The sequence below is a fragment of the Rutidosis leptorrhynchoides genome, chromosome 6 (genome assembly GCF_046630445.1).
Source record: "Rutidosis leptorrhynchoides isolate AG116_Rl617_1_P2 chromosome 6, CSIRO_AGI_Rlap_v1, whole genome shotgun sequence".
Classification (NCBI taxonomy): domain Eukaryota; kingdom Viridiplantae; phylum Streptophyta; class Magnoliopsida; order Asterales; family Asteraceae; genus Rutidosis; species Rutidosis leptorrhynchoides.
In genome coordinates this window covers 375,397,854-375,469,942 of record NC_092338.1, presented here as the reverse complement: position 1 = coordinate 375,469,942, position 72,089 = coordinate 375,397,854, and the positions used below count along the sequence as shown (strand labels likewise).

General features: G+C 33.9%; 3 protein-coding genes across 6 annotated transcripts; 2 read left to right on the top strand and 1 right to left on the bottom strand.

Moving 5' to 3' along the window:
• The first annotated feature begins 39,424 nt into the window (after positions 1-39,424).
• On the top strand, positions 39,425-40,450 carry LOC139854915 (uncharacterized). Its single transcript, XM_071844187.1, has one exon. The coding sequence runs from the start codon at positions 39,425-39,427 to the stop codon at positions 40,448-40,450; it is 1,026 nt and encodes a 341-aa protein (XP_071700288.1).
• A 14,314-nt stretch (positions 40,451-54,764) lies between these two features.
• Positions 54,765-55,978, bottom strand: LOC139854914 (uncharacterized). The gene is made up of 3 exons (XM_071844186.1): positions 55,806-55,978; positions 55,340-55,494; positions 54,765-55,255 (listed from the first exon to the last, which is right to left on the bottom strand). The coding sequence occupies exons 1-3, from the start codon at positions 55,976-55,978 to the stop codon at positions 54,765-54,767; spliced, it is 819 nt and encodes a 272-aa protein (XP_071700287.1).
• Positions 55,979-58,216: 2,238 nt separating this feature from the next.
• LOC139852441 (protein DEHYDRATION-INDUCED 19 homolog 4-like) lies at positions 58,217-62,027 on the top strand. Of its 4 annotated transcripts, none has more exons than XM_071841740.1 (5): positions 58,217-58,409; positions 59,141-59,280; positions 59,824-59,901; positions 60,075-60,322; positions 61,718-62,027. In XM_071841740.1, the coding sequence occupies exons 1-5, from the start codon at positions 58,340-58,342 to the stop codon at positions 61,827-61,829; spliced, it is 648 nt and encodes a 215-aa protein (XP_071697841.1). In that variant the 5' UTR covers positions 58,217-58,339; the 3' UTR covers positions 61,830-62,027. The 4 variants fall into 4 exon arrangements, with proteins under 4 accessions (XP_071697841.1, XP_071697839.1, XP_071697840.1 ...); XM_071841738.1 differs by having other exon boundaries at positions 61,715-62,027; XM_071841739.1 differs by having other exon boundaries at positions 59,138-59,280.
• Positions 62,028-72,089: the final 10,062 nt, after the last annotated feature.

Below are 72,089 nucleotides of genomic sequence, written 5' to 3'. Positions count from 1 at the left end.
AGTCTGCACTGATCTGTATCCATACGGTTGCACATTCATCCGTATGGTTGCAAGTCCATCTGTGACGACCCGGAAATTTTCGACCAAATTTAAACTTTATCTTTATATGTTTCCGAAACGATAAGCAAAGTCTGTAATGTTGAAATCTTAACAACTTAGAACTGTGTTTAATATATTCATTTGACCTTCGACTGCTCTCGACGATTCAAGAACAATTAATTGTAAATAGATATGTGTGTATGTATATATAAATAATAATTCGAAATATAATTTGAAGTATTATATGTTGTTGTTATTAAAAATTAATAAAATAAAAATAGGATATTTTAATAATTATTATTTAAATTATATCTCTATATATAAATAAAGTATATTAAAATTAAATATTAAATGATTGTAATACTCGTTTGATGTTCCGATTGATATTAAGCAAGTTAAATTCAAACTTATGTAATTTTAAAATAAACATTGATACGAAAATGAGTTCTATAAATTTTAGGCTTATTAAAAGTATAATTAGGAACTATTTGTTTAATTTTAAAAATTTTATATTTTACTTAGGGATTGGGAGTAAATAATTAATGTAATTTTTATTTAATAATTTATGATCGAATTTTATACCATAATGACCAAAATAAATAAAACTATTTAATTTAAAAATTTAGGATTTTTCCGAATACTTTTATTCGCCACTGGTTATCAATGGAGTACGAAATCCAATCCGTGAATGAAATAATAAACCAATAGTAATAGGCGGCTAACTAATAACACGTTTAATTGACCCTTGATTATAATATTCTATTGTACTGTGCTAGTTGATTGTTTTCTTTTCATTCAACCTACAGAATATATTGGCTAATACATTTCATACACATGCGAATAAATTAATATAAATTAATATGATCAAACTTTAGACTATTATATGTTCTGTATATTCACATAGATATTCCACTATGTGATGGCTCACTATTTAATATAGTTATTTTTCCACAGTACGTTTAAATTGTTTAATTATATTATAATATTTAATATTACTATATTTTGGGATTCAATGCATCGAATCTGTTTTATTTCTTTATATAGATCTTATTTGCATACATTGAACCCACACAAACCACTTGATTCTCCTTCTCCCAACTTCTTCTTCTTAGACAATCCATCACCTCATCACCGAAGACCACCCATACACCACTCTCCTTACCTCCTACCTTTCACCACCCACCACTACAACCATCGTGAAACAAACCACAACTCTCATCATTAAACCTTCATACAACATCTAAAAACCCATAAAAATTGCACCTGTTTATGTTGCTGTTCGTTTGTGAAACCACCAAAACCATCGTCCTTTTTTAAACCATCAAGATTCTGTTTTTCTGTTTTGGTTTCGGTTGCTACTATTAACCATGGAACAAACATCATTAAAACATCACCAAACACCCCATAAATATTTATTGTCCCGTTTCTTTTCTTTTCTTGTTTTCCTGTTTATTTCGAACCACCACCATACAAACACACCCACCATCGAAACACCCACAACCACTAACGTTTCTGTTTTCAGTCGAAGCCAAACCAACAACCAACATGATCCATTTGAACTGCCACCATTGAACAACCTTCGAAAAACCACCTGCATAATTGCTTTTCTTTTTTCTTTTTTCTTTTTCCTGTCGAAGCTTTGCATCTCAATTATCATCACTTCAACTATTCGCTGCTATTTCCTTTCGTTTACAGCTCAAACACTATTAAACTAACCGCTGCTACTACCGAAAGCATATATTTCTGTTTTCTAATCCATTCGAAACTCACATACCTTAAACCTGCAACTATATATGTCGGCTGCTACTGCAGAAGTACCCCTTCATTTCTATTTCTATTACAGTAACATGAATGAAGATTATTTGTTGTTGATGGTGTATAATAATAAAGATGATGATTTCAACCTGCTGCTTTTCCTTTTTCCCTTGATGGCCGACAGGAAGTTCCCACTTGTGATTTAATATTACGGAGGTTAAAGTTCTGGCATCCTTTAATCATTCATTTGGGCCGATTACTTGTATAAATGTTCATTTGGACTCTTGATGTAATTAGGCCACTAATTTTCAATTGGGCTTGTAATAATGCTTTTTGGGCCGAATCAATTTTTGAGCTGCTTATTCGAATTCATGTATAACTGCCGATTGCTATTACTCACTTGTTGTATTCGACAATATTGATAATTAAATGATGTGAGGAAGATGGTGATAATGATATCGTGATTCTGTGATGTACGTACATGAGATGCTGATTATATAAGCTTGATGATGATGGTGTTCAATTAAGGATATGATGAATAGCGGGATAGGTAACGATGTTAAGATTACGGTTTTATGTGACTAAGTTGATGACATTATAAACATGATTAAGATTATGATACAAGATGAATTATGATGATGAATACGATGGTTAATGTTACTAGGTGATGATGACGATCGGGTTTATGTTAATGAAAAGGATGGTGTCACGATTATAAGTTGATTAATAAAAGATGATGTGATTATGATATAAACGTTGATGTTGAGGATGATAACTTATAATGATGATGATAATTGTCGCATGATGATAATGAATCATGATAGATGAAACGTTGATGAATAATATTAGATAATCATGATAGATGATGTAAGTGATGATGATGGTTAATTGTATATGTTTGAATAATTAAGAAGAAAAGGGAATCAAAATCATTACGGGTTAAATATATTAGGTTTCAGAAAAACAGAAATGACTAGATGGTTAGGTTGTTATCGGGTTAGCGGGACGTCGCGGGTTCAAACCCGAACTTGGGCATTTTTTTTAACGGCTACTCCTTTGAGGTAGTTATTACTAATACTCTTATTATTATTATTTCATTATTATTATTTTTTCTTATTGTTGTTGTTATTATTATTATTATTATTATTATTATTATTGATTGTTATTAAGTAATTATTATTATTATCAATATTAGAAATAAGATTATTAGTATAATTAATATTATTATCATTATTATTATTAAAATATATAGTATTATTATTAATATGACTATTAAAATTCCTATTAGAATCATCATTTTTTATTAAAAGTACCATTATTATTTAAAATATTATTTTTATGAAAACTAACATTTTTATCTTATCATTATTATATTTTCATTAAAATTAAAATTATTACTAACATTACTTTTATTATTAGTATTATTATCAAAACTATTAATAGCACTATCATTACTAAATCTAATTACTTTTAGTATTATTATTATTATCATAAAAAGATACAAATTTTTTATTTATTATTATTGATATTATTTTAACAAATAAATAGTTATATAAGAATATATTTAAAACATATCGCATAACAACATTAATATTTTCATAATAAATACTAATTATTTATCTAGGTATATAAAATAAATATAGTTAATAGAGTTACCAATGAAACATACAATTTGTTAAAATAACAATTAATAATATTATCTAAACTTGTTCGATTACAAGTATATGTTTTTAATAAATGTATGAATAATATAGGTTCATGAATCCGAGGTCAACCCTACACTTGTTCAATGACGCCATATGTATTTTTACTACAAAATACGGTATTGTGAGTTTCTTTTGCTCCCTTTTTAAATGATTTTGCAATATATATATTTTTGGGACTGAGAATACATGCACTGCTTTTATAAATGTTTTACGAAATAGACACAAGTAATCGAAACTACATTCTATGGTTGGATTATCGAATCAAATATCACCCCTTTTAGCTTGGTAGCCTAAGAATTAGGGAACAGACACCCTAATTGACGCGAATTCTAAAGGTAGATCTAGGGGCACTAACTCCCCCCATACTGGAAAATGGTATGCTTTAGTACTTCGAGTTTATATTATACAGATGGATTTCTGTTTTGGGGATATTCTATATGCATGATGTTAATGTCGGTTACCAGGTGTTCAATCCATATGAATGATTTATTTTTAAACACTTGCGAGTGTATGATTATTGAATAAAGGAAATCTTGTGGTCTATTAAAATTATGGAAATGATTGATTATGATAAACTAATGAACTCACCAACTTTTTGGTTGACACTTTAAAGCATGTTTATTCTCGGGTATGAAAGAAATCTTCCGTTGTGCATTTGCTCATTTTAGAGATATTACTTGGAGTCATTTAAGACATATTTCAAAAGACGTTGCATTCGAGTCGTTGAGTTCATCAAGATTATTATTAAGTCAATTATAGTTGGATATATTATGAAATGGTATGTATGCCGTCAACTTTCGATGTAATGAAAGTTTGTCTTTTTAAAAACGAATGCAATGTTTGTAAAATGTATCATATAGAGGTCAAGTACCTCGCGATGTAACCAAATGAAATGTATTCGTCCAGATGGATTAGGACGGGTCGTTAAACCATCCGTAAGGTTGCACATGCATCCGTACGGTTTCACACTCACTGCCCGGTTGCACCAACACCACTGCATCCGTACGGTTGCACATGCATCTGTACGGTTGCACCGTGTACCCATGCGGTTGCAATCTGCAACCGTACGGTTGTATTCATCGAGCAACAGTAGCAGAAACTGATGGGTTTCGAGCCAAAATCACCCAAATCTCAATTTCTAAATGTTTTAACACCAAACGAAGCTTAGAAAACGTTTATAACAACTAAAGGAACATAAACCACAGTGTTTTACACTAAATCAACATCAAAATCAACCAATTTGACATCAAAACCTACTTTAATAAAAACCTAACTTTAAAACCCTTTTAAAGTCAGATTACAACACTAAAATGAATGATTCTTACCTTGTTATAACCACGAAATTAGTAGCAACTGATTACACAACACAATTTAGACTCAAAATCTAGATTAAAGAGATTAGGGTTTCAATGGGAGAAAGAGTTAGGTACGGAGTATTATTTTGGAAGCTTCAAGAAAGTGAAAGAAATGAGCTGGTTCTAGCTTTTATATGTAGGTTAAATACAATACTCCATCACACACGGGTACTTATCAGTTATCTAATATCTTTCGTACTTAATTTGACTACCCTAATGGAGTCCAAATTAAACAAACGAACCTATTCTGTGACCCTTGTCACGAACTGGTCTCAACTAAACAACTAAATAATTATAAACATATAATTATTATAATAACATACAAACACACCCAAGGTCAAAAGGGTCGTTTCAGCTAGGCCCGGTAACAGGATGTTACACTTTTGATACAAGTAGTCTTCTATTTGCATCTTTCAAAAGGCGAAGTCTTTACCATCAAACCGCTCGATCTTTAATTTACCGTCTTTTGCCATCATTCCCAACTCGAACCTTGAGCTCTGATACCAATTGTAAGGATTATAGGACCCAAACAATAAGATTAATCACTGAGATTAATCACCCACTTCGACAAACGAAAGACAATAAAACAAGAAAATTAAAGAACACGAGATTTAACGTGGTTATATGTAATCGAATGTCGAATACTTTAATCCACGGACCAACTAGAGAGATTTTATTGATATAATTCGTAGATACAACTGAGGGTTACAATAGGATGCTTATATAGGCTAAAAACAACTTGGAGAACAAGAAAAACTTAAATTTGGAAACTTCTCGCCAGACGAAGCCGCGCCGCGCCACCTTGAGCTGCTCCGTGCCTCAAAGGCATATTTTCGGATAGTAGGTTTCCCAAATTTGATGCTCTGATCACACGCTAGCCGCGTAGCACCTTCCGAGGCCGCGGCGCCTTCCGAGGCCGCGGCGCCTCCCCTGTTCTTCCAAATTCGTTTTGATATCCTTCACATCCAACAATTCATGTATTAAGTCTTTGACATGCTCGTTAGTGCGCGTTTCAATTTCCTCTTATATTATAAGACTACTCTTATCTATGATGTATGACTTTGCATTAACATTGTGTCATATCTACGTCACCTCAACATTTTTTCTTTATCACTAATCCATTACATTTCACTAGTATCCATGACATACTCATTCACCATAAATAAAACTCAACCACCGAAGTATAGCTTGAGTGGTATGGAGTGGGGGAACGACTTGGGGTACTGACAACCCAGGTTCGAACCTCGCTCCAGCTGGGAAGTTCCAACCTTTGATGGTACTTCCAACATCAATGCGATTTGGAAAGGTCTCAGGGGGGTTTTCTCAACCTTTGATGGTACTGCCAACATCGTTGCGAACTAGGTTTCCTCCTAGCGTGTGTGTAAGGGTTATGATCGGGTATGTGGCGTGTTAAGCCAGTGTCAGTGATCCCAAACATTGTCGTTCAAAAGAAAATAACCTTAAAATAAACTCACCAAATTGACGAATTAATACAATGTATAACTTTTAATGCATATGGTACAAAAAAAGCAAATGCTCTGTGTTAGATTATGCTTCAACCGCTTGGAGCATCACGAAGATGGCAATGGCATAGAAGGAAGCTCAGTGGCGGATCTAGGATTAGTGGTCACTGGTGTCACCGGTTAAAACTCAAAAAAATTGTACTAGATAAGTTATTTCAATGGTGCCACACAATAAAATTTACACTATCCACTGGTATCAGTAGTTAAAAAACCAAAAAAAAAAAAAAATTCCACGACATCGAGTATTTCAATGGTGTCCCGGTACAACAACGGATCACATACTACATGTGATGAAGCTCCACGAACATTTGCTAATATTGGTGTGTTGGCAATGGAGCTCTGTTGGCGATGTAAACCACACACCAATACTAGCCGTCTAATTTGAAGTCTTAAGAAATTGTTGGCTTTTTTAAAAAAAATTTGTAATGTACTACAAGCAGGCCCGGCTCGGTGGTGGTGCAACATTTGCAATTTCACAGGGTCCAACATTTTTGGGGGCCCAATATTTATATCTAAGCCTAAAACATTTAGAAGGTAAAAGATAACTAAGGCCCAACATATTTTATCTAAGCCCAAGAAGTTTAAAAGGCTGAAGAGAATATAGCCCACAAGAACAGACCCAGTTTTACTTGTTTATTATTTGTTAAACCCACTACTTTGTATTTATAGAGGGTGTTTTGTTTAGTTCCCAAACAATGTGGGATAAATTAGTTTATCAAGTAGACCATTTACGTACAGCTAAAATTGCACCTTTAATACAACCCCTATTTGATATCTTGAGTACTGTCTTAATTAAAGGGCCCTATTTTATTCTCCGCACAGGGCCACTGAATTCGACGGACCGGCTCTGACTAAAAGAAACACTGGAATCTACCTTATATTGCACTATTAATGCTTCTAACCCTTTTTGGGCTAACCCTTTTTGGGCTTACGATTGTACTGCCCATTCATTCTCTTGGGCCACTTTAATAAGGGTCATAAAGTATAGCACAAATCTACCTAATAAAGCTGATACGAAAGTTAACTCACATCCTAGCACTATTTCACGAATCTATACCTACTCTCAACCCTTAAACGTAAATCTATAACGTCATGATTAATATGACACCTCGATACCACCCGACTGATAGTAATTTTATGTGTTAACAAGGAATTAGTTCTCGTATTTATCTTTTAGGTCTATGTATCATTCTCTTACAGTTTGATATAAGTTGAAAAGTCGCGAGACAAAGATATTCAATCACGACTTTAGAAGAACTAGTCAGTTAAGATGCGGACTAGTCGGCGTTGACCGACGTTAACTATTAAATATTCATTTATTAAATATTAAACATAAATATAGTAAATACAAATATGTATTTAACATAATTAAACATACGACTTGAACTAACAACTAAAACCTATAATCAAAATTACAACTTCCACTAAAATATTTCTTTAATAACAAAAATAATAACTATTATGCAAATCTTAACAATAACTATAACAATGATCGCAACAACTTCTTTTTTATCATAAGACGGTCATTAGAAAATGGTTAGCCTTACGATTACACATTTTCTTTACGAAAATGGTAATTATTTTCTTGGTTCTTCCTTGAAATCACCTTTTGTAAGTTAAAGTTGGCCATCTTAGTTTTGTTTATCTTTAACAATGGAAAAAACAAAGTTAACCAATCGACCAAATATACTAAATTAATCCTAGTATTTAAACTTCTCAAGTTAACTCATAATAGAGTTATAGATGTCAATTATAAGTATTGATGCAATTGAACTTCATAGATTTGTTTGCAACATTATCATCAAAATAGCATTTATTTCTCTTATTTCGTATGAGTCTTAACAAATTATTAGTGTCTTTATAATTGTTTCAGTACCGCAAGATTAACATCTTTTATCATTTTAGAGAATATTTTTTAACAACAAATTTTATTAATAAAAACAAGGCCCTCTAGAAAGCTCCTAAAGGGATAAAAAAACTAACAATTAAAATTGCTTTATGAGCCACTTGTTTCAACTAATATTTGACATGTCTCATCTGGTAATCCTATTAAACAAACACAAACAAACAGAATCAAGAATACAATCTTTCTTCAACTTTCTGGAGTTAAATACCTCGCTCTTACGCCATTTGCAAATATGCCAAATCAAACATGCTACCATAACATAAACGATATCTTTTGAAGTAGCAAGAGACTGCCATTGTTCGAAAGAAACCACCCAATCCTCCCATCGAGAAAACACGTGCATCGACAAGCAAGTCCACAACCTAGCTTTACGCCACAAATTCGCAGCTAGAGGGCAATCGAACAAAATATGATCAAATGATTCGATCCGATGCGCAAGTAACACATCCAATGGATTTAATTTCCATATCCGTGGTTGACAAATTAAGTCTTGTGGCGAGCCTATTCACGGCTTCTCTCTACATCAATATATTAACTTTTTTAGGAACCAAACGACACCAACGAGTTTTAATATCGATAGAAGGGAGAGTACACGTATCATAATACAAGCTAGTATGACTTACAATGTATGAGCCATCCTTGGAAAATGAACGAACGAATGAGTCGGTCTTGTCCAATAAGTTCACCGCTCCAATGTCTAACAAAGAAGCTTGTAGAAGCTCTTCATTCCTTTCCCCCCACCTGCGATCTACTCCATTCCCAATTCCACTCTCCATTCACCAATGGATCGGCCAAGGTGCAATCATTATTATTTTTAGGGTGGAACAATCAATTATACTTTGAACTCAAACACCCATCTCCTTTTCAATTATCTTTACAAAAACGCAACGATTTCCCATCACCCACATTGGAGCGCAACACATTAGAAAAGGAATGTAGTTACATTCATTATCATTTTTGTATAAGATAACAACTGATGCCCATGTGCTGGAGGCCCGTACAATGTAATCATTAAGGCCCGCATTAGGCCATGCCTACCTTGGCCTACAATGAATATGGAAACATTACAAAGTGCCATACCCATTTCTACAATAAATAATGATTGAAGGCCCGAAGGCTATCAATTCCTAATCCACCATCATCTAACGAAGCAAAGTTTTATTCCAATTAACCAAATGCATCTTCATTTCCTTATCTTTTCCACCCTCAGAATAATCAGATCGAATACTATCTATTTCGTTTAACACAGACTTTGGGCACTTACACTTTGAGAAATAATAAACAAGTTTCTAACACCGCCTTAAAGAGAGTGTACCGACCACTAAATGACAAAAGATTATAATTCTAACCCGAAAATCATTTTCTAGTTAGAAATACGATCAATACTCGCACCCATCACTAAACGTGAATAAGCATCAACTTAATCATCTATAACGCCTAGTACAAAGAGATTGAATTTATTTACATTGACCTTCAAACCCGATTAACGATAAAATGCATTAAGAATTTGAATATTATCTAAAAAATTTTGTTCACCTCATATAGAATTACCACATCGTCCGCATATAACACATGATACACAGTGGCAGAAAGATTTCCAATTTGTGCCCCAAAAATTCGACCCACATCCACATTCTATTTTAGGATCAAATGCAGACCTTCCATAATGATAAGGAAAAAAGGACTCAGCGAGTTTCTTTGACGAAGGCCAGGGTGCACAACAAACTCTTCCACTGGACTACCATTCACCAATATAGAAGTCTTGACTACATTTAAACCATGCACATCCAAGCACGCCATTTGCACACGACCCATAGCTACTAATATTTGATCAAGAAAATCCCAAGAAACTCAATCGTATTCTTTTTCAAAAATCAACCTTTAAAACCATAAGTTTATTTTTTCTTTTTTCTCTTATACCACTACAAATAGTCATTTAGAATTAATGGATCTTCAAGTTTTTGACGACTCGCGATAAAACCGTTTGCTCCTTACTGATCAACTTATCCATAACCTCTATAACACGATTCACCAATATCTTAGTGATGATCATATATTACTCTCCGATAAGAGAAATAAAATGGTACTCCTTAATACATGATGGATTCAAAATCTATGGGATCAAGGTAATAAATGTCGACCTGGCTCCTTTAGGGCTACATCAGCCAAAAGCATTCGTAATCGCCAAATCCAAATCATTTCTGATAACGTCCTAATAATCCTTGATGAAAGCATATGAAAATCCACATGCCCACACGGCCTCCATAATCTCTTCTTCTGTGACCGTATGTTCCATCATCAAGTTGTCATCTTCATTAGAGTGCGTAATATTTGGAGGTTGAACAATTATAGGGTCTTTAGTGAATATATCTTTATAAAATTTCAAGAATGCAGTTTTTATCAACTTGAGATCCGTTACCCACTCAGCGTCGACGTGAATACCGTTTACCAATTGCTTGGCCCTTTTAGATAATGTTAAGTAAGTTAATAACCAAATAATCTAATGTAAACTAACACACAAACTGCAAATAGAATTAAGTTTTCAAGACATCAAACTAAAATGAAAAAAGTTTATAATCTATCTATACCTATAATCATTCAAATGGGTAATAAATAATACTATCCCGTTACACTCGAAGTGGTAACTTTGACTAAGCACACACAAACTACAATTTTCATACATCATAGTTTATATCTACTCTCTTAACTCTTTTTTGATTGGTTAAACAACAAAGAACAAATACAATGTCACAATTTAAAATAATAACATGAATACTAGACATATAGAGCACTTATTAACATAATACTTTAGTGTATGTGACATGGAATAGTACAAAAGAAGTTAAGAAAACATAAAGAAAGAAAAGTTAACATGGAATAGTGATCAATCATAAGATTTTTCTCTTCAAATTATTCTGAAATTCGATAATTCTACTTCACTGTATCAGACCTAATCATATTAAACCGTAATCATTTCAAAATCCTTCCCTAACCAATAAAATTTTGAACCTGAAAATCAGGGACGGAGCTTGAAGATTAATATGAGGGTGGCCGAGTTAAATCAATATATATATATATATATATATATATATATATATATATATATATATATATATATATATATATATATATATATATATATATATATATATATTAAAATTCATTAAATAAGAAAAAGTGTTATAACTCGGCTCAACGAACCTTAAGGTTCTTAAACTCATCAATTTTACAGACTCTGAATTAAACATTTGCGCAATTTCCCTTTCGACGTAAACTGCCAAGTTAGATGCAAGAAACTAATCTGACATCTTATTACGAAGTCGTTTTCTGCATATCTTCATTACTAAAAATGCCCTCTCTGTAGCAATAAGGACCGAAAATGTCGAAATCAGTCGCTATAATCTTTCCCTTTTTTTACTTTTTATAAGGATTCTACATAGCTCAGTTTAGTTACTACATTAGTATTAGTATTACACGTAAATCAATTGATAAAAGAATAAAGCAATATATAGAGACTATAAATGAAATCAGAAGTAAAGAAAAACATACTCTGTATTAAGTAAAAAGAACTGTATATATAATTAGATTATATATATATATATATATATATATATATATATATATATATATATATATATATATATATATATATATATATATATATATATATCCCTTTTTGTAGGGTTAGTTTGACCTTGATATATATCCATTAAATTTGCTAGATTACAAAAGTTAAAAGTAAGATGTACATTTTAATATTAACAATACAAAGAAAGAGTCAAGAGTTGTACAAGATTTAATAAGATAAGGAAGTAAACTCAACTTCTACCTTTTTAGTAGGTTAACTAATGGATGGATGGCCTAATTATACATTTTTTTTTTCATAATAAGCCCATATAACTATTTATTGAAGTGTTATATAAGAGAAGTATTGATGGGTGGCCGGGGCCCTCCCCTGCCCCATGTGGAATATAGATAGATAGATCTTACATATCCCGAATTTTTTCTCAACGTACAACTCTTCCAAACAGGGGGTGAACTTAGTGTATCACAAAGGGGTTATCCGCTACACCTGGATTTAACGGGAAAAAAAATTTTATTAAAAAAAAAAATAAGTTTACTAAAAATTAAGGTTTTTTTTAGTGTTTACTCTTGCTGACAATGAGAAGTTTATTAAATTTTTACACTCGCACTGATATGCCCGAATCGGACGGTTTATTTTAGTGCGATGTCGTTAGGTCGCTAAACGTTAATTCAGAATATCAACAGAAGCTAATTGTTTAATTTATATATTACTGGGCCTAAATCTATGATTCCTTCCTATGGGTTAGCAAGGGTAAATATGACCTAGGGTCGTTCCTTGAGCGATCGAATTTGAAACGGAGCTTATTAAGATAATTTAGTGATTAAGATGGATTTGTACACAATTTAGTATCCAAGACTAGTGTCCAGGTATACCTTGTGTGGATAGGCATGATCATTTTGGTCCCAATAAATTGACGACTGTTCGAAAAATCCAACAACCAAGTCCAACCGGTTTATTCTAGACACCACTTTATCCGAAATATCAAATTAAGTAAAGGCTATAGTTGGGTTGATTTGATTTATAGTTGTATTTAAAATATTAAAGCAATATAATTAAAATAAGTTAACTAGCATGCAACAGCTAAGGACAGAGAAGACGTGGTTCATCATGATTTAATATAACGTAATGTCGGGATGATTGCGAGGCACTCATTCGATAGATATACCTTGGTGTAAACACTAGATCCCCTACTTATTGATTTCTCGATTAGCATGTCACGATGAACTAAGCTATCGTGATTCTAATCGGATGGACTATGCTCAACTCCCGACGCTTTATCCGGTTTAAGGATATAAGCGTCCCATCTTGGATGCAATTCATACCTTGGGCGCACGAATAAAGTAGCATAGCCATATATATAGAATATCCAACCTTTCTAAACACCTTAGTGTATCACCCAAGTGAGTGGTTATGATTGTGTTTTGAATTCCTTTATGTCAATGGTTTGGTAAAATCTAAGGGTTTGCAGACAAATTAGAACTTTTGATAGTTCTCAGTCATCCCTAAAAATTTATAAGCTTAGTTTGTATTGTAGTATGTTGAATTCCGATTTATGATTTAAAAAAACCCTTACTTAAATCTACGCAATAAATCTCGTAGTTATCCACCATGTACTACATTTATAGTGGTTCCATAGCTTCTAACCTTGACCATGCTCAAGTGGTTCTATAGTACATCAAAACTGTACTCTACTGTTGCAACAATATTTCCTCGAGTCTTATACTCTTGACCAATATCTTGATCTGGTCCTACGGTAATTCCCCATGTATTTTATAATATTCCCGACGAGTTCAAACCTTGACCAATGTATAAACACGGATAATTAATTACCTTATAATTGTCGACTTTATAAAAGGTTTTAATCACGTTTATTGGTGGAAGGACGATAATAACGAGGTTTAATATCATAGACAGAAAGCGAGTACGTAACGATAATCATCCTTAACTAACATTATTAAATCATGGCAAACAATCAAGTAATTATTCACACATCATGGCAACAAGCATTTCTAATATTAATAAATCACAACATCGAACAAGAATATTATAATAAATTAATAAAAGAAAGGATAGATATTACCGAATAATTTGGGCAGAATAACACTTGTATTTCTTCATAATATCCATAGCGTTACAATGCTTGATAGCTTCTACTACTAACTACATACTATTCTCATATTGATCACTAGAGAGCGACAATAGAGAGATAATTATTTTCCTAATCTCTGTACTTTTCTCTCTCTAGAATCTAGAGAGAGAAAGTAGAGAGACAACTAATCTCCTACTGATCATAAGAGAGCGAAAATAGAGAGATGTTTTAGAGAGAGAAGTGAAGAAGGTGTGTGTTGAAATGGTGGGATGTGTCACCTATTTATAGGAAAGGTTTGATGGCAAGGTTGTAATTAAATGGGCTGAAAAACCCCTGGCAAGTAGGACGGCAGGTAGGATGGCAGGCAGGATGGCAGGCAGGATGGCTTGATTTTTGCTGTCATACGGCTGGTAGGCCGTATGGCAAGCCGTATGGCCTGCCCGTATGGCAAGGCAACCCGTTTGTGGTGCCCGGATGGATGGCAAGCCGTTTTCCCATGTGGAAAGCCGTATGGTAGCCCGGATGGCAAGCCGTATGGCTTGCCTGATTTGCTGTTTTTGCTGGATCGTAACTTGGTTTCCGGGATCGTAACTTGTCTTTCACCGTCTCCGCTCTAGAATCTTCGTGTTAGCTCCGTTTTACTTGATTCTTTTTGCATCGTCTTCATAATTACTAAATCTACCAAATTAACCGACATAGTGAATATTTTGGCGATAAAGTTTGGAACTTTATTATTTTTGGGCCTTAATATCGAGGTAAAAATGTGACTTTTTAGCCGATATCAAATATCCCACACTTAGACTTTGCTTGTCCTCAAACAAACCTTTCTTTTATTTTAAGTTCAAGGATACTTCTGAGGTTTTCATTCTATTATTTAAGTGGCTTGTTATTTATTATAAGATCAAAATCAGACAAACTGTCTTCTAAAAGGGTAGAAACTATCTCTGCAAGCATGAGGGGAGGTTACATGACGTTGGCTTCCTTGCACGGGTCACTCAAATCACTCAAGTGCTTGGGGTTCCCTATCAATCTATGAAATGAATTCGCTCATAGCCAGTCATGTTGCAAGTATTGTCATAGGCTTGACCAAGAATCAAATCTCCACCGGTTAGATAAGGACGACACTGATCTTCTTCCTAATCATTCTTTCAAGATGAAGAGCGAGTTTAAAGGTTGGTTTGCAGAGAAAAGTGAGGGTTTTGATATGGCGAAAAGGGTGATTTTCGAATCATTGAAATTTAGAGAGATTCGGTAGATTTTGGTTTCAATGAGGATATACATTTTATAAGAAAGATGGTACTCTATTTTTGTTGAAGAGTTCCTTTAAAGGTTCTGATTTTCATCGAAGACTTTGCTTCTTTTCTGCGATCCTCCTGGGTCACAATCTTCATTTTCTTGGGGGATCTATGCTTTTATTTGAAGACTTTTCTTTTCTTTATTTTTGAGACTTTGCTCAACTTATTTTATTTTTTTATTTTTTTTTTTATTTTTTTTTGCATATCCCATGTTCATAACTTTGCCTATGACTTCTGGTGCCCTGAGAGAAAGGTATTTCACCATAAATAGGTCTTTTTGACCTATCAAAAACAGTCTAGAATTTCAGAATTTTTCGACAAGTGTTTGAAGTAAACTTGGCCGATCTATCTCTTTGAACTTCTAGATTTTGGAAATGAGAAGGAAAGAGGGTGGAAAATGTAACGTATTTGATAGTGAATTTGGGGGTGAGTATTTTCTGATTCATCAACTCTTTGGCGGGAGTTGGTCTGTTTAATTGCGTGGAGTGGAAACGAAAATGGATGGTTTTTGTCTTCTCTACTCACAATGATTTCGGAAGGAGTATCGCACCTACACCACGTATGGCGCTAACTAACCATTGACCTTGAAATATATGTCAAGGTCAAGTTCTAACTCTAAATGCTAACATCGGCACTCTCAACGTAAAAGTTAGTGAAGCATTAAAAATGAATGCTTATTGGGCCATTTTTGGGGTGCCTTACAACAATTATATTGGGTCGATAATGCCTAGTTATGCAATGCTCTTTTAGATAATCGGTTCATCCTTAAGAAGATTTATGTCCTCATATGTCTTAATTTTAGAACAAACATGCTTGATTTTCGAAAGTACTTTTTCAGAAAGTATCATTTAGTCAAATTTTTTTGAAAAATTTACGTTAAGGATAAAGAATCTAAATAGTAAGCATACTTGAAAAGCTTAGTAAAATTTTAAGTTAAGAACATTTTTCGAGCATCCCATAACTAATTACGGTGTACTACACCGCTATCCCACACTTAGAGGAACATTGTCCCTAATCTTCATTCTTAAATTTTAGGGAGATAAAATCCAATACTTAGAGTTTGAACATGTCGAAAAATGTATCTAAGCTCAATATTGGGTTGGAATCCCGCACTTAGTGATAAGCTTAGGATAGCGTATAGTTTAAATATATAACGAAGCAAAATAAATAAATGACGAGAAAGACACGAATTACTCCCCTTGGGTGCGGCTGTGAGTTGAGGATCTGAAGGTAGACTGAGTCGGAACCATCTTTTGCTGGATTCGAATCGGTCTTCTTGAAGTGTACTAGAGCTCATTAGGGCGTTCTCTTTCTCCGTACACCATCCACCAATAACTTGCCATGAAATAATCAACGGATTTCCTTGTTGTTTCATCATTATTCAAAGAGTCTCCACCACAGGCATCAATAACTGTCTATTACTTGTAAAAATGGAAAAGATCAAACCTAGACAGGTAATTAAGCTTTAGGCCATAGACTCACTGATTTGCGTTTTGATGAAAAAGTTATTTGAAAACTTGAGGGTTTAAAAATTAGGTATTTAAAAATTCAACAGATCAGGGTATGACTAAAAAGCTTAATCCCACACTCAAAATGTTGACTGCCTTTAATTTTAAGACTTTTGAAATAATGTAGCAATTAATTCACTTTAGCCCAAGAAAAGTAGGAGAAGTGAATTCGTCCTAAGAAATGTTGAAAATTTTATTTTAAGTTTCACTTTTCACTTATTCAATTAACCTAATTATCCTAATCTAACTACTACTAAAGCTATAGAAAAATAAACACACGGGTTGCCTCCCGAGAAGCGCTTGTTATTGTTCGAGTCACGAGCCTGACTCTAGCTTTATATCTTAGGAAATCTAGGCAGCTCCCTTGCATCATTCGGTAGACACAAGAGGTAATATTGGAACATACCGATGGGATTAAAGCGGACAAGGAGTAAGGTATGTCCAATGAGAGGAAAAGGTGGTTTGAAGTGAATGCTTTGTTTAACTTGAGGTATAAAAAAGCTATCAATTTCTTTTTCCTCCTTGATTTATGCGGGTTGGTCAAATGGGTCCTCATCACTCAATGATGTGTATGTCGTTATGTATTTGAGTGATGGTTTATAGGGTAGACCTGATGCAAAACTCGTCTTTCTTCTTTGTGACTTCAGGTTAGTCACAATGTTGTACTCTAAAGATGGAGGTGAGACGATATCCATTGAAGTCTCCAATAAGGTAGCAACATTAGCAACTACTTCGATGCTAGAATCCTCCATCTCTTTCTTCTCATCCATGCTTTCCATTTCTATTTCCTCATCCACCTCCTCATCACTCTGGTCGGGAGTGTCAAGAATAATTGGTTCAGAGAGTTCTTCTAGAACGAAATCCTCTCCAATCATTAAAAGATCAAAATAAGGCGGGAGTGAAGATTGGGTAGGTGTGGAGTGGTTATTCTTCTTGTCTTCTACTTCTATATTCTTTTCTTCATTCTCGGAATAAAAGGTGACTTTCCTAGTGGAGATGGTATTTACTTCGGCTTTCTCATCAGAAGGACATACATACTCGTCGATCATGAAAGTGACCTCTTCTCCACGAGCTCTCAAGGTGATAGTCCGTGAATAAACATCAACGATTGCTTTGGCTGTATTCATGAAAGGCCTTCCTAAGATGATAGGGGTTTTCACATCTTCTTTAAAATACATAACCACAAAGTCGGTCGGAAAGAGGAATTTTTCGACCTTAACCATGATGTTCTCAGCTATTCCCTTAGGATATCTAGTGGATTGGTCAGCTAGCTAGATGCTCATTTTGGTAGGATTAATGTAACACCAGACATTTTTGTTTTTATACACAGCGGAAGACTTTACTAATAGATACAATATAAGTCGCGTCATTACATTAATCCATGAAATTAAGTTTAAGTTTACACAATGGTGTTACATTAATACAAAACATTATTTAAACAAAAGTCCACATTAGAGTAGGGTTGTCAAACATGTCTTCTACATCAGCACCTATCCCAACTAGCAGTACCTAAACCTGCAAGGGAAAAATATGTGGGGGATTAGCGCACCGCTAAGTGAATGGAATCTATCTAACAGATATAGCTTAAGTCACACACAAGTTATATACTAACAATAACACATGCTAACTACCAACTAGCATACAATAAGACAATACGAGGATCGGCGGCTTGTACGAGCACACGACTCTAAGCTGATCGGGCTTGAGTCTACCGATAGTCCCTGCTACTCAATTCACAGTATAGTTATCCAGATGCAGGGGATGAATCGTTCACACTATACTCCGCAATTAGTAGCCTATGGACCCAACCTCCCCTAGGCACGGTTGACCTCATACGGACTCTAACCTCTCCTAGGCACGATCTCGAATCCCTAGTCTCCCTAGGCCCGACTGGTGACATTCACATAGTGTACACATAATTCGCACACAAAATCAGGCATATTATATTATTCTAACATGGCAATCCCTACACTAAGCATGGTAAAAGAGTCAACCACAGTAGCATGATATGCTACTTAAACTCTATCAGGAGATAGACCCACTCACCAATTACCAGCAACTGCTCAGTTATTAATTCTGAGCTTCTTCCTTGTTCTTATCTCCTGAGAACAACAAAAACCAAGTTAGAATAGTGTTTCAATCAAAATTAAACACTGACAGCACATTTCAGTAATAAGTAAAAAACGTTCGCTAAAAATTCATGCTTAACACTTATGCATTTTCAAACTTTTACATCCTGGAAATCATAAAAACATGCGGGCATCATAACGGCTATAAATGAACACTTAGTAAAATTTTAACTACCTAAGACCATCGGCTGACCGACCAAGACAATCGGCCGACTGTCTTTACACCATCGGCCGAGGGTCTCTTCTACCGACCGAACGACTAAAGAAATTTCACCAACTGAAAGACTCCCACCATCAGTCGATGGTCAACGACCATCGACCGGTTGTCAGTCACCATCGGTCGATGGTCAAAGACCATCGGCCGTAGGTAGTTCATCAGTTGCAGTAGCAGCAAAGTGATGGGTTTCAAGCTCAAACCACCAAATCTCGACCTTGGACTCGTTTTAGACCCCAAAACAGAACACATCTTTTATAACAAATGTTTTGAGACATAAACCCACAACCTTTATGCACAAACAACAACAAATTGAACCAATTTTGACATCAAAACCCACTTTCATAAAACTTAACTAAAACACCCATTTTGACACTAATTTGATCATTAAATCAAACAAACTTTACCATGTTAGAATCACAACAACACAAGGAACTATTTGACACCAAAATCAAGCTTCAATTCGAGATCAAATGATTTAGGGTTGTTTGAGATGATGAAGATGAGGTTAGGTGAAAGTGAGTGATTAAATGAATTTTCTAGAGAAAATGAGAAAGTGGCAGCTGGTATAACACTTAATTGTGTTATATCACAATACCCCTTGACACACGGGTATTTACCAGTTATCTGATATCTTTCGCACATGATTAGGTATCCCAAACGAGGTCCAATTAAAATAAACAAACCTGTTCTGGGACCCTTGTCACAAACTGGTCACAACACCAATATAATAAAACACTAATAAAATAATTAAAATAAAAGCACTTAAGACTAAGCACAAACCCTAAGGGAAAAATAGGCAACTTACAACTAGCCCGGGATTCAGTCTGTTACAATTAAGGTTTCCAATTTCGAGTCTCTGGAACAATGAGTAGGGCATGAGATTGATGCTGGCACCAAGTTCGGTGAGAGAATAGATAGTACCAGATTGGTAGATAGAACAAGGAAGGGTAAATCTTCCGGTATCTCCTAGTTTTTCAGGAAGAGTATTTAAGAGAATGGCTGAACAATTCGCACTCAACGGGACATTGAGTACTTCGGGTACCTTATCCTTGGTTGATAGGAGTTTCCTAAAATAATTCTTACTATGAGGATTTTTAGTCACAGTGTTCAAAAATTTACCGTCAAGCTTGAAAGATTTCATCTTGTTATGTCTTTGCTTGAGACGGTCTGGTAATGGAATGAGTGCTTTCCCAGTAGGTTTAGGTGATAACTCAATGACTAATACCGAACGGGTATTTGTTAGTTTATTCTCCTTAAAAGAAATTGAAGGTTGGCTATGTGCCACCTTTGAGTCATTTTTAGGACAACCTAGAGAATCCGGACGTTGATTTAGCTAGCTTATTTGATTTTCAAGACTGCTCAAGTGATTAGTCATGACTAAGTCAGCTGAGTCTTGTCTTGTTGTGATCATGTGGATGATTCGCAGTAGGACATCATCTGGACTTGTCTCTGTTGGGGTAGTGGGTTTGGTAGTTTGGTTGTGCGGAGGAGCTAAAATATTATCGGAGTAGACAACAAAGTCATCACATTCAGTGTCGTATACCTTGGCCGGATGTGGGTCATTACAATTCTGGCATAATTGCACTTGAGACACATGTTACGTGAGTTTCTTTAGCTCTCCACTGAGGTTTTATATTTGGTCTGAGAGAAATTTGATGGTTTTATTTTCGATAGGATTAGAGGCGGAAAGCGATGTTGCTGATGAAATGTGCTCTTCTGTGTTCCAATCGTGATGGTGCATAGTCATCTCCTCGAACAATCTCCAGGCCTCATCAGCAGTGAAGTTCATGAAGTTACCTTGAGAAACAACATCAAGAGTAGACTTGTTCCGATTTAGACCTTTGTAGAAGGTCAAAATTTGAATAGATCTCAAGATGTTGGTTCGGGCATCTTCGAAGCAAATGTTTGAATCTTTCGCATGCAGTGTAGAGTGATTCATCGTATACTTATTGAAAGTTTACGATATCATTCCTAAGTCTGATTTGTTTGGATGGAGGAAAGTACTTGATTAAGAAAGTTGTTGCCATTTCCTCCCATGAGGTGATAGAGTTGAGTTTTAACCCCTCGAACCAGGTTTCTGCATGAAGAGTTAAGGATTAGGGGAACAGATACAGACGAACTACATCTTGTTCAACCATGTTTTGCTTATATGAGTTGGATAAGGAGAGGAATATATCATAGTAAGAGTTGGAATTGTCAATTGGTAATCTGTGGAACTAGCAATGGTTCTGAATGAGTTGTATGATGCTATGCTTAAGCACAAAAGACGCTTCGTTAACCTCTGGATAGAGTATCAGTCTTCCTCGTCCTTCTAATGAGGGTTTGGTGATGTCAGCGAGAGTGATGCGTGCGACCATCATCAAACTAACGGCAGGTAAGTGTGGATCTCGTCGGATGGGTATAATGTATGATATCGGATAAAATAAAGGATGTGTCGGAAGAATTCTTAGCGGTCTAACTAGGTTAAACCATCCTAAAAGTTCACTAATAAGGAAGTCTATTTTAATTAGTCTAAATTAAGCTAATCTAACCTAACTATGGTAAACTAGTAACTTCTGACAAAGCTAGTTTTAGTCAAAAGGGTCTCTTAAAAATTAACTAATCTAAACAGGCTCCAAATCGTACTACTGCTCCCCGGCAGCGGTGCTAAAAATTTAACTCTGCCTATGATATGCCCGAATCAGACGGTTTATTTTAGTACGATGTCGTTAGGTCGCTACACATTAATTCAGGATATCAACAGAAGCTAATTGTTTAATTTATATATTGCTGGGCCTAAATCTATTATTCCTTCATATGGGTTAGCAAGGGCAAATATGACCTAGGGTCGTTCCTTGAGCGGTCGAATTTGAAACGGAGCTTATTAAGATAATTTAGTGATTAAGATGGGTTTGTACACAATTTAGTATCCAAGACTAGTGTCCAGGTACACCTTGCGTAGAGAGGCAGGATCCTTTTGGTCCCAATAAATTGGCGACTGTTCGAAAAATCCAACAACCAATTCCAACCGATTTTTTCTAGACATCACTTTATCTGGAATATCAAATTATGTAAAGGCTATAGTTGGGTTGATTTGATTTATAATTGTATTTAAAATATTAAAGCAATATAATTAAAATAAGCTAGCTATCATGCAACAGCTAAGGACAGAGAAGACGTGGTTCACCATAATTTAAGATTACGTAGTGTCGGGATGATTGCGAGACACTCATTGGATAGATATACCTTGGTGTAAATACTAGATTCCCTACTAATTGATTTCTCGATTAGCATGTCACGAGGAACTAGGCTATCATGATTCTGATCGGATGGACTATGCTTAACTCCCGACGCTTTATCCGGTTCAAGGATATAAGCGACCCATCTTGGATGCAATGCATACCTTGGACGCACGAATAAGGTAGCATAAAAGTTATAAAAAAAACCTAGCTCCGAACTTCTAGGGAGGATTTCACGGCGACTAAGTTTTTTTGTTCGATCTTGATCTTGTTGGTCAATCCGATAAGGGTTTGTGATGGGGAAAAGTTTGGGTGGTGTGAAGAAGAAAGCGATTTCTCAAACTGTCCCTAGGGTTTTGAGGAATAGGAAGATTGGCATCGATCTGAATGTTAACTCTGGTATAAGTTTGGAGTCAGTATCTAATGAAGGATCTAATAATGAATTAGATCAGACAGAATCCACTGAAAATACACAGGGCAATTCGGCAACGAAGGAACAACCTATTGGTATGTCTGAGACATATTTAGATGATGTGGTAAGTGTTCATACAGCCTCTGAGTCTTCTGATGATGAGTCTATTTCGAATAAAAGAAGTAACCTCAAATCTAATAATGGGGATGTTAATATGCATGCTTCTGTTGGAGTGCATGGAGCTAATAGTAATCCAGGTATTATTTGGGTGAAGAATATACAGAACGAACCTGTAACTAGTCCCATTATAGTACAAGAGAAGTTAACATACAGGAATGTTGTAAGTGGTCCAACTGAGATGAGCAGGAAAGTACATTTTCATTTGTTGGATTCGGAGACTGAACAAGAAGAAGGTGTAGACGTTGTCATTCCCTTGTCCTCTATACAAGAAGCTTCGAAGCAATATAATCATACTCTGTATGGTTATTTTTTAGGCAAGAGAGTTGCGTTTCCAGTGGTACAAAATTACGTGATGAACGTATGGAAGAAATTTAGAATTGAGAAAACCATGATGAACTCAAAAGGTTTTTTCTTTTTCAAGTTCTCAACTGAAAAAGGTATGCTAGACGTGATGGAAGGAGGTCCATGGATGATTCGCACTATTCCCATTATTTTAAATAAGTGGACACCTGAGGTGTCGTTAACAAAAGAAGATCTAACCAAAGTACCTGTTTGGGTCAAACTTCATGATGTTCCTTTGGCTGGTTTCATGGAAGAGGGTCTTAGCGCGATTGCAACAAAAATTGGCAAGCCATTATTTCTAGATTCGTATACGAGCACCATGTGTGTTGAGTCATGGGGATGACCCAATAATGCGAGGGAAATGGTTGAGGTTAATGCTGGTAATGAGTTAAAGAATCTCAATGTGGCAACACCAAGCTTAGATGGGAAGGGTAAAACAGTGGATGTGGTAACTATCGAATATGAATGGAAGCCTCCGCGGTGTTCTTGTTATCAAGTTTTTGGTCACAAGGTGTCATACCCCGTCCTAATCCATCTGGACGAAGTCACCAACATCTGGTCCCGTTGCGATGATCGACTCCAAAAAATGTCTTTAAAATGAGCAAATGCACAGCGGAAGATTTCTTTCATACCTGAGAATAAACATGCTTTAAAGTGTCAACCAAAAGGTTGGTGAGTTCATAAGTTTATCGTAAACAATAAAATTCATCATTTTGATAGACCACAAGATTTAAATGCTGCATGGTACAAATGGGCCCGAATCCTACAACCACCTGTAATGTACATGCGATATCTTTTAAATACAGTACACCTTTCTCGTGTACGCAATCCATTTTTCATAAATCTTAGTAACCGTACACATATCTCGTGCACAAAAACTAATACACATAACCTGTGTATAAAAATCATTCTCTCGATACATAACATTCACATCAACTTGTGGCAATTATCATATCCACATAATTCAATTGTGGCAATTATCATGTCCACATAATTCAATGGAGGCAATTATCATGTCTACATAATTCAATAATAATCCGTAGAACTTCTGTCTGCATAATAATTCATTCGAGGAATGTTTTGCTTGTGTCTATCTCGTCAAATATTTATAAAAGCATTTCATGTATTCGCAGTTCAAAATATATTTCAAAAGCATTTAATAAAGCAGTTGTAAAAACAGCGCATGTATTCTCAGTCCCAAAAATGTAAAGAGTAAAAGGGAGCAAATGAACTCACGATACGATATTTTGTAGTAAAAATATGCATACGACGATACTGAACAATGCAAGGTTGGCCTCGGATTCACGAACCTATATTATTTATATGTTTATTAACACATATAATGGTAATCGAACAAATTTAGGTATTATTATTAATTGTTATTTTAGTAACTTGTACGTTTCATTAATAACTAAATTAACTATATTTATTTTTATATACATTAAATAGATAATTAATATTTATTACAAACATATTAATATAGTTATGTTTTTTTTTTTGTAAATAATATATTTTTATATAGAAAATCTTTATTTGATATATTAATAATACTAATAATAATAATGATAAAAATAATAATATTAGTGTTAGAAATAATAAAAATGATAATAAAAATAATAACGATAAAAATAATGATAGTTCTAATAATAATAATAATGATAGTTCCATTAATAAAAATGATAATTTTTATAAAAAGAAAATTAGTTTCAATAATAATACTACTTACATTAAAATGATGATAATAATAATAATAATACTAATGAGTAATAATAATGAGTAATAAGTAAACTACCTCAAAGATATAGTCCTTAAAATGCCCAAGTCCGGGTTTGAACCCGCGACGTCCCACTAACCCGATAACATCCTTAACCATTACTCCAATTGTGATTTCTTAATATAATACGGATCCAAATTGTTTTAACCTACAATTTAGTTTTCTTTTTAAAGAACCCATTTACTTATTCATCATCTTTATTTTTGGTCATCACATCATTGCCTATCTTACTTATACTAACCATTATCGCCTTTAATTCATTACTAAATCAATTATCATTATTAATATTCGACTAGAAACAGATGCCAACGAATGAATGATTGTATCATTATCATTATTCTTTGTTTCACGATCATCACCAATCTTTTAACATCATCTCTAATATATCATAAACGTCATAATTTTCATCATCATTCTAAACAATATAACTCATCATCGTCATCAAATTATTAGTTCCTTTAATTGCTCAACCCGTTCATTCTCTACATGGTCACGTTAATCTTCAGCATCAATAATATTAATGTGGATTTCGAACCAACAAAACATAACAGCTGGACTACGGCCCAAAGCAGTCCAGTAGAGAACCCAGAGTTGGATCACGGCCCAACAGTTAGACTAATGAATCCCACCTCAAAACCCAATTTGTACCCGTGACTGTTGCGTTATTATAGGAACTCGATTTGAAAAAATAATAATACTTCGCTAGATGCATCTAATATCCATCATTATCTTTGTTGTTTTTGCTAACCACAATTTAACCACATCCCCTTTACTTTAATATCATCAAGTACTCCATGATCCATAAAAAATAATGCATGCTAATAAGGAAATCATGTTTGTTTATGGGGTTCATTACTTTACATTTATTTTAGTTATCTGCACTCTTATTGGCTTAGTATTCTTTATAACCCACTAGTAATTCATAAAGTCAAGTGGGGTGTAGCTGTATTGAAAGTGCCGGCCAACTAGTCCCATTTGCCTCAATTGTTAAAACACTAAGTATATTAATATTCCTCAATAAATGAACTTTAAACCAAAAAGAAAAATGGCTGTAGCAGTAACAATGTGAGAGAGAGAAAAAATGGTGTGTTAAGTCTTGTTGTGTCATGAGTTCACGAAGGAGAACAAGAAACAACCTTGGGTTTCAGTTTGGTGTTTGTCTGAAACATTCGAAGGTTACAAGGTGATGGTGAGTGAATTCTCGACAGTTGAAATAGAAGAAACAGTAGCAACCAAAAGCTGTTATTCGATTTATAAGATCACGACAGGACTGCAACAAATAAAGGTGTTCTGTGGTGTTTTGAATTGAGTGGTGAACAAAAGGTGATTGAGGTTCTAAGGTGATTATGTTAAATGGGTTGTAGGGTTTAGGGATGATCATGGGTGGTGATAGTTTTCGTGGGTTTCAGTTACGAGAGTGAAGAAGTGGAGATGGTGAAGTGGTGGTTTGTAAATAGACAGGAAATATAGATGGAACATAGATGGTGTGTGTGTGTTTGATTGTGGCTCGACAACTAAAGAGGAAAACAAGGTGGCTAGTGGTGATTTGGTTTAAAGATGGTGGTCTATATTCACGATGATGTGTATGTATATATATATATATATATATATATATATATATATATATATATATATATATATATATATATATATATATATATATATATAGACAGAGATGAAGAGTGAAAAAGAATTGTAGCAGCATCACTATAGTAGCACAACAATGGTGTTTGTATTTGATGGTTACCTGCATCGGTCGAAGAAACACGAAGCAAAGATAATATTTCAGGTGATGATGGTTCTTGTAGAAGATAAACCGAAAACAAGACACAATTGATGGTGGTTCATGTGGGTTAAATGAAAGTGGTTTTTGGAATAGCAACGAAACAAGTGAGTGTTTTGGGTGATCGTTCAAGTCGATGAGGTATGGTTGATGGTGGTGGCGTAGGAATCAAAAGTAGCATCAATATGCATGGTGTTTTGATATTTTTGATTTTTAGATATGAGGAAAATGATGAATATGATGTACGAGTACTAGCAAAACTAAAATCATGAATGAAATTTATTGTTGTGGTTTTAATTATGAAATTTGAACTTGTGGAAATATTGAGGAGAGGGTGTTTGGTTCATATCTCAATCATGTATGTGAATATATGTATATAAAATATATTCACTTGTTGCACTGAATTTAAAAGGAAGCAGGAATCGAATAATAATAATAATATAATAATTAAAATATACTTTAAAATATAAACGTGTTAATTGTTAGCCGTCATCTACTATTTCATTCACGGGTTGAAATTCGTGCTCCGTTGTTAATTAGGGGCGGATAAAAGTCTTCGAAAAATTCTCAAATTTTTATAGTAATCAACTTTATTTATTTTATTCATATTGGTATAAAATTCAGTCCTTAACTATTAAATAAAAATTACATTAATTATTCACACCCAACCCCAAGTAAAATATAAAAAGTTTTAAAATTCAACAACTAGTTCCTAAATACATTTTTAATAAGCCTATAATTTATATAACTCATTTTCGGATCACCTTTTATTTTAAAATCATATAAGTTCGTTTTTAACTTGATTAATAACCATCAAGATGATAAACGAGTGCTACAAGCGTTTATTAAATAAATTCTAAATTATATACATTCAATGTACTTTTCATATATAGATATATTTATAGTAATGTCATGTATTATATATATATATATATATATATATATATATATATATATATATATATATATATATATATATATATATATACAGATAGTGGTTCGTGAATCGTCGGAAATAGTCGAAGGTCAAATAGATATCTGAAACAGTTCAAAATTTTTGAGATTTAGTTTAACAGACTTTGCTTATCTTGTCGAAACCATATAAAGATTAAGTTTAAATTTGGTCGGAATTTCCCGGGTCGTCACAGTACCTACCCGTTAAAGAAATTTCATCCCGAAATTTGATTGGAATGGTCATGGCTGACAATAAATATGTTTTCTTGACTCAAATGAGTTGGAAATTAGGGTTTTATCATCAGTGAGTAATATGGATAAAACAATTCAATTATTCGAAGAACACGAATGAAGCTATCACAAAATAGTGAAATGAGTAAATGCAGGTTCGCCTTAACCAGTGGCGTAGTCATGATTAATTTCCGGAATTCATGGGATTTAGAGAAAATTTTCGTAATAAGATTTGATTCTTCGAAATTTAAGGAAATTAGGACCCTTTTTGATTAAATGCGATAATCTGTTTTAATTGCTCTGTCTGAAATTTCTCTATAAATCCTCCCTCTTCATTTCCTTTATATTTTGGAGTTCCATTCTTTTGTTTTCTCTTCCCGACTTTAAGTCAAGTGAATAATGGTCCAAAATTCGTAGGTATGAAGTTTCGAATGAACATAAATAACGTTCTAAGAGAGAGATTTTTGATAGCACGATCTTGATTGGTTAAATTACCAGAATTCAAGGGAAAAGATAGAACTATCAAGAAATATGTTCTTGATATGTTTGGAGATTAGGTAAAATGTAAAAGTCGTGTAACATGGCACCTGATGACGTTATGGTCTGTGAATCATCAAGTTCCATTAGAAACTCAGCATGACTTACTGTAATATAATCACGTTGATTAAGTGTCATTATATTATACTAACTCATGCTTCAGTTTCCAACACTACTTCAAAAACATTCACATTTTAAATTCGAATTTTCCAGAATTTAGAAACTAAAATAGTTTCCTTTATGATGTAACGCAGATATCGCGAAGAGATAAATGATTTTAGATAAGAACAGTTATGAAAATATCTTCAGAAATATCGAGGATATTTATAATGAAAGATACGATAATATTTTATAATTCTACAATCAAAATGTGATGAAGAAATTCATTTACAATGATTTAGAATAATTAAGGAGCAAGGTATTCGCTGAAGATTTCATCAGAACAGAATCATCAGGATTCTTTATGTTCAGGTTTAGTCCTTGTGATTTGTTCGGAGTCTCCTTCATGGTTTGCTCAATTAGGGATGGCGCCCGCGGGTAACGGACACGGGTTTCATATACCCGCGACCCGCCCGTCGGGTTTATTTTTTTGCACGTTGAGACCCGTTACCCGCCCACGGGTAAAAAAAAATGTGCCCATGCCCGTGACCCGCGGATACCCGTGACCCGCGGGTAACCCACGGGTAATAATAATATACAATTTTTTATTAGAAAATTCAAATAATTTTATTAATTATAAAACTATATGTACAAACTATATGTATAATGACGTGAAAATGAAGTTTTTTACTTGTATATAATATTATATTTTTAATCATTATTCAAATACTAGTAAAATAGCTTTTAAATTTAATAATTATAAGTATTAATTCGTAGGTAAATTAAGAAAAGTCTCATGTTTTCACGGGTCGGGTTTTACCTGCGACGGGTAGTACATACCCGTGACCCGCCCGCGACCCGTCGGCGGGTATAAATTTTTACCCGTACCCATGCCCGCGGGTAAGATTTAATGATTTTACCCGCCCATCGCGGGTCGCGGGTTTTTTCTCGCCCATTGCCATCCCTATGCTCAATTCATTTTCCAGTATCAAAATCTTTGAGCTTTTTTAACACCCTATTCTTTATCATCAAACTTTTGACTGTTAAGGCAGTCTTCAGTTTTTACTGCTTCATCCGCTTTTTCAAAACTCAGAAAACGATTCATAGGCTATAGTGCTTTTCAGAATTTTAGAATGGGAGATCATAATTCTAAGAGATAAATGTTATATGTATATATATATAACTGTTGATGTAGAAATGTTGCGAGATTCAAAATATTGATTGCTAATTCTCAGTAATTGATATGGCAATTCTTGTTACAAGATGCGGATAAGTATATAATAGAGTTTTAATGAACAAATATAATGGTTTCTCTGAGAGACTTAAACCAATGAGTAATGATGTTGCTGATAAGTTTACTGCTAATGCTGTGGAACATAAACGGTTCTCCGGTAATGATAACGAAAGGCAAACGTATATATCAAAGTTATAATAAGACTTATTCAAATAAAAGGTCGATGTTGATTTGTTGGAGCTGTGACAAAATTGGCTAATTTGAAAAGGAATTGTAAAGTTATTTCCGGTAATAACAACGCCAAAGAAGCTAGCACAGATACTTGTTAAATGTTTACTCAGGTTCCAAGAGTTTTTCAGGTGCATAACTATATACATAAATCTTTCTTTCGTAGATGAAGTGCGGTTGGTTCATCCTCTTGATTGAGGTGTTTTCAAGAATCATGAAAGGTTTGAACGTAGATTGTAATCATCAAGATACAATTGAGGTTTAAGATGAAATCAAGTGGCAAACTTGAAGAATTGTTTAGTTTCATATGTTATAATCAATATTTTAATTCATTTTAATTGTCCAATGTCAACAGTTCACAGTTAGCAGTCCACAATTAGTAATTCAATAATTCATATATAGTTTAATATATAATATTCGAATTAATTAATACATGTCGTGACCCATTATATACATGTCTCAGACTCGATCACAACTCAAAGTATATATATTATTGTAGAATCAACCTCAACCCTGTATAGCTAACTCCAGCATTACTGCATATAGAGTGTCTATGGTTATTCCAAATAATATATATAGATGCGTCGATATGATATGTCAAAATCTTGTATACGTGTCTCGATATTTAAATGAGTAAATAACAGTATTTAAATGACGATAAATAAAGTGCGTAAAATAAATAACAGAAATTAAATGACGATAAATAAAATTGCGAGAATTAAAATTGTGATAAATTGCGATAATTAAATGTAATAAGGAAGTAACAGTTAGCTAGGAACAATTAGCTAGGATTTTGTTAGCATGGATTCTTAACAAAAATTTTCTCATAATTAATTTGTTTGTTTCTAACAAATTTTATTTTTGTCCAATGTTTTCTTCATTATGCCACTTGTTGGATTCGGGTAAGTCAAAATCCAAATATGAAATTGAATGAAAAATGGTTATTATGTGGTGAACGGATTCATATATCTGTGGATGTAAGTAGGATAGTAAATGACTGTTGAATCAAATTCGAAGAATGTACAGTGTAACTTATTAGTGTAAAATCTAAATATTCCTCGGGTATTACCCACCCGTTAAAATATTTTCATCATTAACAGTTTGTACAAAAGAATTTTTAATTACAATCTTTATGAAAACATATATACACATATATTTTCTTCAGATGTAATACAGATTTAATGAGTTAATATAATATTAATCTCATTTGTTTTACCGTTAGAACTAGAATACATAATCTCTAAAACATTAGAGATTACATAATCATCATGTCAAACGAAGATAAATGATGTAGAACGTCATGTAGAATGATGATTATGCTCGAGGTACAGATTGTGATGTTGAAGCGTGTAGTGTTGAGGCTTGTGCTGCGAATGTTGTTGTTGGTGATACTGGTGTTGCCGGTGCTGTTGCTGGAGCTGGTAGGTTTTGCACCACGTTTTCCAAATTGATTACTCGAGCGCGAAGCTCGTTGACTTCTTCCATTACTCCAGGAAGATTGTCGGTCGGAATGAGCGGATGAATAAGGTTTAGAATTGTGGATAGAATATAATCGTGATGAGTTACCCTGGAAATGAGGCTGAAAATGGTGTTTCAGATAGGTTCACCGGTAAGTGCTTTAGGTTCATCGTCAAGAGGTGAATTCGGTTAACGGAAAGGATTACCTTCTTCTTATCTCCAATGATTAAGTAGACTACGAACCCATCAGATGAATTGGGGATGGCTGATTGGTTGATTCATTCTGGTGACGCTGTTTCCGGAGCTTAGGTGAACATCCATGTCAGAATAGCTGTCGGATTCCGAAGAACTTGAACTAGTGGCAAGTTCCATTTCGTACGATTGAGTAAAGGGTTTTTCGGTATGAAATGATTTTCGGCTATCGGATGGTATTCTAATTACATAGAATATCTATATATATAGAACAAAAGATTTCGGAGGAATTTACGGAATATGTCAGGCAAAGTTTACAGTAACAGATACGCTAAGATATGAATTTTGTCTATACACTATTCATGCAATCAATGCAGTAAGATGTGTCTAGACTAAGAATGATAAGCAAATGATTCCCCAAGAATGATAAGCAGATAATTTTCAACACGAAATGATAAGCAAAACTTTTGACATGCAGACACGATCGAAGTCCAGACTCACTAATGCATCTAAACAACTATCTGTTAGACACACTAATGCAAGACCTGGTTCGCTAAGACCACCGCTCTGATACCACATGTCATACCCCGTCCAAATCCATCTGGACGAAGTCACCAACATCTGGTCCCGTTGCGATGATCGACTCCAAAAAATGTCTTTAAAATGAGCAAATGCACAGCGGAAGATTTCTTTCATACCTGAGAATAAACATGCTTTAAAGTGTCAACCAAAAGGTTGATGAGTTCATAAGTTTATCGTAAACAATAAAATTCATCATTTTAATAGACCACAAGATTTAAATGCTGCATGGTACAAATGGGCCCGAATCCTACACCCACGTGTAATGTACATGCGATATCTTTTAAATACAGTACACCTTTCTCGTGTACGCAATCCATTTTTCATAAATCTTAGTAACCGTACACATATCTCGTGCACAAAAACTAATACACATAACCTGTGTATAAAAATCATTCTCTCGATACATAACATTCACATCAACTGGTGGCAATTATCATGTCCACATAATTCAATGGTGGCAATTATCATGTCCACATAATTCAATGGTGGCAATTATTGTAACATCCCGCCTTTTTCCATTTACTTTTCCGTTATACTAATATAAAGTCCGTTATATGTTTATAACATCTCCCGTTGATACGCATTTTAAATTATCTCGTTTAGGTAATTCCCGCACCCGAACGAAAGTTGAAGGACTAAACTTGACAAAGGATCAAACCCTTGACTAGGTCAAAGGGTCAAACCCCTTTCACCCATTCATTATCATCTCCATCTCTCTCTCTTTCTCTCTAGCAAGAACACACACCCAATTTCCAAATTCATTCAATCATCATCTAAATTCGATCTAGGAGGCTTACAACAAAATAAATTACATATTCGTGATCCTCTCTTCATCCTCTTCATTTTGGTACCAACTTCATCTCATTTGGGTAACTTTCTAAAATCACTAGATTTTGTGTTCTTGATGTTTTTAACTTATAAAAGTGTTAATTAGTGTCTATGGCTCAAGTCTAACATGAATATATGATTTATATGCTCGATCTCGTTGTTTTAGTGTAACTAGCATGAACTTGAATTTTGGTGTGTTGTTCTTGAATTTTGGATGATCATATGTTGTTAGATGTTAAAAATTCATGTTCTAATTGTGTTCCTTGTATCACTAGCTTCAATTTGATGTGTAGGTTGCCTTAGAAAACTTCATGAACTTGATTATTGATTTTGGTGAATTTGGGTTAGGGTTTGATGAATTTGAAATGGACTTTTGATGCATTGAATGCCATGGATTATTATTGGTAAGTGTTTAGTTGGATTGTATGCTTGATTACCTTCGAAACGGCATATCATTCATGTAAATTGGTTGCCCGAATCATTGAATTGCATTTATGAACTTGTATGCGGTTAATGTTAAGCATTAGATGCGGTTTTGGTTGTTGTAATAGGTAGATTGATTGATGAAATGTGTTTAGTTGTTTTCCTCGTCAAATTACCTTCCCAACGGTATAAGATACTTGTCTTGATTGTTTGCGGATCATAAATGGTGATTGTTTGAAGTTAGGTTCGTGCATAAAACTTAAAAACTGCCAGAATTCTCTGCACAGGTAATGGCGCGGCGCGCCATATACCCGCGCGGCGCGCCATTTTGGTTTGTCCAACTTGGTCAATTTTCGAATAATGTTTGCTATGCTACGCACCTCCGATTCACATGTAACTTGTCCTAACATGCTCATACATGATTAAAAACCTCAGAAAAATAGTTCGGGACACGACCCGAACGTGTTGACTTTTTCGTTGACTTTGACCGACCAAAGTTTGACTTTTTGTCAAACTTAACCAAATGATTTTGCAACCTTTCTAACTTGTTTATATACTTGTATCTTGCATGAAACTTGACAATTTGATTTCACATGCTAAATAATCGAGTCGTAACGAGCCATAGGACTAATTGAACATCCTTGACCTATCGTGTTTACCGTTATTGATACGACCTATTTGTTTAGGTCAAGACTAGCACTATCCTTCGCACACGTTATTTTGTGAAGTACTTTTCGTACGTGCACTCAAGGTGAGATCATAGTCCCACTTTTACTCTTTTTGAACTTATATTTGGGATGAGAAAACATAAACGATTCTTTTGAACTAAGTGAACACAAGAACGGGAAAACAAACATTCTACATACGAGTTTAGAACAAAAATCCTCAATTCGATTATCATTAGTTACACTTGCCGGGTGTAAGCGAGAACTTATGTTATATGGCCATATGGGTTGACAACCCTCATCTTTGACGGTTCGCTACCGTCTACGGATGAAATATATTTTCGAGAATCAGTGTTTGTTCTAGCACTATGGATGGGGTATACAATGGATGGAATGTTAAGCTTTGATAATTGGGTGCTCGTGAAACAAACTTTTAGAATGTATTACTATTATTTCATTGATGCAAATCTTGTGGTTCACTTGTACTTACTTACTTAAACCTATGATTTCACCAACGTTTTCGTTGACAGATTTCTATGTTTTTCTCAGGTCCTTGAACGATACATGATACATGCTTCCGCTCATTATTTTGATACTTGTATTGGATGTCGAGTATACATGCATACATGGAGCGTCTTTTGGATACTTTTAAATTGTGTCGCATAAGTTTCATTTGTACTTAAAACTTTGTATCGTAACTTGTGGTGGAACTATTCTTGTGAAACTTGAACAACCTTTACATTTGAAATGAATGCGACATATCTTTTGGTCAAACGTTGTTTTAAAGACTTATGACCACGTAACGGGACCTAAGTAGACGGCGCCGTCAATGACGATTTGGTCGGGTCGCTACAATTATCATGTCCACATAATTCAATAATAATCCGCAGAACTTCTGTCTACATAATAATTCATTCGAGGAATGTTTTGCTTGTGTCTATCTCATCAAACATTTATAAAAGCATTTCATGTATTCGCAGTTCAAAATATATTTCAAAAGCATTTAATAAAGCAGTTGTAAAAACAGCGCATGTATTCTCAGTCCCAAAAATGTAAAGAGTAAAAGGGAGCAAATGAACTCACGATACGATATTTTGTAGTAAAAATATGCATACGACGATACTGAACAATGCAAGGTTAGCCTCGGATTCGCGAACCTATATCATTTATATGTTTATTAACACATATAATGGTAATCGAACAAATTTAGGTATTATTATTAATTGTTATTTTAGTAACTTGTACGTTTCATTAATAACTAAATTAACTATATTTATTTTTATATACATTAAATAGATAATTAATATTTATTACAAACATATTAATATAGTTATGTTTTTTTTTTTTTGTAAATAATGTATTTTTATATAGAAAATCTTTATTTGATATATTAATAATACTAATAATAATAATGATAAAAATAATAATATTAGTTTTAGAAATAATAAAAATGATAATAAAAATAATAATGATAAAAATAATGATAGTTTTAAAAATAATAATAATGATAGTTCCATTAATAAAAATGATAATTTTTATAAAAAGAAAATTAGTTTCAATAATAATACTACTTACATTAAAATGATAATAATAATAATAATAATAATAATAATAATAATAATAATAATAATAATAATAATAATAATAATAATAATAATAATGAGTAATAAGTAAACTACCTCAAAGATGTAGTCCTTAAAATGCTCAAGTCCGGGTTTGAACTCGCGACGTCCCACTAACCCGATAACATCCTTAACCATTACTCCAATTGTGATTTCTTAATATAATACGGATCCAAATTGTTTTAACCCACAATTCTGTTTTATTTTTAAAGAACCCATTTACTTATTCATCATCTTTATTTTTGGTCATCACATCATCGCCTATCTTACTTATACTAACCATTATCGCCTTTAATTCATTACTAAATCGATTATCATTATTAATATTCGACTAGAAACAGATGCTAACGAATGAATGATTGTATCATTATCATTATTCTTTGTTTCACGATCATCACCAATCTTTTAACATCATCTCTAATATATCATAAACATCATAATTTTCATCATCATTCTAGACAATATAACTCATCATCGTCATCAAATTATTAGTTCCTTTAATTGCTCAACCAGTTCATTCTCTACATGGTCACGTTAATCTTCAGCATCAATAATATTAATGTGGATTTTGAACCAACAAAACATAACAGCTTGACTACGGCCCAAAGCAGTCCAGTAAAGAACCCAGAGTTAGATCACGGCCCAGTAGTTAGACTAATGAAGCCCACCTCAAAACCCAATTTGTACCCGTGACTGTTGCATTATTATAGGAACTCGATTTGAAAAAATAATAATACTTTGCTAGATGCATCTAATATCCATCATTATCTTTGCTGTTTTTGCTAACCACAATTTAACCACGTCCCCTTTACTTTAATATCATCAAGTACTCCATGATCCATAAAAAATAATGCATGCTAATAAGGAAATCATGTTTGTTTATGGGGTTCATTACTTTACATTTGTTTTAGTTATCTGCACTCTTATTGGCTTAGTATTCTTTATAACCCACTAGTAATTCATAAAGTCAAGTGGGGTGTAGCTGTATTGAAAGTGTCGGCCAACTAGTCCCATTTTCCTTAATTGTTAAAACACTAAGTATATTAATATTCCTCAATAAATGAACTTTAAACCAAAAAGAAAAATGGTTGTAGCAGTAACAATGCGAGAGAAAAAAAATATGGTGTGTTGAGTCTTGTTGTGTCATGAGTTCACGAAGGAGAACAAGAAACAACCTTGAGTTTCGGTTTGGTGGTTGTCTGAAACATTCGAAGGTTACAAGGTGATGGTGAGTGAATTCTCGACAGTTGAAACAGAAGTAACAGCATCAACCAAAAGCCGTTGTTCGATTTATAAGATCACGACAGGACTGCAACAAATAAAGGTGTTTTGTGGTGTTTTGAATTGAGTGGTGAACAAAAGGTGGTTGAGGTTCTAAGGTGATTATTTTAAATGGGTTGTAGGGTTTAGGGATGATCATGGGTGGTGATAGTTTTCGTGGTTTTCGGTAACGAGAGTGAAGAAGTGGAGATGGTGAAGTGGTGGTTTATCAATAGACAGGAAATATAGATGGAACATAGATGGTGTGTGTGTGATTGTGGCTCAACAACTAAAGAGGAAAACAAAGTGGCTAGTGGTGATTTGGTTTAAAGATGGTGGTCTATATTCACGATGATGTGTATGTATGTGTGTGTGTATATATATATATATATATATATATATATATATATATATATATATATATATATATAGACAGAGATGAAGAGTGAAAAAGAATTGTAGCAGCATCACTATAGTAGCACAACAATGATGTTTGTATTTGATGGTTCCCTGCATCGGTCGAAGAAACACGAAGCAAAGATAATATTTCAGGTGATGATGGTTCTTGTAGAAGATAAACCGAAAACAAGACACAATTGATGGTGGTTCATGTGGGTTAAATGAAAGTGGTTTTTGGAATAGCAACGAAACAAGTGAGTGTTTTGGGTGATCGTTCAAGTCGATGAGGTATGGTTGATGGTGGTGGCGTAGGAATCAAAAGTAGCATCAATATGAATGGTGTTTTGATATTTTTGATTTTTAGATATGAGGAAAATGAGGAATATGATGTACGAGTACTAGCAAAACTAAAATCATGAATGAAATTTATTGTTGTGGTTTTAATTATGAAATTTGAACTTATGGAAATATTGAGGAGAGGGTGTTTGGTTCATATCTCAATCATGTATGTGAATATATGTATATAAAATATATTCACTTGTTGCACTGAATTCAAAAGGAAGCAGGAATCGAATAATAATAATAATATAATAATAATTATAATATAATTTAAAATATAAACGTGTTAATTGTTAGCCGTCGTCTACTATTTCATTCACGGGTTGAAATTCGTGCTCCGTTGTTAATTAGGGGCGGATAAAAGTCTTCGGAAAATTCTCAAATTTTTATAGTAATCAACTTTATTTATTTTGGTCATATTGGTATAAAATTCAGTCATTAACTATTAAATAAAAATTACATTAATTATTCACTTCCAACCCCAAGTAAAATATAAAAAGTTTTAAAATTCAACAACTAGTTCCTAAATACATTTTTAATAAGCCTATAATTTATATAACTCATTTTCGGATCACCTTTTATTTTAAAATCATATAAGTTCATGTTTAAATTGATTAATAACCATCAAGATGATAAACGAGTGCTACGAGCGTTTATTAAATAAATTCTAAATTATATACATTCAATGTACTTTTCATATATAGATATCTTTATAGTAATGTCATGTATTTTATATATATATATATATATATATATATATATATATATATATATATATATATATATATATATATAGTAATGTCATGTACTTTTCTATTATATGTATTATATATATATATATATATATATATATATATATATATATATATATATATATATATATATATATATATATATATATATATATATATATATATATATATATATATATATATATATATACAGATAGTGGTTCTGAATCGTCGGAAATAGTTGAAGGTCAAATAGATATCTGAAACAGTTCAAAATTTTTGAGATTTAGTTTAACAGACTTTGCTTATCTTGTCGAAACCATATAAAGATTAAGTTTAAATTTGGTCGGAATTTCCCGGGTCGTCACACAAGGATACCCAATGCTCGAAGAATATTCCATTTGCTACTACTGTTATCAATGTGGAAGGGTTTAAAACTGTCACCAAAAAGTAATTCGAGGATTGGTCATTGGTAATCATAAGGACGGTAATGTTATTTCAAAAAGTGGATTTGTTGTTGGTAAAGTGAAACAACAGTTGGTCTATAGGCCAGTAACTAAAAACAAAAATAATGCTACACATGATCACGAAGCAGGCACAAGTAAGTCTAAAAAGGTAGTAGAGAAAAATGCTTCAAAGTCATTTACTATGGGCAATGCATTTGAGGCTCTAAATAATCTTACTGAAGATAATCACTTGCTTCATAATAATGGTAAAGAGTCTGAAATGAATGAAGATGATGTGGTGGATGTCGATGAGAATTAGAATGAAACAAGTGAGTTTATGCCAATAAATTTCCTGAGGGGGCAAGCACTCCCGGTCTAGATGGTTTCAATGTTTAGTATAGCTGCATGGAACATAAGGGGATTGAACCCAACCCCTAAGCAAAATGAGGTTACTGATGTTGTTTGCGCTGTTCTTGAATCACATGTTACTATGGACAAGCTTGGTGGTATATGTAATAAAGTGTTTCCTAGATGGGATTGGTTATCTAACGCTAACACTTGTGTTCGAGGCACACGTATTTTACTTGGTTGGGATTCAGACGTAGTTAATGTCATGGTGTTAGCAATGACTGATCAGGTTGTTCATTGTTTGATTGATACGATTGAAGGTAATAATAAGTTCTTTATCTCGTTTATTTATGCCAATAATAACTATTTTAGGCGAAGATTATTATGGCGAGATTTGAGTATGCACAAAGGGTTTGTTGGTAATTACCCGTGGGTTATGATGGGGGATTTCAATGCATCTCTCTACTTGGATGATTCATCGGTAAGTACGTTGAAAATTACTTTGGCTATGCGTGAATTTAGTGAATGTGTTGAAAGTCTCCGAATGACTGATGTAAACCAAAAGGGCTTGAGATATACGTGGAATCAAAGACCTAATGCTACGACTGGTTTACTAAAGAAGATTGATAGAGTCATGGAAAATAATGAGTTTATTAGTAAGTATTCAGATTCATATGCTGTATTTCAGCCTTATCGTATATTGGACCATAGTCCCGCTATTCTGAAAATTCCTATGGCTATTCGCAACCGTCCAAGAACATTTAAGTTCTGTAATTTTGTTATTCATAAGCCTGATTTTCAGAATGTTGTTAGTAAGGGTTGGAAAAAAGTGGTGGAAGGTCATAATATGTACAAAGTTGTTAAAAAGATGCGATTTTTGAAAAAGCCTCTAAGAAAATTGATGTGGTGTAATGGTGATTTGCATGAAAGGGTTGTGAAACTTAGAGATTCTCTTAATAATGCTCAGCGTTTGCTAGACGCAAACCCATATGATATGCAATTGCGTATGGATGAGAACCAGTGTTTGCAAAAGTACAATAACGCGTTACTCGACTAAGAAAGATTTTTGAAACAAAAGGCTAAGGTGGAATGGTTACGGGTGGGTGATTGTAATTCTCGGTATTTTCATAATGTGGTGAATGGTAAAAAAACACAGGAATAGGATCCAATCTATTATGGACGACATTGGGAATATGATGGAGGGTCAGGCGGTTCCTGGTTTGTTCGTGAACCATTATGAGAGCTTTCTGGGATCAACGCATCTTGTGGATCTGATGGTACATCACGATGATTTATTTGTTTAACAGATTCAATCAGATAAGGCGTTGTTCATGATTCGTCCGATTACAGCCGATGAAGTAAAACGGGCAATGTTTAGTATTGGTGAAAATAAATCGCCCGGTCCAGATGGATACTCTTCAGCGTTTTTTAAAGCTTCATGGAATACTATTGGTGAGGAGGTATCGATGGTTGTTATGGATTTTTTTAGTAATGGTCAGCTTCTTACGGAGATTAACCACACTATTATTACTCTTCTTCCGAAAGTTCAAGTTCCTTGTAAGGTGAATGATTATCGCCCCATCTCTTGCTGCAATGTTATTTATAAATGTATTAGTAAGATTATTACTAATCAAATAAAAGATAGTTTAGACGATGTGGTGAGTTTGAATCAATCCGCCTTTATTCCTGGAAGGACGAAATCTGATAACATTATGTTAACTCAAGAGCTCATGAAAAACTATCATCTTGATAGAGGGATCCCGAGGTGTGCATTCAAAGTGGATATCCAAAAAGCTTATGACACGGTTGACTGGGGTTTTCTGGAATATATTCTTACTCGATTTGGGTTTCATCAAATGATGGTTCAGTGGATTATGAAATGCGTATCCTCAACGTCTTTTTCTATCAACATTAATGGTTCGATGCATGGTCATTTTAAAGGAAAGCGTGGATTAAGGCAAGGCGACCCGATGTCTCCCTATTTATTCACATTGGTTATGGAAGTGTTAACTCTGTTATTGGTGCGAAAAGCAAAAGATTCAGAGCATTTTCGATTCCATCCTAGGTGTGAAAGGCAAGAAATCATTAACGTTTGTTTGGCGGAGGACCTCTTTTTATTTTCATATGCTGATATAGATTCAGTGAAGGTTATTCAAGAAGCGTTGAAGGATTTCAAGAGTTTTTCGGGCCTTATTCCAAGTCTCCCAAAGAGTACATCATTTTTCTCTAATGTAACCCAAGCCATGAAGAATCAAATTTTATCATTACTTCCATTTGAAGAAGGGAAGTTGCCAATTAGGCACTTGGGGGTTCCACTAGTTTCATCGCGTCTGATCTACAGTGATTGTAAAGTTCTCGTTGAACGTGTTCAAAGGAAATTATCTGATTGCAAGAATAAGTTTTTATCTTTTGCAGGTCGAGTTCAGCTAATTATTTCGGTATTGACATCTATGCAAGTGTACTAGCAATCGGTGTTCATTCTTCCGTGTGCAATTATCAAGGAGATTGAAGCGCTTATGCGTGGTTTTCTTTGGTGTCAAGGGGACCTAAAGCGTGGTAAAGCTAAGGTTAAATGGGAGGATGCGTGTAAACCTAAGAATGAAGGTGTTTTATGAGTTAAGCGCCTTAGTGAGTGGACTGTTGCGATTATGGCAACACATATTTGGCGGGTGCTGTCCAACAAAGACTCCCTTTGGATCAAGTGGGTTCATGCCTATCGTATCAAGGATAGGAATTTTTGGGTCATTCCGATTCCATGTGATGCTATATGGAGTTGGCAAAAAATTCTGTCTATTCGTGATAAGGTGCGTAAGTTTTTCATGTACAAAATTGGTGATGGTAGTAAAATCTCTGCTTGGTATGACAAATGGATTGATGAGGGACCAATTTCACAATTTATTTCGAGTAGAAGGATTCATGCTGCTGGTTATAATATGGATTATAAAGTGAGTAATTTGTGGGTTGATGGTGCGTGGCAATGGCCCACTGAATGGCTTCATCAATATCAGATTATCCAGAATGCCTTGCACATTGAACCTTCTGATGCTTGTGATGAATTTTTTTGGAAGGATAATAGTAGAGGATGGAGCCTTTTTATGGTTAGCAATGCATGGGAATTGATTCGTTTGAGAACTAATAACATTTCCTGGTATGACATTGTATGGCACGCTCAATGTATCCCAAGACACTCATTTTTATTATGGCTTCTAATGGGGGAAAAATTGAAGACGCAAGACAAGCTAGCGCTGTGGGAAATGAATGCGAATGTGAATCTTTTGTGTCCGTTATGTTCAGGCCAACAAGATAGCCATGACCACTTATTTTTTGCGTGTAGTTTCTCGGCTCAAGTATGGACCCACGCTAGAAGCCGTATTCCGTTGCAGCTTCTTAGTGAGAATTGGAAGAATGTCACAAGTATATTGGAGCAAGTTCCTCATAAGAAGTCTGCTAAGTGTATTGTTGTGATAGTGCTCCAAATGAACATATATTTAGTAGCAATATCGTTCCAATATGTAAAGTTTTTAAATGTAATTTCCTTATTTTTAGTTGTAATAGTTAAATAAATAAGTGCGAAGACGAAAGACGCAAATCGCTCGAAAATGAAGATTTAAAGACAAAAACAAAGATTTGAAAGACCAAAACGTCCAAAAAGCTCAAATGTACAAGATACAATTAAAAAGGTTCAAATTATTGATGAGGAACGTCTAAAAATGACAAGAGTACAAGTTACAAAACGCAAAGTACAAAATATAAAATTGTACGCAAGGACGTTCGAAAATCCGAAACCAGGACATGAACCAACTCTCAACGCTCGACGCAACGGTGTAAAAATTACAAGTCAACTATGCACAAGAATAAAATATAATATTTAAATAATTCATAATAAGAATAATATTAAATAATAAAAAGTTGTTAATTGAGCATAGTTCAGGGGTCGTAAGTGAAAAATCAAATTCAGAATTCGCCTATAAAAGGCAGTGTATTCGATAGAAAAAAAATACACCCTTTTCTATCCTAAATCCCTTTTCTATATCTAATATCAATATCTATAATTCTCTATCATAATGTTAATGTAATAAGATATAACAATAATCTTAATTTTAAGTTTAAATTATGATAATAATAAGATTTATGATAGAGATCGTTTGAGTATGTAAGTCGAAATTCTGTCCGTGTAACGCTACGCTATTTTTAATCATTGTAAGTTATGTTCAACCTTTTTATATTAATGTCTCGTAGTTAAGTTATTATTATGCTTATTTAAAACGAAGTAATCATGATGTTGGGCTAATTACTAAAATTGGGTAATTGGGCTTTGTACCATAATTAAGGTTTGGGCAAAAGACCGACACTTGTGGAAATTGGACTATTGACTATTAATAGATGGGGGGTATTGTCTAATTGAGTGACAACTCATTGGAGTCTGTCGAACCTATCTTCAAATTAATTAACCTAATAATTAATAATGATTATGGTTGTCCTATTTAGTGACGTTCATATGGAATCTGTTATAATCATTTAATTAATCAATTGGGTTGGGTAATTGATTATTCATTCTGATCAAGTGGATGAATTAATATTCATAAACTAATTAAAACAGGGGTGGATTACATACAGTGATAACTGGTGTAATTGTTGACAGAAGTGATAACTGCGTCACAGTTTAAATCCTTAATCAGTTGGAATATTTGACTTCGGGTATAAGGGTAATTTGACGAGGATACTCGCACTTTATATTTATGACCGATGGACTATTATGGACAAAAACCAGATAGACATATCAAATAAACCAGGACAAAGGACAATTAACCCATGGTAATAAATTAAAATCAACACGTCAAACATCATGATTACGGAAGTTTAAATAAGCATAATTCTTTTATTGTATTTCTCATCGTATCTTTATTTACTGTCATTTTATTACTCGCAATTTTATTTACTGTCATTTTATTTATTGTCATTATTTTACGCACTTTAATTATCGTCATTTATCTTTGCGCTTAAAATATAGAATCGACAAACCGGTCACTAAACGGTAAAAACCCCCTTTTATAATAATAATAATACTACTTAATTTTATATATTTTTGTAAAAATATAGTTTTATAAAAATATAGCGTTAAACTTCACGAGCTCCCTGTGGAACGAACCGGACTTACTAAAAACTACACTACTCTACGATTAGGTACACTGCCTATAAGTGTTGTAGCAAGGTTTAGGTATATCCATCCGTAAAATAATTAAAACTTGTGTAATATTTTGTAGTATTTCGTAGTAAAATTAATACTATTTCGTACCCTCACGCTACAACATCAAGTTTTTGGCGCCGCTGCCGGGGAGCGCTAAAACGCTATATTTTTAATTATAATAATATTGAAATAAAATATAATAATATAATAATATTGAAATAGAATATAATAATATAATAATATTGAAATAGAATATAATAATATAAAAATATTTAAGAATAAAAGTTTACGTAAAATTTAAAAAAAAAAGTCGTATTTATTAAATACTTCAGGGGTATATTATGTAACTTATAATTAATAATTGCTATCATGTCGCTTTCATGTGAATAGTAAATTAATTAATTTATTTTCATTTACTATTCATGAATAGTAAATGAATAAAAAAAAAAAAAGTTTTAAAAAAAAAGTTTTAAAAAAAAAATTATAATTATAAAAAAATTATTAATTTGTAAAAAAAATCGTTTTTTAAAAAAAAAAAAAAAAAAAAAAAAAAAAAATTTCGTTTTAAAAAAAAAAAAAAAAAAAAAAAATTTTGTGTAAAAAAAAAAAAAAAAAAAAATCGTTTTTTTAAAAGAAAAAAAAAATCGTTTTAAAAAAAATTTGTAAAAAGAAAAAAAAAAAAAAAAAAAAAAAAAAAAAAAAAAAAAAAAAAAAATCGTTTTTTTTTTAAAATTTAAAAAAAAAAAAAACGAAAAAAAAAAAAAAAAAAAAAAAAAAAAATTATTAAAAAAAAATATATATATTTTTAAAATTTTGTCTATAAAAAAAATGTTTTTTTTTAGTTTTATTACCTTTAGATTTTTAGACTATAGTCGCAACTTTTAGTATTAAGTTTAGTTTTGCCATAGTTATTTTTACTTCTAGAATTTTTAGGCTTTGCCGTAAAATCCCTTAAGTGCTTATTCCTTAGATTAAGTTTTAGGTGCTTTAGAATTTTACGACGCCGTATTTCGCACTACTTTCTTATTTTTATTTTTCGACGCCTATTTTTCGACCTTTTTATTTTTCGACCTTTTTCGACGCGCAATCTTTTTCTTTCTTATTTCCCGCCATTCTAGTTTTTAGGATTTAGATTTTTTTCTACTTCTTCTCTAAATTTCTTAAAATTACGAAAATTTATTTTAAGTGGTTAAATTGATAGACATCAAAATTTTCTGGTTCGTAGTAATAGTTGGATTTGTACGTGGACCGGGTTATTGGAGCCAAACAGTACTCAATTATATTGAGACCAAACGAATCCTGCCCCTCTGCTGCATCTTTTGGCTATTCGAAACGTGGGCAAAATCAGAAAAGTCTATTGATTGGATAACTTATATAATTTTTCTTTCCTTTTTAAAAACTAATAGGATATTCAGTGAATGCACCGAGCAAGACGTTCACCGCCGGTCATACGTTCACCACCTGTAACTCGATCAAGACATCGTTTAGCAAATATAACCGCCGTTGATTTTTCTTTAGAATCATCATCCAGTCGACCAAGAACTCCAACTCAAATTTCCGATAATCCATCTTTTGAACCCGACCTCACAATTGAGAATCCGGAGAATATTCAGGGACAATTCCAAGATCCAGAACCACTAATCATTCCTCCTGAACCACAAACCATTAAATCAGAATCTTCTAGTGATTCGTATTCAACAAATTCAATTATGGAAAATCTGGAACCTCTAAGTATGGAAGATCGAATGAGAGCCACACGCACGGGCCAAGGTCACGCCATTATTAAGCCAGAAGTTAATGCGCCAGATTATGAAATCAAAGGACAAATTCTACACATGGTAACTAACCAATGCCAATTCAGTGGTGCACCGAATGAAGATCCTAACGAACACCTTCGTACGTTTAAAAGAATTTGTACACTATTCAAAATCCGAGAAGTGGAAGATGAGCAGATCTATCTCATGTTGTTTCCCTGGACTTTAAAGGGAGAAGCCAAAGATTGGTTAGAATCGTTACCTGAAGGGGCGATTGACACATGGGATGTTTTAGTTGAAAAATTTCTTAAACAATTCTTTCCGGCATCTAAAGCCGTGAGACTTCAAGGAGAAATTGTTACGTTCGCGCAAAAGCCAAATGAAACATTATATGAGGCGTGGACAAGATTCGGAAGGATGTTGAGAGGATGTCCTCAACACGGTTTAGACACTTACCAAATAGTACAAATATTCTACCAAGGTGTCAACGTTGCTACACGAAAAGACATCGACATAACAGCTGGTGGTTCCATTATGAAGAAAACCGCAACTGAAGCTTACAAAATTATTGATAACACAGCCTCCCACTCGCATGAGTGGCACCAAGAAAAAGATATCTTTCGATCATCTAAAGCGGCTAGAGCCGATTCTAGCCCTGACTTTGATTCCGTTTCCGCAAAAATAGATGCTTTCGAAAGACGAATGGAAAAGATGAATAAAGATATTCACGCAATACGAATCAGTTGTGAGCTATGCGGTGGACCACAATTATTGAAAGATTGTCACATTGAACCAACGATGGAACAACGAGAGAATGTTTCCTATATGAACCAAAGGCCGGGAAATAATTATCAAAATAATTATCAACCGCCAAGTCTAAACTTAAATCGAAATCAAAACATTCTTTACAATCCAAAAGCACCCGAAAATAACTGGTATAACCAACAAGGTCCGAATAACCAACCAACTCAAAACAACACTTTCAATCAACAAAGACCTGGCTTATATAAACCACAACAACAAACCGAAGAGAAAAAGTCAAATATGGAAGACGTGGTATTCAAGCTAGTTGAATCTCAAACACAATTTATTGAAACTCAAACCCAAACGAACGAGAGATTTGATCAGTCATTAAGAACTCAACAAGCTTCCATTTTGAATCTAGAAAAACACGTAGGTACTCTTGCTAGCATGATGAGTGAGAGGGAACAAGGAAAGCTACCGAGTAATACTGAAGTAAATCCTCGGAATGAGAATGTTAATATGGTTTCAACGAATTCTGAAAAACCAGCATCAGAAGATGGGAAGGTTTTAGATGAGAGTAACAATGAAGAAGTTACACCACCACCACCCGAGTATGTAAAGCCAGTGGTGGCACCATACAAACCACCCATCCCGTTTCCAAGAAAAGGAGTTGAGTATGAGCAAGTGATAGGTAATAAAGATTGTGATACCTCTGGAAAGAAGAAGAAGAAAAAGAATAAGAAAGTGCAAGAAACAAAAGCCGTAAATATAAACCCGGTGAAGACAGTTCCACCAAAACCTCCACCTAGGGTAGGTGATCCGGGTGAATTTATTGTTCCTTGTCTACTTAGTGATTGTGTCATGTATGATGCACTAGCAGATTTAGGTGCAAGTGTAAGTGTTATGCCTCTTTCATTATATAAGAGATTAGGAGTAGGTAAGTTAAGTCCAACGGATATGAGTGTTCGACTCTTTGATCAAACCATTAAGCACCCAGTTGGAATTGCTGACAACCTACCCGTTCAAGTAGGTAACTTAACCTTTCTAGTCGAATTTATTGTCATTGACATAGAAGAGGACCCAAACATTCCTCTAATTTTAGGTCGACCATTCTTTGCGTCCACCGGGGCGTTATTTGATGTAGGAAATGGAAGAATGACACTTAAAAGTGGTGACAAATCGATCACCTTTATGATTCGAAAGTCTAAATCTCCACCAACCAAAACCGTTGAACCAGCAAAAACGATTGGTAAGAACCATGTTGTTTTACCAACTCCAACGGTAGTGCTTAATAATAATAAAATGCCTAAGTGTGGGGAAAATGAAGTAACACCTAATGATGACATGATAACAAAGAACCCCGTTGTTGATACGAAATTAAATGATCCCGTTATTAATAGTTCAATGAAGAAACTTATTAAACGGATTCGCGATGCTAGAACCAAGGGGAACTTTAAGTTATGTAACCGGTTAGTATCCAATCTATCACCTAAAGAAAAGGAGAAACTAGTTGAAATTGTGGATATTACACAGGAATCCGACCAATGGCTTAAAGAGCAAGTCACAGATATGCAAGTTGATTATGGACCAAGAGAAATTGACGATGAAGTTAATCACAATTTTGACACCACGGCTACCTAAGTGTGGGGAGATTCAAATGTTCTAAAAAGAAAATGCTATCTAGAGTTAGTTGTTCTGTTCTCGTGTAGTTCCGAGAATGGAACCCGATTGGTCTTTTCCGCTAGCAGACACTAAAGAACTAGTTTTCTCCCTCCATTCTGAATTTTTGTTTTGTAGGTTTTTTATGAAATTAATATGCATTTTAATTTAAGTTTTTAAAAACAAAATTTACTTTAATTCATTAAGTTTAAAAAATGATTTCTAAAATTCGTCGTGAGTTAAAGACTAGGTCGTTGAGCCGAAATTGCTTTACCCGAGGGCGGGGCGACAAATTTTGTTATCATTTAATTTTATTGATCTAAAGTATGCAAAAAAAAAAATTATATATATATTATATTAATTTTTGAACGTAGGGGTTATATACCAAACTTCAAAAATATGTATATATGTTTGTATTTTATGTTATGTACACAACAGGGTAAAACAGCGCACTTTCAAAGACTGTCATTAAGTTCAACAAAAAGCTACTAATTTTGATGACAAGGCGCAAAATATCAAATGTGATGTAAAATAATATGCTTACAAACTGGGTATTTTTAATCACTTTTCTACACTAATCACCCTCATGAATTTATAATTATAGTCTGATTTCATGCAAATGAGGGCATTGCATGATCTCAAGTGTGGGGAAGGGTTATAAATTCTCTCGGGTTTACACTTAGTTTATTTGCCAAATTTTGTGAAAATTTGAAAAATTTTCAATTAAATGAACTCAAAATCATGTTTATACATATTTATGAACGGTGAAAACTAGGTGATAATACCGAAATTATCGTTACCTCGGAAAGGACATAAATTGAGAAACAACCTAAAATGCTTGAATTCATTTAAAATGGAATAGAAGAAAATAAAAAGGCAAAGAAAGAAATTAAGTGTGGGGAGAATGTACCAAGTTATTCAATTGAAAACTATCTATCACATGTTCTGTAAAGATATTGCAGGTACTTTTGCTTTGGACGATACTAATCAGTTTTACCCAATTTACTGTAATATATTTAAAAGAAGAGATGAATCTACACGATGAATCAATTCCATCATTAAAAGGAAGTAAAGTCTTCCGAAAAAGACACGCGCTTCTTGATTTAGGTCATGAAGTTGTCGTCCAGACCAGCTGTAGGTTGACGAAAAATCTAGAAAAGTCATCTCTAAAATCAGCAGGAAATCCACGGACCTCAGCATCAAACAGGGTCGCCAAGTGGTCAGATTTATCCTAACCATGAGAAGGATTTATCTCGTACAATGGGGAGGCACCGTGCAAATTAGCTTGATAAGACTAATGAATCAGATCCCCAGAAAGGATAATCTCCTTAAAGATTAAAAATCAGCTTTTAAGACTGATATTACTCAATTCTTGAGATTGACCTTAAAGATTGAGAATTCAAACTCATGGAATTCGATGATGTCTAAACTCGAGCTTGAACGAGAAAATATTTTGATCAAAAATACAAACCGATTTGTTTTCTGAAAATCCATTTTCAATGCGTTCATTACCATTGAACGTAAAATCCTAGGAATTCACCTGGAATTCATTAGGTCACCTGAACCAAATCGGGTGTCAACCGTAAGAACGGTGGTTGCATAGCATGGTCAGAGACAGGACCTTGTGCCAGACCGAAAAATCATAGGATGATCTTTACTATCGCTCCTACCAAGGATAGTTCTAGCATCCAACACGTTAAAAGACCATAATCATCTGCATGTCACGGGACATTGCCTTAACAGTTTCTTGTTCATCGCTTTCCTTTACAACCGGACGGTAGTTTGCCGAAAGGTAATATACGGAACAAGTAACCTGGATGTGTGCTTTCCGATACCGGGATAGCAGTGGATTACACGAACCTAAATGTTTTTAGCCAAAATATTGATCCACAAATATATTTTGCAACACCGATGGTGGGTCAAATCAGAAAACTTGTCTAGGGTAAAATCTAGCTTGAATTTTTAAAAGATCAAATGTTTTCATAAAGATCCAATTTCCTAAAGGATCTAAATTTTTATAGTCATGTGGGACTGTAAACCGCCTTTCAAATGTGCACTTTTCTTTGGAAACCGAAAGTAAATCGGCTATTTGATTGCAAGTGTCGTTGACCTAAACCCAAGGCAACTGTGGATGACACACCCACCTTTAACCATCATTACTGTCATTGTTTATACCGCTATATCAAAATCACTGATGTACAAAATGTGATGAATAAAAAAGTGATTCATGTATGTTTTTATTTCAAGTTCTGTATTGCTTGAGGACAAGCAACGCTCAAGTGTGGGGATATTTGATAGTGCTCCAAATGAACATATATTTAGTAGCAATATCGTTCCAATATGTAAAGTTTTTAAATGTAATTTCCTTATTTTTAGTTGTAATAGTTAAATAAATAAGTGCGAAGACGAAAGACGCAAATCGCTCGAAAATGAAGATTTAAAGACAAAAACAAAGATTTGAAAGACCAAAACGTCCAAAAAGCTCAAATGTACAAGATACAATTAAAAAGGTTCAAATTATTGATGAGGAACGTCTAAAAATGACAAGAGTACAAGTTACAAAACGCAAAGTACAAAATATAAAATTGTACGCAAGGACGTTCGAAAATCCGAAACCAGGACATGAACCAACTCTCAACGCTCGACGCAACGGTGTAAAAATTACAAGTCAACTATGCACAAGAATAAAATATAATATTTAAATAATTCATAATAAGAATAATATTAAATAATAAAAAGTTGTTAATTGAGCATAGTTCAGGGGTCGTAAGTGAAAAATCAAATTCAGAATTCGCCTATAAAAGGCAGTGTATTCGATAGAAAAAAAATACACCCTTTTCTATCCTAAATCCCTTTTCTATATCTAATATCAATATCTATAATTCTCTATCATAATGTTAATGTAATAAGATATAACAATAATCTTAATTTTAAGTTTAAATTATGATAATAATAAGATTTATGATAGAGATCGTTTGAGTATGTAAGTCGAAATTCTGTCCGTGTAACGCTACGCTATTTTTAATCATTGTAAGTTATGTTCAACCTTTTTATATTAATGTCTCGTAGCTAAGTTATTATTATGCTTATTTAAAACGAAGTAATCATGATGTTGGGCTAATTACTAAAATTGGGTAATTGGGCTTTGTACCATAATTAAGGTTTGGGCAAAAGACCGACACTTGTGGAAATTGGACTATTGACTATTAATAGATGGGGGGTATTGTCTAATTGAGTGACAACTCATTGGAGTCTGTCGAACCTATCTTCAAATTAATTAACCTAATAATTAATAATGATTATGGTTGTCCTATTTAGTGACGTTCATATGGAATCTGTTATAATCATTTAATTAATCAATTGGGTTGGGTAATTGATTATTCATTCTGATCAAGTGGATGAATTAATATTCATAAACTAATTAAAACAGGGGTGGATTACATACAGTGATAACTGGTGTAATTGTTGACAGAAGTGATAACTGCGTCACAGTTTAAATCCTTAATCAGTTGGAATATTTGACTTCGGGTATAAGGGTAATTTGACGAGGATACTCGCACTTTATATTTATGACCGATGGACTATTATGGACAAAAACCAGATAGACATATCAAATAAACCAGGACAAAGGACAATTAACCCATGGTAATAAATTAAAATCAACACGTCAAACATCATGATTACGGAAGTTTAAATAAGCATAATTCTTTTATTGTATTTCTCATCGTATCTTTATTTACTGTCATTTTATTACTCGCAATTTTATTTACTGTCATTTTATTTATTGTCATTATTTTACGCACTTTAATTATCGTCATTTATCTTTGCGCTTAAAATATAGAATCGACAAACCGGTCACTAAACGGTAAAAACCCCCTTTTATAATAATAATAATACTACTTAATTTTATATATTTTTGTAAAAATATAGTTTTATAAAAATATAGCGTTAAACTTCACGAGCTCCCTGTGGAACGAACCGGACTTACTAAAAACTACACTACTCTACGATTAGGTACACTGCCTATAAGTGTTGTAGCAAGGTTTAGGTATATCCATCCGTAAAATAATTAAAACTTGTGTAATATTTTGTAGTATTTCGTAGTAAAATTAATACTATTTCGTACCCTCACGCTACAACATCATGTTGCTAAGTTGATTTTTGGTGCATCGGTGTATTTTATATGGCAAGAACGCAATTGTAGGTTATTCAAGAAGAAAGCAAGGTCATGTGATCAGCTAATGGAAATTATTTTCTCAACCGTTCGTTTGAAGTTAATGTCGATTCGATGGAAGGATTCTATTCAAGCTCAGAATATGAAGGCTTCATGGAAGATTTCATAAATTGTGTTTGTTTAGTCTGGTTAGTGTCGGTTGTTTTGGTTGTTTGAGTAGTTTGTTGCTCGTTGGTGTGAGAGGGCCTCATTGCCGTTTCTTTATGACATTATTGTAAATATATTTTTTTAATATATTTTTCGGGTACTACCCTTTACCCAAAAAAAAAAATACGAATAAGGTAGCATAGCCATATATATATATATATATATATATATATATATATATATATATATATATATATATATATATATATATATATATATATATATATATATATATATATATATATATATATATATAGAATATCCAACCTTTCTTAACACCTTAGTGTATCACCCAAGTGAGTGGTTATGATTATGTTTTGAATTCCTTTCTGTCAATGGTTTGGTAAAATCTAAGGGTTTGTAGACAAATTAGAACTTCTGATAGTTCTCAGTCATCCTTAAAGATTTATAAACTTAGTTTGTATTGTAGTGTGTTTGAATTCCCATTTATGATTTAAACTAGCTCTTACTTAAATCTACCCAATAAATCCCTTAGTTATCCACCATGTACTACACTTATAGTAGTTCCATAGCTTCTAACTTGACCATGCTCAAGTGGTCCTATAGTACATCAACAATGTACTCTACTGTTGCAACAGTATTTTCCCGAGTCTTAGACCACTTGTATTGGTGCAAGGCGTTTCTTGTGGTGTCACTTGACTTTTTGCACTTTTTGGATGAATATGACGTGTTTTTTTTAGTGGAGTAGTGGCGGTGTTACTTTTTTGGTGTCACTTTGAGTGGAATGCTGATGTGGCATTTTATTTTTCTTTTTCTGTTTTATTTATTTATTTTAAAAATATTTTTAAATTATAACGGCTATATTAAACCCTTTTCTTTTCAAAAAACGGCTAGTTTTTACCCCTATACCACTCTTCTATCATAACACACACTTCATCTCTTCTACATCTCTCAAATCATAAAACACACACTTCGAAATGAGTCCGTTGAATGTTGTTGTTAAAGTTCATTACGGAGGTGAATTTGATCGAGAATTGATGAATTATACCCCGTACGAAACACGAGATTATTACATGGATGTTCGTAAGTGTCCAAGCTATATGTCGTTGTTTGAGTTGCTCCAGCGAGACATAATCTACCCCAGTAAACAAATATGGTTTTTCAAAAAACCCAACGTTCCTGCCTCGCTACTAGAAGAAGATCACGATTGGTTTGGTGCGATTGGGTGAGCCTTGTTACGTAACCAACCAATTACGCTTTACACCGAATAGATTGATGAAAGCTACGCCATTGAGGCAAGTGAAGATGAAGCTGTCCCTGAATCTCAGCCGTGGAAACAATACGATATCCGCGATTACGAAGATTGATGATTGTGTTTGTTGAAGATAGCCGTTAGGAATTTAAGTTATCGTGTTTAGGAAAGTATGTTGTTATTTTTTTTTTTTAAAGAAAATAATGTAATCGTTTAGGAATTAATGAAATAAACGGCTATCTCTTTAAAATTGAAAGCAATTCATAAATATAAATAAACATAAAGTACATTAATTTAAATTACTAAAACGAAACATTACATAATTTTAAAATTCCTAAACGAAACTAGAAAATACATAACAAACTACGCATCATTAGCATTACGAAAGTAAGGTGATAAGTTCCAAACGTGCTTGGTTAAATCTGACTCCAACTATTTGTGAACTTGCTTATCTCTTATTTCCTTAATCCTTGCATCTCGATCCCTCAAATTCCATTCTAAACGTCTTGGTGGGTTCCTTTGTATCATTCTTTCTTCTCGCCGTCCAATCACAAAACCGTTATTTTCTTGAATCATGTTATGTAGAACAACACAAGCATACATATGTCTTCTAATTTTGTTGAAGTAAATAGATCTCACTGGAGTTTTTAGCATTAAAAATCTACCCTGTAATACTCCAAATAAATGCTCAATATCTTTCCTTGCACTTTCTTGAAACCTTTTGAATTTTTTACGAGGTTCGTCAGTTGGATTATGAGGCGCTTTTACCAACATAGCCCATTCTGGGTATATACCATCACCTAAGTAATACCCTCTTTCGTAGCGACGACCATTTACTTCAAAGGGTGAAGGTGGAGCTGTTCCATCTTTTATAGTGTTAAACAATGGAGAAAAATTCAAAACGTTAATATCGTTGTTCGAACCTGCCATACCAAAGAATGCACGTCATATCCACAAATTTTGTGAGGCGACTGCCTCAAGCATAACAGAAGGCCCTTTCTAATCACCTCTTGTGTACTGTCCTTGCCAAGCAACAGGACAATTCTTCCACTCCCAATGCATACAATCGATACTACTTAACATACCCGGTAAACCATGTTTTTGTGCATGAAAATTATAAAGTCTAGCAATATCTTCGGCAGTTGGTTTTCGCAAATACTGTCTAGCAAACAAATGAAATACTCATTGACAAAAAATTTCAAGACACAATGCAGCCGTTTTCTCCCCAATTTTTATATATTCATCAAACAAATCAGAAGTTGTTCCATACGCCATTTGACGTATGGCCGCAGTGCACTTTTGGAGAATTGTCAAACTTTGACGGCCCGTTGCATCGGGCCGTTCCCGGAAATAAATAAAATAGTCAGGATACCTTCAACAATTCGAAGAAATAACTCACGACTATTTCGAAAACGTCGTTTAAAATATTTGTCGGGAAACACCGGTGACTCCGCAAAATAATCATTGTATAACCTTATAGCCGCATCTTCTCGATCCCTAGCAATATAAATCCGGGATCGAGGGACCCGAGAACTACTTGCCTCTCCATCGTCTTCTTTTTGCGTCAGACTATTAACAAAACTAACAATCTTTTTGTCATCTGAATCATCCACAAGAAACTCTAACATTTTGAAAGTTTTATCCATTTGGAACAAATTAAAAATGTTGATGGTATGTAATTTGATAAGAAGGAAATGGAAGAGTGTGTGTAAAAATTACAAATTCATATACATATATATAGAAAATGAAAAGTAAAAAAATAAACAATTTTTTTATATATATGTAATGGTAAAAAAAAAGAGCCAACCACAAACTGCCACGTGTAAGTGACATCCGGCACCTCACCCGTCTCTTCCCGACTGACGCCGGTGAAACGCGACCGACAGACGCCGCGATACAGCGGGTCCGGTGTTTCTTGTGTGCCACGAGTGCAAGGTGACGCCGTCACCTCTCCCCGATACAACTAGCCTTATACTTTTGACCAATGTCTTAATCTGGTCCTACGGTAATTCCCCATGTATTTTATAATATTCCCGATGGGTTCATACCTTGACCAATGTATAAACACAGATAATTAATTACCTTATAATTGTCAACTTTATAAAAGGTTTTAATCACGTTTATTGGTGGAAGGACGATAATAATGTGGTTTAATATCATAGACAAAAGCGAGTACGAAACGATAATCATCCCTAACTAACATTATTAAATCATGGCAAACAATCAAGTAATTATTCACATATCATGGCAACAAGCATTTCTAATATTAATAAATTACAACATCAAACAAGAATATTATAATAAATTAATAAAAGAAATGATAGATATTACCGAATAATGTTGGCAGAATAACAGTTGTATTTCTTCATAATATCCATAGCGTTACAATGCTTGATAACTTCTACTACTAACTACGTACTATTCTCCGATTGATCACTAGAGAGCGACAATAGAGAGATAATTATTTTCATAATCTCTGTACTTTTCTCTCTCTAGAATCTAGAGAGAGAAAGTAGAGAGAACTAATCTCCTACTGATCACTAGAGAGCGACAATAGAGAGATGTTTTAGAGAGAGAAGTGGAGAAGGTGTGTGGTGAAATAGTGGGATGTGCCACCTATTTATAGGAAAGGATTGATGGCAAAGTTGTAATTAAATGGGCTGAAAAACCCCTGGCAAGTAGGACGGTAGGCAGGACGGCAGGCAGGATGGCTTGATTTTTACTGTCATACGGCTGGCTGGCCGTATGGCAAGTCGTATGGTCTGCCCGTATGGCAAGTTAACCCGTTTGTGGTGCCCGGGTGGATGACAAGCCGTTTTCCCATGTGGCAAGCCGTATGGCAGCCCGGATGGTAAGTCGTATGGCTTGCCTGATTTGCTGTTTTTGCTGGATCGTAACATGATTTTCGGGGTCGTAACTTGACTTTCACCGTTTTCGTTATAGAATCTTCGTTTTAGCTCCGTTTTACTTGATTATTTTTGCATTGTCTTCGTAATTACTAAATCTATCAAATTAACCGACAAAGTGAATATTTTGACGATAAAGTTTGGAACTTTATTATTTTTGGGCCTTAATATCGAGGTAAAATTGTGACTTTTTAGCTGATATCACGCACCATCTATACCGGGTTCAAATTCCGTTATTGCTCAAGTATTATTGAAATTCAATTCAACAACATAAAAAGTATAAGGGTGCAAATGTAACATATTTACATTTACATATTAACTAATAGACAAAAGTTATGAATAGTAACCAGGGGCATTTTCGACTTTCACCTTTTTTTTAAAATTTTAACTAAATTTCATTTTACCAACGCCCCCCACACTTTTTTGAAAAATTCAAATCGACCCCCCAAACAGGGGGGTAACGTGTCAATTAATCATTTTCATACAAAAATCTTAAATAAACTCCACCCAAATATTCAACGGGTCATATCTTCTCGCTCGCAACGAGTTAAATTTTTCCGACACCATCGTTATACTCGAAATAATTTTAGGAACACAATGTCACTAGCTATACGCAAAACGGACGCTTTTTAAAAAACGCTAAATATTTGGGGTACTTTTCATACACGTTGATTTTGCGTTAAATTTTTAAAAGTCGACAATTCCATAGCGAAACACGGAGATGCACATATATTGTTAATTTAAAATAACATTTAAATCTCTCACGGGTTATACCTTTTAGTTCGACTCGAGTTGCGCTTTAATGACATCATCGGTAGCCACAAAATAATTTTACTAAACGCAATAAAATACATTGAAAATCGAACCCGGGCGCGAAGCGATGTTCGATAAATAGTTCAAGACATTAGGGACTTGTACGGATGATAACTTAATAAATAGTACATACCTATAATTAACAGGTGAGTTCGGTGGAGAGTACCTTTGGCTCTCTCTCTTTTTAGAAATTACTCATCACTTTCTTCTCCAATCAAACCCCCCAATTCAATTTCCCTAAAAAATTGGGAATTTTTATCAACTAATTGAGATATAAATTATTCACGGATGGACCCTAATTCATGGACTCGTCTCTCTACTACCAATTCTTCTTCACGGCGTTATCAATCTCGATCAGGTATGCAGTTCATTTCAATTTAATTAATCAATTCTGAAATTGATTTAGGGTTTCACACTGTTTAATAATGCAATTAGTTAATTTTAATTCATCTAATGTGGTAGGTTTATCTGTCCTGTGTAATTTCACTAAAGAAATGATATTGAATATTTTGTATTGTACTTCTTGGGTGTATAAAAGTTTGGATTTTTAATTGTGCTAATTGAGTGAGATTATGATTAGTGTATAACTGTATATGTACTTGTATATACACATAAACATGGTGTTCTTTGTGCTACTACGTTTCTTGATAATTTGTAGTAGAAAGTTTATGACTTTATGTGCCTACTTGAATTTTTGGATCAATTTGATGGCGGTCGATGCAGTTTTGAATCTCACATTCATGATTAGTGTATAACTGTATATGTACTTGTATACACACATAAACATGCTGTTCTTTAAGGCACTACTTTTCTTGATAATTTGTAGTAGAAAGTTTATGATTTATATGCTCACTTGAATTTTTGGATCATTATGATGGCGGTCGATGTAGTTTTGAATCTCGCATTCATGATTAGTGTATAACTGTATATGTACTTGTATACACACATAAACATGCTGTTCTTTGTGCTACTACGTTTCTTGATAATTTGTAGTAGAAAGTTTATGACTTTATGTGCCCACTTGAATTCTTGGATCATTTTGATGGTGGTTGATGTAGTTTTGAATCTCACATTCATGTTTTGTAGCAGATGCGTTTCATTTTGTCGAAGAGACTGATGTGGATGAGCCGAGACCTGAGTACTTGTGCCCATTTTGTGCAGAGGATTTTGACATTGTGGGTCTTTGTTGTCATATTGATGAAGAGCATACGGTTCAAGCAAAGAATGGGGTATTGTTTTTTCTTATCACATCGCTTAATACACGTCTCATTTCATTTGTTCAAATGTTAGAAAAGGGTAACGTAAGAGCGTGAAAAGTTTGATATTGGGAATGAGTAGGACTCTTCATTCAATTCAATTCAATTATTCAATTCAATTAAATATAATAATAGGATTAGATGTTCAATGTTTTACAATAATAGGATTGGATGTTAAGTTATTTATGAAAAGGTAACATCTTTATGTCAAGTACTCGACTTTTAATGTTGAAAAGGTAACCATGTCAAGTACTCAACTTTTAATGTTGAAAAGGTAACTAGTTACATAAAAATTCACAAAATTGAACATCAAGTTCTTAATTGTGCAATAATCCTTGGTTTGCTAGTTGATTTTCTTTTAACAAATCTATCTTATGTGCACTGGCCATTAGATTATCTTTGTTTAGCATAAAATTGTGCTACTATTTCTGAATTTTCTTTCTAATAACAAGTATCCGACGATGAAACAAGACGTAACATTTTCAAGGGTTTTAAATGTTTTATGCGCAAGTGCAGGTATGCCCAATATGTGCAAAACGGGTTGGAACCGGTTTGGTCAGTCATATGACCATGCAGCATGGAAGTCTTTTAAAGATATCCTTTTATCTAAGTCATTATTTATATGTCAAGTAATGTATAAATTCAATTACGTTCACTTTATTTTGGCTGTTGTTAATTTTCTTATGTTGGTCCATTCTACGGTTCTCATCGATGTTATGATGTGTTATCTTTTTGGATTATTGCTATTCCTTGACTAAATATATCACGTTCAACGTAAGAGGAGATTTCGAAGAGGTGGATCAAACTCAACTCTTTCTATATTAAAGAAAGAGTTACGAGAAGGAAACTTACATTCTCTTCTAGGAGGTTCGTCGTATTCGGTTCCGTCATCTGTCAACACAGAGCCCGACCCGTTGTTATCTTCTTTCATTTACAATGCTGGTGATGAACCCTTAGAAGATCAAACTATTTCCTCTGCAGCAGCAATGTCAGTAGTAGAAAGCTCAAATACAAGGTAAAATTATGCTGCTATGAGATACGAATATATTAGGTGCTAAGGTGGATTAGGTGTTTATAGGTCAAAATGGGTTCAGATTGAAATGGGTCACTTTTTAGTAAAGGTTGCTACAAGCCATGCCATCTTTTGTCTGTCTTTAAATTTTATAATAATGAACCAATGAATAATACTACTGCAATTTGCAATATTAATCTTAATTTCCTAATAAATAATCTAGGAGGTTATAACCATCAAAATAGAAGACTATGGGATACTTTTTACGTGTAATCAATTTTACTCGATATATTTTAAAAAGGTGATAGGCGATCGAAGGCCGAGGCGAAATCAATTTATTATCCAACTTCGATTTAGCTTCATAGTCTTCAATTGCATTTGACATGAAACGGTCCATGCTTTTAATTACTTCATAATCCAACTTCAATCTAGCTTCAGTTCGGTGTTTTGGAGACATGAGCGGTTAGAAATTTGGAGCCATTGTGTTGTTAAGAGGCTTAGAGAGTTAGACTCGCTGTGTTACTTTTAATTAGGAAAGTGTTAGTAAAGGAACATTTGACTAATGGCCTCAATATTGCATAACCGGCTTAAATATAATTTTGTAGCGCATTATATCTTAATAAAATGGTCTGACATATACAAGTAAGTACTAGAAAAGCCACAAAATAGCAGATCCACTTAAGGCGCCTCATACCAAGTCTCACCTAGAGTGGAACCGGGGCGCTATGCCTAGGCGCTCTTTTTTAAAATAGGGTGAATATTTGTTCATTTATTTTATGTGTTTACTTTTTACACATTTAAGATTACAAATAGCCCAAATTAACCCATGTGTATGGAATTGAAATTGTCTCTTCTTATATTTGATAATCATTTTGTGTTTTGTTCACCCATATAAACTTTGTTATTTTGTTTATGTGTTTAAAATTTCCTTCGTGTCACTAAACTCACCTGCCATGCTTTGAGTTACCTTCTATTATGCTTAAATTTACACAAATTTCACAGAATCCGTTACAGTACTCACTACACTGTTTATTGTTATGGAATACACATTGATTTATATTATACTGATATTTATATTTATATTTGTCTCGTGTTTCCTTTGTTTTCCTTTTTCTAGTTGTTGATTTCTATTTAGATTGCTTAGTTTGGATGTTGGATGACTGTTTAGTTTGTTTTAAGATTTTTCCGGGTAGTTAGAGATGGTCTTTTTGTTTGCTTTCTAGACGCGAGCTTCCGTTTCTCTCGTTTCTTTTGTATTCTTGTTGAGGGTGTTTTCCTTTGGAAAACGACCTCGTTTCTATACGAGTTTTAGTTATTTTCGTCGAAAAAAAAATTATATTTATATTTATAAAATCCTGATATTTATATTTATAATGAGTATGTACATGATTTCAGCAGTGAGAAACAGAAGGTTGTTACACTTTCTGATGAAGATCAGGAGGAGAAAGCTCGGCGAAGTGAGTTTGTGCAAGGCCTGCTGATGTCAACTTTCCTCAATGATGACTTATAAGCTACTACCGAAACAATAAACCGGTGCCTAATATCTTGCTATCAAGTAAACCGTCCAGAAGGAGAGACAGAGAGCTACCATTTTCTAAGTATCAGTTAGTATATGTATAATCCGAAGAAGCGAATATCTCTTATTGTATTAATACAATTCTAATCTTAATATAATCTATATCTATCTATATATGCTTAGTTGATAATAGTTGGCTGGGTGCAGACTTGTGTGGTTCTTGTCTTGTTTACCTTCGACCCAAGTCACTGGGTTAGATCTTGAATTCTTTATTGGCTTGATTGAACCGGCCAATAACCCTCAGGTATATGCTCATGTACCAATAGAACTAATGGTGATTCTAGTTCTAGATATGTACTTCATATTAAACTGGTGTCATTCAGATGTCTTTTGAATCGGCGGTATAGGTTCACTAAAAATTCTAGTTCCATCCTAAAGATACCATTCGGGATCATAAATGAATGATACGCAGAAGATTAACACGACCCCAACGCAAAGATGACACAAACAAATCAAGATTAACATTACCCTAACACAAGGATGAAACAAACATATCGAGAAATATTTAACGTAATTTTACCATATGGCCATCTAAATTTTCTCACGTAATTTTACCATATGGCCATCTAAATTTTCTCATTTCTAACTAGGGGTGTTCATTGGTTCATTTTACGATTTCTTCGGTGTTTATTGGTTCACTTTACGATTTCTTCGGTATACTTGGTTTGGTTTGTTCAGGTTTTGAATTTTTTGAGCAATTTGTATGTCAAAACCGAATTGAAAATTGAATTCGAATTCGAATTCTGTTTCATTTAATGGCCAACGTGATCAAAATTCCATCAAAAACACCCTTCAACATACAAAGCTACAAATCACACAATTTTATATTAGAAACTACATAAATGTAACCATCAATATATTTTAATCTTAGCCAACTTCGGTTTCGAATTCGATTTTTAGTTTAACTGAGGTCGAAAAATTTAAAATAAATAATTGAATTATTGAACTTTCAGTCAATCAAACAATTCGTTTTTCAAATCGAATTTTGTTTTAACTAATTTCAATTCGGTTTGATATTGTTCCAAGTTTCCAACACATAAATAGCATAAACCTCTCAACTTTATGTCTTTAAGTTTAAATTTATATCAAAAATCAAAATAATATATATAACATTTATGCCCAAAAAGATAATTAAATTTAACATTTTGATTAGGGTCCTTACTCCTTGGGGACATCCGCTAAAATTAGAGAAGTACAGAAAAAATTAGCATCCTCCTTACAGAATATCCTTACAGAAGGATGATAGAAATTTTATCACAAATGAGACTCATTTTTCAAAAATTAGATCCATTGGATTAACCATTTGGATCTATTGGGTCTCGAGAAAACAAAAGGAAGGGATTCAATATGGACTCATGTTGTGTCGTGATCCAAAACTACACCTGTACAGCTTGCTCCTCAAATTTAGGAGTTTGTTACTTAGTGTAGTTGTATTAGGACTCTGACCTCCTTACTAAATTACAATTCATATACCATTCATATTGTACAGGTATATATATATACCCACATGCCCTGGCCGATACATATATACACACATAGTTCAATTCACGTTTTCAGTTTTAGATATCAATTGAGATAAATTACTTGTCTCGTACCCTACCTCCAGCAGCTTATACACTGCCGGAATTTATTGTAATCGATATCGTTCTCATAGTGAATTTGTTGACAGTTGCCCGTGGTTTTACTTCCGTTTAAGGGAGGTTTCCACGTTAAAATTGCTTGTTCTTGCAGCATATTACTATAATCTGTTACAACCATTTATCTTGTTTATATCATACGTTTTTAGCACAACAAGTGGTATCAAGAGCCTTGCTACGATGGTTACTAAGTTCGACGTAGATAAATTCGATGGCAAGATTAGTTTTGCAATATGGAAGGTACGATGCAAGCTGTGCTCACCCATCACGGGTTCAAGAAAGCTCTAAACGGGGTAACAAACAAACCAGCAAACATGTCCGATGAAGAGTGGCTAGAGCTAGACGAAAAGGCTCTTGCCACTATTCAATTATTCTTATCTCGTGAAGTGCTTCGAGAGGTAATTCACGAGAAGACTGCTGCGAGCTTATGGACCAAGCTGGAAACTCTTTATAGGACCAAAAGCCTTGCAAATAAACTTCGGTTAAAGGATCGCTTATACACCCTCCGTATGAAACCGGGTACTAATATCAAGGATCACCTTGATGAATTCAACAGCATACTAATTGATCTCGAAAACCTCGAAGTTACCATAGAAGACGAGGACAAGGCAGTCTTACTTATCATCTCATTACCTGCGCCATACAAGCACTTTAAGGAAATTATGCTATACGGTAATCATGAAACCCTTGCATTTGATGATGTGAAGTCAGCGTTATTATCAAAGCAAAAATACGATGATGACGATGAGCCCGAGAGTGGCGAAGGTCTGATGGCTAGAGGCCGCACTTCTGAACGAGGAGATAGTAGCCGAAGTAAAAACAAAAAACACAGATCACAATCTCGTGGAAAACTTTCAAATAAATCATGCAAATATTGTAAGAAGAGCGGACATGTGGTCTCAAACTGTTTCAAGCTAAAAAATAAATTGGAGAGGGAGGCTGCTGCAGGTAATAAAGATAAGCAAACAGAGAAGGCTGCTGAAGCAGCTCTTGCCGAAGGTGAATCCGATGGGGATGTGTACTTAGCCATGGATATTGAGAGAACAAAAGGCGAGTGGATAGTTGACTCCGGATGCATGTTTCACATGACTCCTCATCGGGAATGGTTCATAAATTACGAATCCTACAAAGGCGGAAGTGTCTACATGGGTTACCACACGGAATGCCCAGTTATTGGAAAAGGTACCATTCAGATAAAGATGCACGATGGTGTTACTAGACATGTCACTGGGGTTAGGCATGTCCCTGATCTAAAACGTAACCTCATATCCCTAAGTACCCTTGAAGCCAACAATTACAGGTACTCAGGAGAAAATGGCGTTATGAAAATTTACAAAGGCGCATTGGTATCCATGAAGGCTATTAGTACAGACGGTCTATACATCTTACAAGGCAACACCATCACAGGTGCTGCCTCTGTCGCTTCCACAAAAACACCCAAAGATGATTCAAAACTATGGCATTATCGCCTAGGCCACATGGGGGAAAAGGGAATGAATATTTTGGCAAATAGAGGGCTGCTACAACAAAAGTGTAATCTCGAGTTCTGCGAACACTGTATCTTTGGCAAGCAAAAAAAAGGTGAGTTTCGGCCCAGGAGTACATAAAACCAAGGCCCCGCTTGACTACATCCACTCCGACTTGTGGGGCCCTTCACCCGGCACTTCACGTGGAGGTAAGAGGTATATTGTGACGACCCAGAAATTTTCGACCAAATTTAAAATTGATCTTTATATGATTTTGACACGATAAGCAAGGTCCACTTAACCCAATCTCTAAATATTTGAACTATTTTTCATGAATGCATTTGACCTTCGACTGTTCTCGACGATTCACGAACAATTAATTGTAAATAGTTATGTGTGTGTGTATATATATATATATAAATGGTAATTCAAAATATAATTTGAAGTATTATATGTTGTTGTTATTAAAAATTAATAAAAATAAAAATAGGATATTATAATAATTATTATTTAAAATATATCTCTATATATAAATAAAGTATATTAAAAATAAATTTAAATTATTGTAATACTCGTTTGATGTTTCGATTGATATTAAACAAGTTAAATTAAAACGTATGTGATTTTAAAATAAACGGTGATCCGAAAATGAGTTACTTTAACTAAAGGCTTATTGAAAATATAAGTAGGAACTATTTGTTCAATTCTAGAATTTTTTATATTTTACTTAGGGGTTGGGAGTGAATAACTAATGTAATTTTTATTTAATAATTAATGACCGAATTTTATACCATAATGATCAAAATAAATAAATATAGTTAATTTAAAAAATATGGGATTTTTCTGAAGACTCTTATCTGCACTGATTTACAACGGAACACGATATAATCTACATGCTATAACTGTCGGTAGAAAGAATTTAATTATTCAGTGGCTGCTTCACTGTACTTGTCCCGTTTCATTTTAATTCAATAACAAGACATCACCATTATTATTAAATTAATATTATTATTTATGAAATGAAGTTATTTTACAGTTGTATATATTATCACATATATATCTATGCATATAAAACACCCATATGACATCTTCATAAAAATCAAACCTTCACCCAATTCCATTTCATGTCCATCACCTTTCACCTTAATTCAATTACTACCACCATGGTTTTACGACAACCATCGACCACCATCAAACACTGGTTAGTAACTTCTATCAATTCTGTTTTGGTTTCTTTTTCTTCTGTACATTCGACACCCAAACAACTCCTCTTGTTAAACTGCTGTTATTCGATCACATGTCTGCTACAACAGCTGCACTCATGTTCCTATTTTCTTGTTACAACAACAACCACCACCTTATACTACCTTATACCATCTTACATCATGAAACCCATCAAAACTTCATTTAAAAACAACTATCTGCTTCTGTTTTCTATTTGTTTCTGTTCGAGACACCAAACAAACACCATCTTCTTTGAAACTCACATCACCAATACCACTGTTTTGTACAGTTATGATCGTGATTCAACACCATCATGAAACACCATAAGATATTACTGCAACTGCAGCAGCAAAGGTTTCCTGTTTTTGTAGCCACCTCACAGCCACCTTCACTATCAAAGCCACCACGAACATCACCAACTACCCCACCATTTTTCTGTTTTCATCAACCAAAAGAAACAGCTGCACATCGTGTTATAATTGTATTCCTGTTGCAGTTCACAAAACCACCACCATCAAACACCACAATACCCACCAATATCATCTTTAATTCTTCTTCATTACTATTGTTGTTCGAAATATTCCTGTTGCCACTGCACCCATTTGGTATTCTTTTTACAACTACTGCTGTCTACTACCCTTATTGATCGAAAACAACCCTCACCACCATCTATTTTCACGTCCCTGCAGCTGCTACCCGATATATTCATTGAGTTTTTTTAAACGCGATTAAAAAGATGATAATAATCAATAAATAAAAATGACTTTCCTTGCTGGCCACTACGTCTCCTTTGATTTACCTTCCTGTCTTCGAATATAGTTGGGTCTACAACTATAAAGCCAATTACCCACTTGAGTTATTATTAAAAGAGCCTTTCTATTTTTTTTTTAAACAAAAGAATTAGTACTCCGTATAATATTATTATTAAGGATTGGGGCCATCTAGCTATTATGATACATATAATGGTAAATGACGTGGTGGATAATATAAAGATTTTCTTCGATTACTTTTTGTTGCTGAGAAGGACCCAGGAAACCCTATTGTTGCTGCTCACTTCTATTTCCTGTCCCCACTAACCGCTGCCAGTTTTATTTTTTTGTTATTTCCTTCGTTGTTTTGCTCAGCAACTTTACGAAACTGGAATATAGTGATGGTGAGGATCATGAATGATGATAATGATGTATGATGTAGATTGATGATGTTATGGTGAAGACGAGTAAACAGAATGTGATTATGGTGAAACCGTGTTGGTGAAGCATGAAAATAATGATGATGATTATTATTGGTGACGATAATGATCAGAAGGCATGACAACGATGGGGATTACCATGATGATGGTGAGTAAGACGGCTCTATAATGATGATATGATGGTGAAGAACAAAAGTCGTAACCTGCTATATCTTTTTTCCTGTTTCCGGTCATAATTTGGGTCGAGAACACAAAAATTCAGTGTTGGGCCTATCTTAAGTAGTTGGGTTAATTAAATCGTTGGGCTTCTGATTGAAACATGGGCCGTAAGTTTGCAGGTTCTAAATGGGCTGTTTAGTCCGAACAGATGAAGGTTAAATAAATTAAAGTTATGACTTAAACCAGAAATATTGAGACGAAGGGATGGTGCTGAGTATTTGTGTGCTATCGAGAGGTCGCGGGTTCGAGCCCGGACTGAAGCAGTTTTTTTTTTTGGAAGCTCACACTCTTAAGGTTCGTGAATCCGAGGCCAACCCTACTTTTGTTCAATGTCGTTATATTTATTTTTACTACAAAATACAGTATGGTGAGTTTCATTACTCCCTTTTTAAATGCTTTTGCAATATATATTTTTGGGACTGAGAATACATGCGCTTTTATAAATGTTAGACGAAATAGACATAAGTAATTGAAACTACATTCTATGGTTGAATGATCGAAGCCGAATATGCCCCTTTTGCTTGGTAGCCTAAGAATTAGTAAACCGATCTACTAATTGACGCGAATCCTAAAGATAGATCTATTGGGCCTAACGAACCCCATCCAAAGTACCGGATGCTTTAGTACTTCGAATTCGTTTTTTATCATGTTCGATGGATTTCCCGGAATGATAGGGGATATTCTTATATGCATCTTGTTAATGTCGGTTACCAGGTGTTCAATCCATATGAATGATTTTTGTCTCTATGCATGGGACATATATTTATGAGAAATGGAAATGAAAATCTTGTGGTCTATTAAAATGATAAAAATGAATGATTATGATAAACTAATGAACTCACCAAATGATTATGATAAACTAATGAACTCACAAACCTTTTAGTTGACACTTGAAAGCATGTTTATTCTCAGGTATGAAAGAAATCTTCCGCTATGCATTTGCTCATATTAGAGATATTACTTGGAGTCATTCATGACATATTTTAAAAGACGTTGCATTCGAGTCGCCGAGTTCATCAAAATTATTACTAAGTCAATTATAGTTGGATATATTATGAAATGGTATGCATGCCGTCAACTTTCGGTGTAAAGAAAGTTTGTCTTTTAAAAACGAATTCAATGTTTGTAAAATGTATCATATAGAGGTCAAGTACCTCGCGATGTAACCAAATGTAATGTATTCGTCCAGATGGATTAGGACGGGTCATGAAAGTTGGTATCAGAGCGGTGGTCTTAGCGAACCAGGTCTTGCATTAGTGTGTCTAACTGATAGTTGTTTAGACGCATTAGTGGGTCTGGAGTTCGACCGTGTCTGCATGTCAAAAGTTTTGCTTATCATTTTGTGTCAAAAATTACCTGCTTATCATTCTTAGGGAATCACTTGCTTATCATCTTAAGTCTAGACACGTCTTACTTCATTTAGTGCATCGATACTGTATAGACAAAATTCATATCTTAGCGTATCTGTTACTATAGACCTTTCCTGACAGCTTCCGTAGATTCCTCAGTAACTTATGGGATTTTAGTATTATATATGCATATTTAAATCGTGTATTGCAGGGGGCTAATCTACATCCTATAATCTATTTCATATCGAAAATCTTTCATCTGATCATAAGAGATGAATCCCTCAACCAGTTCGAGTCCCTCAGATCCGATAGCTATTCCGACAGTTATTCCGACAGCTATTCCAACATGGAATTCCACTCGAGCTCTGAAAGCAGTGTGACCGAAATGAATCAATCAATCAGCCATCATCAATTCTGGATGAGTTGGGGATGAGTTCGTAATTGACTTAACCAATGGAGACGAGAAGAGGGCGATCCTTTCCATCAACTAAATTCTCCTCTTGGCGATGAACCTGAAGCACTTACCGGCGAACCTATCCGAAACACCATTTTCACCCTCATTTCCAGAGTATCTCGTCACGATTATATACTATCTCAAATTCTAGATCTTATTCATTTGCTCGTACGAACCAACAATCATCCCGGAGTAGTAGCAGAAGTCAACGAGCTTCGCGCCTAAGTTGTAGTTTTGGAAAATATGGTGCAAAACTTACCAGCTTCAGCAACATCACCGACATCAACAGGACCACCAGCAATAGCACCCGTACCATCAACAACACACGCCTCAGCATCCCATTCTGTACCTCGAGTATAATCATCATTCTACATATCGTTCTACATCATTTATCTTCATTCGACATGGCGATTATGTAATCTCTAATGTTTTAGATATTATATATTCTTGTTCTAACGGTAAATCAGATGAGTTAATATCATATTAACTCGTTAAATCCATGATTACATCTGAGGAAAATATATATGTAAGTATATTTTCATAAAGATTGTAATTAAAAATTCTTTTGTACAAACTGTTAATGGTGAAAATATTTTAACGGGTATGTAATACCCTAGAAATATTTAGATTTCACATTAATAAGTTACACTGTACGTTCTTCGAATCTGATTCAATAGTCATTTACTATCCTACTTACAACCACAGAAGTACGAATCTGTTCATCACAGAATAACCATTTTCATTCAATTTCATATTTGGATTTTGACCTATCAGAATCCAACAAGTGGCATAATGAAGAAAACGCTGGACAAAATAAAATTTGTTAGAAACAAACAAATTAACTATGAGAAAAATTTTGTTAAGAATTCACGCTAACTGTTCCTAGCTAACTGTTCCTAGCTAACTGATTACATTTTATTTATCGCAATTTATTTATCGCAATTTATATTCTCGCAATTTTATTTATTGTCATTTAATTTATGTTATTTATTTTACGCACTTTAAATATCAGGACACGTATACAAGGTTTTGACATATCATATCGACGCATCTATATATATTATTTCGAATAACCATAGACACTCTATATGCTGTAATGATCGAGTTCACTATACAGGGTTGAGGTTGATTCTTAAATAATATATATACTTTGAGTTGTGATCGAGTCTGAGACAGGTACATGGGTCACGATACGTATTAATTAATTCGAATATTATAAACTGTATATGAATTAATGAATTAGTAACTGTGGACTGCTAACTATGGACTACCAATATTGGACAATTAAAATGAATTAAAATATTGATTATAACATATGAAACTAAATAATTCTTCAAGTTTGCCACTTGATTTCATCTTAAACCTTATTTGTATCTTGATGATTACAATCTGCGTTCAAACCTTTCATTATTCTTGAAAACACCTCAATCGAGAGGATGAAACAACCGCACTTCATCTACGGAAGAAAAGATTGATGCATATAGTTATGCACCTGAAAACTACTCGGAACTTGAGTAAATGTTTAACGCGTATCTGTGCTAGTTCCTTTAGCGTTGTTATTAACGAAAATAACTTTGCAATCCCTCTCCAAATTAGCCAATTTTGTCACAGCTCTAGCTAGTCAACTTCGATTTTTCGTTCGAAACAACCTTGTTATAACCTTGAGAATGCTGATGAAGCAGCAAAAGCTATAGATGGTTTTAATGGTCAAAAGCTTGATAATAAAGAATGGAGTGTTGGAAACACTCGATATAAAATTGGTACTGGAAAACGGATTAAGAAAACCATGAAGGAGACTGTGAACAAATCACAAGGACTAACCCTGTACTTAAAGAATCCAGATGATTCTGTTTCTGATGAAATCTCTAGCGAATACCTTACTTCTTACTTATTCTAAATTCTTGCGAACAAACTCCTTCATCATCTTCTAATCTTGAATATTTTCGTATCTTTCATTATAAATATCCTCGATATTTCTGAAGATATTTTCATAAATATTCTTATCTGAAATCATTTATCTCTTCGCACTATCAGTGTTACATCATATAAGAAACTGTTAGTTTCTATATTCTGTAAACTTTCGAGTTTAAAAGAGGAATATTTTTGAAGTAGTGTTCGGAACTGAAGCATGAGTTAGTATAATATAATGACACTTGATCAACGTGATTATATTACAGTAAGTCATGCTGAGTTTCTAAATGAAGCATGATGATTCACAAATCATAACGTCATCATGTGCCATGTTACACGACTCTTACATTCTACCTAATCTCCAAACATATCGAGAACATATCTTCCAGATAATTCTATTTTTTCTCTTGAATTCTAGTAATTTAACCAATCAAGATCGTGCTATTACAATCTCCTTCTTAGAACATTAGTCATGTTCATTTGAAACTTCATATCTATGAATTCTGGACCATTATTCGCTTGATTTAAAGTCGGGAAGAGAAAACAAAAGGATGGAACTCCAAAATATAAAGGAAACAAAGAAGGTGGATTTATAGTAAAATATCCGACAGAGCAAATCAAAACAGATGATCGCATTTAAAACGGATCCTAATTTCCTTAATTACCGAAGAATCAAATCTTATTCCGAAGATTTTCTCCAAATCTATTGAACTTTAAAAATCAATCATTTCTACGTCAAAAGATA

Coding starts and splice junctions, on each gene's coding strand:
- LOC139854914 (XM_071844186.1), bottom strand. CDS start 55,978: ATGGATAAAACTTTCAAAATGTTAGAGTTTCTTGTGGATGATTCAGAT. Junction 55,495..55,805: donor CGAGAAGATGCGGCTATAAG/GTTATACAATGA, acceptor TTTGTTTGCTAG/ACAGTATTTGCGAAAACCAA. Junction 55,256..55,339: donor GCAAGGACAGTACACAAGAG/GTGATTAGAAAG, acceptor TTGGTATGGCAG/GTTCGAACAACGATATTAAC.
- LOC139852441 (XM_071841737.1), top strand. CDS start 58,340: ATGGACCCTAATTCATGGACTCGTCTCTCTACTACCAATTCTTCTTCA. Junction 58,410..59,137: donor GCGTTATCAATCTCGATCAG/GTATGCAGTTCA, acceptor CATGTTTTGTAG/CAGATGCGTTTCATTTTGTC. Junction 59,281..59,823: donor CGGTTCAAGCAAAGAATGGG/GTATTGTTTTTT, acceptor GCGCAAGTGCAG/GTATGCCCAATATGTGCAAA.
- LOC139854915 (XM_071844187.1), top strand. CDS start 39,425: ATGGTTTCAATGTTTAGTATAGCTGCATGGAACATAAGGGGATTGAAC.